The sequence below is a fragment of the Gossypium hirsutum genome, chromosome A09, assembly GCF_007990345.1.
Source record: "Gossypium hirsutum isolate 1008001.06 chromosome A09, Gossypium_hirsutum_v2.1, whole genome shotgun sequence".
Taxonomy (NCBI): Eukaryota; Viridiplantae; Streptophyta; class Magnoliopsida; order Malvales; family Malvaceae; genus Gossypium; species Gossypium hirsutum.
The window spans coordinates 60,591,573-60,663,661 of record NC_053432.1 but is presented as its reverse complement, the minus strand read 5'-3'; the positions used below and the strand labels follow the sequence as shown (position 1 = coordinate 60,663,661).

Sequence of the window (72,089 nt, the reverse complement as noted above, 5' to 3'; positions counted from 1 at the left end):
CTTAGAGAAGGGGTCCAAATGTGGACCCCTGATTATAGCTATTTTGGGGAAGAATGTCTAATTATTGCACAATAAGTTTGCAAATATTGTAGTTGAATTTATAGTATGAAAAAGTGTTTTTGTTTTAACTTTTGAGTAAATGTAGATGTAATTATATTATGAGTTGAATTATATTTTGCCATCTTAGATCAAAGAGTAAATTAATCATTTCTGTTAAAATTTTCATCTATTTTTACTATTAAAAACTAAAATGGCTGGCAAAATAATCAAATAGTTACATGTGGTATGCCACATGTACCTCGTTCCAACATACAAGAACCAATGTTTAACAACAAAAATGGATGAAATTTTTAATAAAATGACCATTTTGCTCATTAATCTAACGTTCATGGATTAATTGTCCCCTTTTTAATAGAGAAGGCAAAATGAAACCAAGCTCTTGGTACAAGGATTTATCTAACACTTCTACCTAATTTTTCTTGTTTTTGATAATTATATATCATGGTAAGATAACTAGATTGCATTGACTAAATGATAAGATTGAGGTTCTAAAAACTTTGAGAACCTATATTCTAGTCTCGTCTTATGTACCCATGTGAGGTTGTGGGTTTCTCCAAATATATTTTAGTTAGTTAATTAGTTTGAATTAACTTAGTTGTTGCGTTAATTATTTGGTTTGATGCTTGTAATGATTGATTCTATTGAAATTGTTGTAATTTGTAAAGACTAATTAAGTTGATAAAGTAGCCCTCTTAATAGTAAACCTACAAATAGAAAATATTGTAGCAATAATAATTGTATATTATTTCTATTTTATTTACTTGTTTTTGATTGTGCAATAGAAACCCCTTTTTTGTGTAGAGAGAGGTGTTATTGTTAGCATAATTTATGTTTGTCCAAGTTGTATCTAATTTAAAATATAAGCTTAAATTTGTCAAAGCCTGTTTATATTTATAAATGATTGACTAAGCCCATTTTAAGGTTGCCCATATTATTTTTTATTTTTAAAAATTATGCTATTTTTAAATTTAATATTTGATAATTTTATATATTTTATTTTTATTAAAAATTTATACTTAAACAACTTAACATGTTTTTTTAGTGTTTACATCATAATATTATATATTATTATAGATGTAATTTTTATATAATATGTTACATAATATATAAAATAAAATCATATATTACAATATTTTAAAAATTAAACTAGGTCAAGTCAAGCTCTTGCCTTAAATTAGAAAGCTCAAACTTGACTCATAATTTAAACGATCTTTTTTTTTTTACTCAAGCTCATTTTTTGAGCTTAATTTTTTTATTTAAACCCTTCCAAATTTTAGATGGAATTTCAAGCTTGGATGGGTAAGTAATTACCTGACCTTTTTACTCTAATAGAAATCAAATTTAAGGCATCCTGGTCCCTTTTATTCACGATTAGACCTAATTAAGAGTTGGGTTATTTGTCTAAGTTTAAATCCCCTATCATGGGAGGGTTTAAACAAAAATATTCAACTCATGAATGGACTTGACAACAAAATAAGTCCATTTAAAATATAAACCAAATTTGAGCTCCAACATTCATGGCTCAACTTGTTCCAACCCAACTTACTTTCAATTTTATTTTAATTTTATATAAAGATAAAATATATAATACTATAATATAAACATTAAAATTTTTATATTTAAAACTTTAATAAATTAAATTCAAATAAAAAACATAATATATTAAAAATGTTTAAAAATAATTTTATGTACTTAAATTATTTGAATTAGTTATTCATAAATCTAAATACATTTTAATAAAATTTGAGACACATATTTCACATTATTCATAACTGAATAAGCATGTATAATATGCTACTATGCATAGTCCCAACAAAAACTCGATCTGACTCATAATCATGGTGTGACCAACCAATTGCGGTAATTGTTAGTCTGATATTTTTCTACCAATAGAACATAGGGTAACTGAACTAAACAAATGTAACCGAAAACAACTGACAATTTCAAACATTGAGACATTTAAATTTACTTTAGCATTCAGCCTTAGCCCTTCATATACATATATTCCACACATGAAAGACCAATAAGCAAGCATTACATACACCTGATTCACTTTTTGCATTTGCGTTTAGGAAACTTGTTCGAATGCACGTTGACGAGAATAAAAGCATTACAGAGGTTCTTACTTTATGAGTTGGATTGTATTTTATTTTTTTATTAATAAATAAATAAATTAATTATTATACGTTATATAAAAAATAAACTAATCATTTTATTAAAAATTCTATTCATTTTTAATATTAAGTATTGAAGTGGCTGATGAAGTAACCAGAAAATTGAGGGATTAATTCTAATAAAATGGATGAAATTTTTAACAGATAATTAAATGAATAGAATTTTTAACATGAAGAGACTAATTCTAATAACAAAAATTGACGAAGCTTTTAAAAAAAACTATTTTATTTTTTTATCAAAGGTATAGATACTAATTTAGAAATCCATATAAATTTCCATCGTACTTTCACCTCTATTCAATTGGCTCAAGTAACTAATTTTTTTGTCCCAAAATTTGAGATACGGTGAAGCAAAAAGTACAAATATAAAGGCCTACATGCTAATTGTGAAACAAGGTAATGAAGGTGGGAATGCGAAAATGTCCTACACGCTAGTTGTCCGACAAGGACACTACACTTAAATTAAATGCATTTTAGCATATATAGGCCTTGACCGAACTGCCTTCTCTTAGATAGGTCTTAGACTCTTAGTACCCTATATATAGTCCATTTATAGAGCCCATGATCCCTAGTTATTGCCGTCTGAATTGGATAGGTCCGATTCGGATAATTTTAAGTTTTAATTTTTATTATTATAAATTTTGATCATATTTAATTTTTTTTATATAATATTTAGAATTATTCATAACTCATTTTCAATCTATAAATAGGAAGATAATGTGCTTCAGTATACTCGAATCCACGTCCTCTTATATTGATAACAATACTCATACCAATCAAACTAAAATTCAATCAATAAGTTTAAAATTTTTAATTTTGAATATTGTTTTATTTAAGTTGGGAGGTAGGGATGTAAGAAGAGGTAGGTTGAGTCCTTGATACCTTCCCTTTGTTTTCTCTTTGATTTTTTTTTATATTTTTATACTTAAAAAAGTAAAAGGTTTTATTTAGAGTTATAAAAATGTATAATTTAATCGTTTTTTTTATCTTGATCCTTAATATGAAGTTTTTACTTAGGTTACAACTTAGAGTTTTTTATATTGTTTTTATTTTAATATTGATGTTTTTTATACATTAAAAAAGTTTATTGATGTTATTTATAGGAATGTCAATGTATATTGTAGTTATTTTAATCATGAATTTCAACATTGCGGATTCGAATCTCATAATTACGATATGTAACATGATGCAAATATTAAATTTTGGATATGTATAATCTAAACCTACAATTTGAGGATTTAGATATCTTTAATTCTTATTCAAACTTAATATTCATCAATGTTTTTTAAATAGGTGGTTGAATTAGTGATCATCAATTCGTCGGTTCAACTCGTTCAATTAGAAAATTATTAAAAAAAAATCCTAGTTCAATCAATTCAATCATTGGTTCAATCGGTTTTTTCGTCGTTTCAGCCAGTCTGTACCAATTCTCAATCTGATCGGTTCAAAACCACTCTTTGGATGGATACCTCGACCAGTTTCCAATCCAACTAGTCGGTCCGATTCAAACAACATTGACATTCACACTAATTTTTTCATATTTCCATTATTTTTTTGCTTACTAAAATTAGAGTCAATTCAAAAATTCAAAAAATAATACTATTTAATTTGGATTCAAGTAATAATACTTTTAAGGGCTGATCTAGAGCAGGTAAAGCTTTGGCTCCATTTTGATAAAAATGAGAAAACTACAATTTTAAATCGAACCAATGAATCAAACCAATGAATTATCTTCATATTGGACTTTATTAAAGATTATTGAAATTTATCTTCTGGAATTATTAAACCAATAAATCAAAATTTAGATTTCTCCTTTGACTAGATTATCATCAGATTGATTTTAAAAACAATTTATTTGAGGTTTTTCTTTTGATAGTTTTAGTTTTAATTTTAAAACCTCTTTGTTTTTATTTTACTTATTGTTTTTAGCTCGAGTTTCTATAAAATTAACCAATTAAAATAAATTTATAAATAAGTCATTACTGGAACTTGTAGGTCATCGATTGTTGAATTGATTGGACAGTTCAATTAAATACATCATTAAAAATTTATAAGAATAAAAAATATTAAAAAAAATTATTTCAATCAATCCATATACCTTAACTAGTTCCCAATTCATCTGATTCAACCATAAAGAAGAAAACCCACACAAAAATTACAGTGGATGAAAATCCAACATAAACACCCAAAATCTTAGGATGTTATCAAGACAACCAAATAGCATTGAAGCAAGACAAAGGGAATCACATGCATGTAATCAATGAGAAGAAAGGTATCCTTGGACTAAAGTTAAAACTCAAGTGGATTGAATGTTGTTCTCTTTTTATTTATTTATTTTTGGTCAATACCTTGTGTTGCTTTCTAACTTAATGGTCTGTATTCTACATTATTAGTTACATGACAATGATATGTTATTAATCTTTTGTCTCACTTATTAAAACAATTATGCAAGTCGGCAGTTGCTGCTCAAAATCGAATCGAGTAAAGCTAATTAAGTTGACGAATTTTATTTTATCATTTTAATTAATTTTGAATTTTTTCATTTAAATTGAATGAAATGAAATTCGAATTGAATCAAATGAATATGTTGAGTTGAATTTTAAAAAAAATAAAGTTAAACATATCAAATTAAAATATTTTTGACAATTTAACTAAATTTTAAGTTAGAGCACGTACATTTGAAACCATGTATATTTGAAAACTTCTTTATGAGTAAAATGAGAGAAAATTAAGAGATTTGACTATGATAAACTTGATTTGGTAATTTATTTGTTTAAGGCTTTGTATTTATCATTTTAGAAGAAAAAAAAGTAACTTTTTATAATTTAACGTTTTTATAGAATTTGTTAATATTATATACTTTGAAATATATTTTTTGAATATTTATAATTTTTTATAAATTTTCTGAATTTCTTGATAAATTTTTTTAATATTTGATTTTTTTTTGTTATTTTTCTAAGGGATCAACTTGTTGATTTTTGAAAATTGACAGACCCAAAGTGCACTTACCTCAATTTGTTAATTAGATTTTTAATTTATTCAAGTTGTAAAATTTAACTTATCTCAAACTTCAAAAATTGAATTATTTGTTCAAGTTGAATTCAAAAATTGAATAACTTAATTCAATTAACTCAAAATTTAATTTAATTTTAATATTTTGATTTAAATCAAGTTGTATTCACATCATTATTGATTTATTTTGACAATTGATTGTAAATAGAAAAAGAAAAAACAATTATAGAGGCATATGAAAATGAAAAGTGGATAAGATATTTTTATGAAAATTAACTACTATCATAGGAATTTCCCCCCTTTTTTGGTAGAGTATGAGATTTAAAATTCTATCCTCACTTAAAAATCTAAGTCCCATATTTGAAAATATTTAAATAAGGGTAGTCCTTAAAATAATTTATTAAATAAACCTTATTTTTTTGTTATACCTAAATTAGTCCCTATATTTTTCAAATTTTAAAATTTTAACCTTGACCTAGATGGTTGTAGTTAAACTCGGTAGGTCAAATTATGCTATTAGTATCGTACTATGCGAAATTGTGGATTTAGTTAATATTCTCCAATTTGATAATCTTTAGTTCTTATACTTTTCGAATTTTGAAATTTCAAATTTGATTCAAACGGTAGCCGTTAAATCCATTAGCTAAAATAGCGTGATTTTTTATAAGTATTGTGTGAAGATAACAAGTTGTCATGACATTACCCATATTAAACATAAGATTTTGAAAATAATATAATTTAACTTAATAAATTTAACTGTTGCAAATCCTCAACTTACGTATTGTGCATAGATTAATAAAAAAAAATTGGTAGAAGAAATAGCCTTTAGGTAGGTACCAATCGAAGTTTAAGGATTTGTTTGGATATAATGAAAAGTACAAGGTTAAATTATGCTACTAGTCCTTGCATGATGTGTAAGTTATAGATTTAGTCATTATATTTTAACTTGATCATTTTAGCCCCTGTACTTTTGGAATTTTAAAAATCTATCCTAAAAAAATGTAGTTGTTAAGTTCATTAAATTTTGGTATTTTCAAAATCTTATACGTCAAACATTTTATCACATGTGTAATACCATGTCTGTTTGTTATTACCACACATTTCTCACAAAAAGCCAATTAATGACGGCTATTGTGTACGTCAAGATTATAATTTCAAAAATTGAAAAGTGTAAGGACCAAGAATGATCAGAGAATATAGACTAAATTTACATTATTAAAGACAATATTTAACCAAACAAATTTACTTATTATTGTTTAGGTCAATACTGAAATTATAAAATCCAAAAAATATATGGATTAAAATTAACCAATTTAAAAAATATAAAAACTAAAATAGATCAAAATAAAATATAAAAAAATTAAATCCATAACTTACTCGTACACGTACTAATACACATACTAGACTAATAGTAGAATTTATCAAACTTTAAATCAAAATATATCTTGAATTTGAGATAATTGAATTAAAGGTCCTCAAATTGTTGAGCAAATTTTAATGAATCTCTAAACTTTAAAACATTACAATTGAATCCTCAAACTGAAATACCGTTCCAATAAAAAATTTCAGTCCGCTTAATGCGGATCTAACATAGATATTGTATTAACCGTAAACCCAAATAAAGTTGACAGCTAAACTGACCAATAGTTTAATTTCAGAATTCAACTGAAACGTCTCTAAGTTTAGTACCAAATTTAGAATTTAACTCATAATTTGAAGATGTCCGATGCAATTAACCATTTTCATTTTTAAAATAAGAAATTACATACGAAGGACCGCATTGCAAAGGATAAGTAAACAGTAAAGAACAATTTTAATAAATGCAATAACGTCAACCTGTCTTGTACATAACAGTACTAATTCAAGCTCAAACACTGTCATGAAAACCCAGAAGAACACAAATTTTTTCCACGTTCAGCATTTCCGAATCATCGTTTATTCAACACTAGAGATGATGCTAACAAAAAGGGATATTTCTGAGAATATCATATCTCGTTCATGTTCGTGTTCTTTTTTTCTCCGGTCATTTAAGTGAAGAAGACCAGAATGAATAGAATGATGAACAAAACTAGCAAAAAAATTATTATCATAATCTGGCCCTTTGAGCCAGCCTTCTTCATGACCATACCCATTTTTTTCTGCATTCAGAAAAAAAAAGAAAAAAAAAGAAGAGGGAATAGACATGGAACGTGATTAAAGTGCCATGTAATATTCGCAGATGTCCGAGCATTTAAATTTTCAATTGCAGATAAGGACTATTACCTGAACAAAATCCAGTCGATTTTTTGTGCTGTCCATTTCGGTACCCAACTCATCTAAAATCTTCTCCTGAAGTGGCACCAAAGGTTTTCAAATTAGCATGTCGAATGGACAACATCAATCCTACGCGAAATTGAACAGTGTATATCAACTACAATTGCAATTTGTTCACGAATATGTTTAACCTGTAAGTATTTACCTGTGCGAGAAGTTCTTCATGTATAGTAAGCCCAACACCTCCAATTCTCTTGACACTTGTGCTCAGCTCGTCCAACTCCTCATCCTGCTGCCTACAAGCATGAGTTGATGACAGTAAGAGAAACTAGCAAAATCGGAGAATAAAGCATGTCGAGGACTAATAATAGAAAATGGATAAGAGGAAATCGAGAGAACACTACTTTAGAAGAAGCATTTGTCTATCCGATTCCGATGCTACAAAGTCATCGTTATTTTTTGCACTATAGTGGTCAGATATATCTGGTTGTTGAGAATTTGGTAGTCTCATTAATTCTCGACGGATCATACTTGCACTATTATCATTCTCTTTTCCGGCTCCAATGGTTCTCTTCACATCTGCCACCTTATCAAACAAAATAATTCTTAAAGGGCATCCATTACTGAAAATACACACACTCATATATATAAAGAATAACATTCACCATGTGTTGTACCATCATTTTTAATAACAGCCTAACTGGAAAATGCTGGCAATGGCACAATTATCGAATAAGCAATAAAGCTGCCCTATTAGCAAAGCTTGAAAACCATTGCGCACCAATAGCAAGCATCAGTTTTTCAGCTGGCTTCAAAGTGCTAGTTGTAGCACACTAACGTCACTATAGAGTAAGGCTCTTATGTGGAACCACATTCCACAAGCCTCGTGTTCCCTCCAACGACTAGTTTCCGTTTCTTGTTTCAACCCAACAAGGATGCTGCCCTTGCCCTTCCCCCACCATGTAAGGACTCCATTACTGAATATATGTTCTTTATTTAATAAAATGTAAGAACCTAAACAGAAAATCCAAGGCAATACCACAATTATTGAATAAGCATAAAGCTGCCCTATCAGCAAAGCTTCAAACCATTGCGCGCTAGTAGAGCACATCTGTTTTTCAGCGGGCTTCAAAGTGCTAGCTGTAGCACTCTGATGAGCCTATAGAGTAAGGCTCGTATGCAAAGCCACTCTCCTCTAGCCTTGTGTTCCCTCCAATGACTAGTTTTCATTTCTTATTGCAACCTGACAACGAGTAGACTGCCCTTGCCCTTCCCCCACCACAGAAGGACTCCATTACTGAATATATGTTCTCTCTTTAATAAAATGTAACAACCTACATGGACAACGTTGGCAATGCCACAATTATCGAATAAGCATAAAGCCTCCCTATTAGAAAACCGTTGCTCGCTAGTAGCATGCATCCATTTTTCAGTTGGCTTCAAAGTGCTACAACGAGCACCTTTTTTCCAGCCAGACAACAAGGATGCTACCCTTCCACCACAGTAGAAGGACTCCGTTACTAATATATATTTACTCTTTAATATAACAATACCTGAAGACGAGCATTGCTGGTCCATCTCCTTCGATTTTCGAGCTCGACTTCATTGATGCCGTACCAAGAAGGATCCCTAGCTGCCACGGAAATCGCTTTGGCCAATTCATCCACCTTCCTATCAAGAAAGAAGCATTTTTCAGCAATTGCATATGGAATCAACATATCAAAAGATTTCAAGTAACCCATAAATATAATGTAAAAACACATCATCCAACGTCATTTTTTTATCCCCATTTCAAGGATCCAATTAAATTAAATACCTGCCATGCGATGCTCTCACAATTTGCAAGCAACTCTTTCGTGAGATGAACTTGCTCACCAGTTCCCCCAGGAACCCTTTCCCATTGATGAAAACTTGATTGCAATTTATCAATCTAAATTTAAAAAATAAAATAAAAAACCCAAAATTTCATCTAATAAAAAATTCCAAAAAATTAGAAAAAAAACAAAAAAAAAACAAAGGAAAAGGACCCAACTTACAGAATCTTGAATCTCTTCTTTGACGATATAAAATGGATCTTGAGCTTTAGACATTTTATAAGGAATGGGATTTAACTTTAAATCCTGGGAAAAAAAACATTCAAAGAACAAATCTTCATTGGTAATTCATGTGAAAAACAAAAAATGCATGAATTATTGAATGGTATATTACCTTTGCTACCGATCTGAGAGAAACCCAGTAAGGGAGATCGGTGTTTTCGCTGTTTGGAAAGGTGAAATCAAAGAAGAAAGAAAAGTGATAAATGGGAAACAAACCATAAAACAAATGGTGAATTCAATTCAACCAAATTAAAAAAAATACCAGTTATTTGAACAAGAAGATGCTGTACCGGCTCGGATTTGGTTCGGCTCATTTTTAGTTGGTCAAATTCTGCTATAATCCTTTTTACTAAGTATAAGTTACGGATTTAGTCCAACACTTTAATTTGATTAATTTTAATTATTATACTTTTTAAAATGGTCAATTTTAGTCTCTGTATATTTTAAATTTTAAAATTTTCGTCCTAACTCAAATAATAACAATTAAATTTTTATTATTAAATTCTACTATTTGTGACACCTTAATCTCGGTCTAGATGTTATAACCGAATCTTGAATATTACATTAACTTCCCAAAACTCCGATCATTTGCTTTCTAAACGTATCTTGTTCTCATATAAAAAACTTTGCAAAAAACTTGAATAATTTTTTATTAAGAAAAACTTAACAGTTGATTAATGTGGCGTTGAACACATTTTTCAAGTTTACTAAAAGACTCATATTCTAAACTTTGCTTATTTCTCAATTTAAAACCCGATTTCTCTACTAACATTTGCAGCGGAAAAATCGTTAACTTTTTAATTTGAAAACAATCATTCAAATTTAGTTTAAAAAAATCATCTAATGTATAGTTTCAGTTTATTAAAACCATTTACGCCAACCAAAACCCAAATTGCTAATAACGTCCAAAAACTAATAAACAGTCCCAAATAATGTCCATAAAGTTTAATTGAAAATATTAAACTGTGTTATGAGAGTGTAATCAATTCGAGCTTTCGAACATCGCCCAACCTTAAGTCTGCGAATTATTTGAAATGATAAAATAATTGGGTGAGCTAAAAGCTCATTGTGCGACTTAGCCCACAAACACAACAGATAGCAGAAAAATTAATGCACAATTACATCATTACAGAGTAGATACAGATGACATGGCATGTTTAGCAATGTAAAAAGTCAAACAGAACAGATCCTACCCCCATCCACTACACACCATCTCCGTCCCACCCAATACACAAATTAAGGTAATTAATACTCATCCAACCCTACACACCAACTTAGTGGTCAATAGCCATTGAAAATTCATGCAGTCGAGTTGCCAAATGTACATATTTTCCGGATCAGATATCATGGGTGAACCGCTAGAAATACATATCAAGGTCTGCCTAAACTTCCTCCATATCATATTCACATCTCACCCCAATGCACATGCAACATCAAATCATATACATAGATTTATTTAGACTATACATGTTTTTTAATAAGCTTATCATATCAGAGATATGCTAATAAAGTATACGGTTTCATAGATTAGAATTATGCACAATATCCGAGTTAAAGTTACGAAATAGAGACTTACACACTCAAATACTCATACAACAATTTACGAGTTTAACAAATCTGTTATGCTCACAGAATGTTTGCATCTAACGTCATGTATAACATATTAGTTTTAATGGATATCAGACATATTCATATAACCGATTACAGAACTTTACGAATAGCACACTCGACCCAACTTAACCTTCAAAATGGGCCCATAGGCCCATGTGTCCTACACATCTTACCTATCTAGCTCATGTGACCCACACGACCTGGCACACAATCAATCATACTCCCGTATAATGTTCATACCCATGTCTTCCTATCCTTGGATTGGTAATTGATAGGTGATAGCCTTGAAATTTCCTAGGGGGCGATCATCATGGGAGTTTGGTCTAATAGGGAGTCGAGGTAGAGGCATTGATGCAAAATTTTTCAACCTCATCCCCTTCAGAAAACTTCTGCACCATTTTAAAGAAATGGTAGAGATCGCTCGGTGTATTCTCGATAATGATGTACCTCAGAAACTGGTAGGTGGTTCTGAAAATGAAGGCTTGAATAGCCTATTCATCTATAGCCCCATTGGTGACCATGGTAGCAACACTAAAATATTGCACATAATCACGAAGGAATTTGTTTGCTTCTTCGGAGATGGTTATCAAATAAGTTGGGGATTGCTAGAGTGTCTTGTTGGTAGGGAAACGACTCATGAATTGTCTGACCAATTACTCGAAAGAATGAATAGACCCCCAGGGCAACGATAAGTACCATTGTCGAGTTGGTTGTGAAAGGGTCATGGAGAAGGTGTAACGTCTCCTAACCCTATACCATCACCGGAACAGGGTTACGAGACATTACCAGTCAGTACAGTCCAATTCTGGTCATTAATTAAAATAAATATTCATACTCATCCTAGTTTTAAGATGTCGTCCCTTTAATGGGCCCTCGCGGTCCAATATGAACAGTAAATTCAATTCGGGACTAATTTAGAATCACTACGAATTTTTAGTAAATTTCAAAATTCATATTATATACCATTGCCAACCATAATTTACTCATTTCATCAATACTTCTACAACCTAAATGACTCTCATAAAACATCCTAGGTACATGTCATTACCAATACTCAACATACTTTACCTCATTGAATTCGGGATCAGCCTGGGATGCTGATTCAACGGTCTAGCCTTAACTTAACCTGCGCACGAAAACAAACCGTACGCTGAGTATACACTCAGTGGTATTTCTATAATCTGAACACTTAAGCAATTATAAAACATATTAATTTATATATATTGAACTATTCAAACTCAATGAGAATTCAAACATTCACTTTCCAACCAATGTTTTGGTCTACTTTAAATTTCAAATCATTTATTATTTTTCAATAGCAATTAATCAATCAGTAATGTTCATTAACACTCAGAATAATTATTTATTCAGTAACAGTCAGTTATTCGGTAACAATCAATTATTCAATAATAACCAGTTATTCAGTATCGATCAATTGATCGGTTATCCAGTAACAGTCAATTATTCAGTAAAATCAGATATTCAGTAACTATTAAGTTATTTAGTAGCAGTCATTCATTCAGTGACAATCAGTTATTCAGTAATGATCAATTATTCAGTAATATTCAGTTATTCAGTAACAGTCTAATATCTAGTAACAGTCAATTATCCAGTAACAATCAATTATTCAGTAATAATCAATTATTTTATACCTTTATTTACCCCTATTAATATGACTCGGACTCAGACGGATACACGGATCCAACCAACACACCAGTACGGCACATAGTGCCTCATCGGTCGAAGCCGAAACAGTAACAGTAACAATAGCAGTACGGTACACAGAGTACCTCATCGGAATAAATCCGGAACAGTAACAGTAACAGTAATAGTAACAGTAACAGTAACAGTATTCAACACACAAAGTGCTGAATCGGTAACGGTAACAGTAACAATATTCGACACACAAAGTGCCGAATCGGTAACAGTAACAGTAACAATATTCGACACACACAGTGCCGAATCGGTAACAGTAGCAGTAACAATATTCGACACACAAAGTGTCGAATCGGTAATAGTAGCAGTAACAAAATTCGACACACAAAGTGCCGAATCGGTAACAGTAGCAGTAGCGGTAACAGTAACTAGCACATAAGTGCCTAAAATACAGCACATAAAGTGCCCGATCGGTAAAGTCGATAAATCCCGTACTCTTCCAATCCTATGGCATGCCAATTATATCCGAATAGCCCGACAAGTTAATAGGAAATTTAATTCTTATTCCAATTTTACTTAATATTCATATTTACCCCTATTAACAAGACTCGGGCTTTGGCGGATATACGGATTCCAACCAAACACACCAGTATGGCACTCAGTGCCTGAACACTTCCAAATCCTATGGCATGCCAACTATATCCGACTCAGTCCGACTAGTTAATAGGGTATTCAAATAATTTTTCTATTTCAAATTCGCTTTCAATTCAGTCACAATTTCTCATATTTCAATATCCAACCAATGCACATTTCAATTAATCATAATTCCATTCCATTCAATTCAATTCAATTCAAATTCACTTTTCCACTTTCTAATCAGTATACAATTCAATACAATATATATTTCAGATATTCACATATAATCATACTTCGGTTCAATTCCAACCACTTTTCAATCAATACACAATTCACATATTTACACATATTCATAATTTATTTTATTTTTATTCAATTCATATTTTTTTATTTATTTATTGTCCAATCAAATTTAAAATCACTAATTTCTTTTCAATCAATATACATTTCAAATAATCACGTTCAATTCAATTTGGTTCAATTCCATATCATCCAATCAAAGCCATTCCAATATTAACTTCTCATGTATTTTATTTGTTTCACTTTTCCAATCAATTTACATTTTAATTTCAATTCAATAACAATTCACATATATTCATAAATCAATTCAATATAATCAATATTCAATCCAATTCATATAATCATCTCAAAACACCTACTACATATATATATTAAATAATAAATCCAACAATTTAAGTATTAAGTTTGGATTATAAAAATACAAACCGTAATTTTCGAGCTAACTCTCGTTGACTTTGTCTTGTCCTTTCTTAGCTGAGATTTCTGATACCCCATTGACTACGAATTTAATACAATTCATAATCATTAATACATTACTAATTTATATCTTGAGTTACAGAATTCTAAATTAAGATTTGCTAATTTCTCCTGAAACTAGACTCACAAATCTTTTTACCATAAAATTTTCAGAATTTTTCGTTTAGCCATTAAATACAGTTTATTCTTTAAATTCACCCCTATTCTGCTGTTTGATAGTTTTGACCCTTCTTCACTAAAAATTAATTATCTCACAGTACAGAACTCAGATAATATTCCCGCTGATTTTTCCTGAAAATAGACTCATTAGGGATTCTAAACATATAACTTTAAGCCTCTAATTATTTTTCTTCAATTTTTGGTGATTTTCTAAAGTCAGAACAGGGGAACTCGAATTCATTTTGACCTTGTCTAACAAAACTCATTATATCTCATAATTTACAATTCAATTGCTTACACCGTTTCTTCTATATTTAATTCCATATTTTATTCATCCTCTAATTCAATTTATACAATTTTTGGTGATTTTTCAAACTTAAATTACTGCTGCTGTCCCAAACAGTCATAATACAAAATGTTGATTTTCTACTTTAATTTCAATTTAATCCTAACTAAATTCACTTACTTTTCTATCTTAATTCATACTTTATTTCTACTCAATTTTTAACCAAACTTAGACATAAATATCTATTTTTAATCATAAAACCATAATTTTGAAATTCTTTCAATTTAGTCCTTAAAGCATAAAACTTATGAATCACTTTACAATTCAATCCTTATTTCATTTCTAACTTGAATTTCTATCAATTTAGCCCTTAATTCATCTTTTTGTTCAACTTAATCAACACATAAAAATTCATTAACTTCTTAACTTTTGATATAATTCATGTAGTACTCTTCTCTAGAATTCTATAAACATCAAAATTGTAAGAAAATGGATCAAATTGACTTACCTAGTAAAGCTTAAGGCTTCAAAAACCCCAATTTTCCTTTTATTTTTCTTTCCTTCCTTTCTTTCCCCTGTTTCGTCTCCTTCTCTGTTTCTTTTTCTTTCTCTCTTTTTCTTTTGTTTTACTTTATATATATATATAAAATATATAATAACAATAATAATAATGACTTTATTAAATATCTACTTATTATCAAATATTTATTTTACACTTGAGCACACATATATTATTACATTTGTATTTCATCCTCACCATACACTTGTCATTTTACATTTATTTATCATATAAATATATTATAATATAATTATTTATTTAATAAATATCTTTCACTAAATAATAAATATCCATTTAATATCAAATACATTTATTACAAATGTATGTATTTTTTTATTAATACATTTGTACCAAATCATTACCATACACTTGTCTTTATTTAATCTATTCATCATATAATATCAATTTAATAATAATAAATACATTAATTATTTACTTAAATAATAAGTAAATACATACATGTATTACAAATGTATGTATAATACTTATTACACATGTATTTTATTTTTGCCATACACTTGGCACTCCTTTGGCTTATATATTTATTTAGTCCTTTCAATTTCTTTATCCTATAATTAAACTTTCACACTTCATTCAATTTAATCCTTTTATCTAATTATCCTTTATTTAAGCTAATTTGCTTCATTAAACTTTAATTATTCACTCTCTTAACTTCGTAAATATTTTTAATAAATATTTACAAATCTATTTTTCAGAAACGGAGACCCGAAAATGTACTTTTTCGATAACTGTAAAAATTTAGGTCATTACAGAAGGCCTTACACTTAACTCCATCAGATGCTCCCTATATATTCATGTGATTGTTATACCGAGCCAAGTGATTTTCTAGATCTTTTGACTTATTCTACAAAAATTTTGGAAACTTGAAAGATGTTCAAATGTGGTTATTCAGAACCTCGAGTGCCAAGGGCTCATTGGAGTAGTTTCAGATAGGTCTGTTTGCTTTTATCCCTTTTACTTATCGTATCAACTCTGTCTTGAAGGCCTTAAGTTATTCTTCCACGAAGATATTATTGTTACCCTAGGAATGCTGGAATATTACTGAAAGGTCGCCATTATTCCTATGGAGATATTTTGGATTATTACACCCATGATTCTTTTTGAGTGCAGGCTGAGCTTCCTCTTCTTAATGTTTTAGGTTTTCCTGTCTTGGAATTTCTTGCACAGCTCTAAACTCATCGATAAACTTCTCATTCTGGGCATTCCTTTAGTTAAAGATACATTGTTATTATTGTTATTCTTTAAAATGACATTCTTGCTGTGAAACTATTCTTCCAAAAATCACAACTTCTCTTAAGTCTTAGAGTCACGGTTGAGGACTTAAGGCTTGTTGATGAGGACCTTGATCCAGTGAAATGGGAGTCACAGTTGGTGAAGGTGGCATTGCTGTGAGGCAGGGTATAACCTCTTGCAAAGAATGGGCTATTTGGTCAAAAGGCCTAGGGGTGGACGAGCCTTGTGGTTGTTGATGTTCCTTAGTAACTAGTGGAATTAGAACAGCCTGGCAAATAGTGTCTGTTGGTGCAAGGGAGTTCTTACAAGACTGGAAGAATAAGGAGGAATATTAATAGTGTTCTAACCGATGAAAACTCTTGAAATAGATGGGATGCGAGTATTGGGTGGAGTAGAGGAATTGACTTGGTTGGCTAGATCGTTGGTCTGGTTGGTTTGGTCAACAGGGACACCATTTTGAGATTGTGAAATTATGTTGTCCACGCTTACTGCACCAATGTTGATACAGTGATACAACGAGGAGGTATAGAGGAGTAGGGGTGAGCAAAATGCGATCCGATTCAAAAAACTCGATAAAATTTTCAAAATTTGAATTAAATAGTTCGAGTTATTTGAGTTAATCAAGTTATTTGGATCAACTCGAATAAAAAATTAAGTTTTTCTGTTTAACTCGAATATGAATTACATAATTTGAGTTATTCGAAAATTCGAATAAGAAACGGTAAAACTACGCCATTTTGATAAATGTTTACCTTCTCTAAAGTTAAAAGTCAAAACCATTAAGTTAAAAAGCAAAACTGAGTTGTTTTCATAAATGTTTACTCATTAAGTTAAAAGGCAAAACCATTATATTATTTATGTAGTTAAATAATTTTATACTTCGTTTACTAGTTAAATAATTGTTTCATGTAAATGCAACATTGAGTATAAATAATAGGATTTGTTAACTCGACCCGACTTGACTCGAAATTTTTTTACTCGATTCGATCCGATTCGGAAAAAATTTAAGTTGAGTTCGGTTGCTAAAATAGGATTCGTCAACTCGACTAACTTGAAATTTTTTGACTTGATTCGACTTGACTCGATCGAATACTCACCCCTATAGAGGAAAGAGCAGTAGTAGTTCTGAAGGTTGATTTACCCAATCGAGGCAAAAAGTCGGATGTTAGTAAGAGTGGAGGTGAGGAAAGTATGAAAGTTAAGAGCTATTGGTTCACCCTTCTTCAATGTTCTTGGGGGTATTTATAGGCGAGGGCCCCGTGTAAGATAATGTTAACATGTTGAGCTTGCCATTAAACATTATTATGGAATGTGTGGGGTGGATATCTTCGATGGGAAAAGGATTTCTGTGATGGGATAGATACTGTTATTTATTTTGACTTGATGTATAGAGTAGTTGTACCCATGTGGTATTTGGTAACCAACAACTTCATGTTCTCGATGAAGGCTTAAGGATCTAGATGGCGGATGACATGCGTTTGCCCAGAAGGTCGTCTTGGAAGGGAAGCTTGTGGATGACCTTTCAACTTACTGACAATAGGCTTATTGTTTGGTTATCCTCTTGACCTGCCATGTGTCTTGATACGGATGTGAGTATAACAACTTTCCAATTTTGTATTTGTTGTTTTATAAAAGCATTGGGCTTTTGATAATTTCCTTGGACAAAACTTTAAATGCTAGTATAAATGATAGGATTTGCCCAATATACAAGCTTTTTACCATTCTACATGTTATCAATTTTTTTTTTTAAAATTGATGTACATATATACATATTATTTTTATGATTTTGATTGGGTTGGTCTCATCTATCAATTGGATCCCAATACAGTTGTAAAGTTACCAAAACCCCCCCATTATTTTTACAAAGTAATAAATATTATTTTGAGGACACTTTTGCCTTTTCATATTAAATCTAAAAAAAGATATTTGTACATGAAAGAATTCTAAACTAAAACATTATAATCTTTTAACATATCAAATTTACCATTTTAACTAAAACAATATTTAATTATTATATGTAAAATTTGTTATCTATTTTAACTATTATTTAAGTCATTAACTAAGTTGATGTCATAAGTCAACTAAGCACTAAGTCTGTTAGGAAATTATGAAAACATTATTCTGTAATTAAATTAAGTGATATTATTTGAGGGTATTTTAATCTTTTTATTTTTTTATTGTGAGATTTCTTTTGACAATTGTATATGGTGAGGTTTAAGTCTGTGTTTTTTAAATCAATAAAACATTAATATTATGACTAGACCAAAACTTTATTTTAATATAATATTTACATATTAATTGTATTATATATTTTATTACCTCAATCAATTGCATATCTATACTATTTATAAAGTCCTTTATTGAGTTAGTGTCATCCGGGTCTCAACTTAGAAAAATTACTTTAATGTTTTCTTCGCATTTAAAATAAATTATATTATTTGAGGGTACTTTAGTCTTTTTATTAAAAAAATATGCAAGTGATAGGATTTGAATCCGTGCCAATTAAGTTAGCAAAACTTCAAATTTAATACCCCACCAAAGTTTTATTATGATATTTTTATATATTTTAATTTTATTATCACACTTTGACACTGTAACACCCTAACCCGAATCCGTCGCCAAAACAGGGTTACGAAGCATTACCAAAATTTGCAAATCAAATAACAGATATTCCACTTCATACAGTATTCATATCAGAAATCAATCATAAAGTCCCTTGTATGAACCCTCAAGGTCCAAAACATGCATTAGAAATGAGTCGAGACTAAACTGGGTACTCAAAGAATTTTTTGCAAAATCTCAAAATTTTTCCTAGGTGCAGGGGTCACACGCCCGTGTGGTTAGGTCGTGTGAACCACACGGCCAAGGGACACACTCGTGTCTCAGATCGTGAAACTCTTTAACTTGGGTTACACAGCCAAGTTGCACTCCCATGTGCTAGGCCGAGTATAGGTGCAGGGGTTACACGGCCAAGTCACAGGCCCGTGTGCCAGGCCATATGATTAATTTTGGGCATTCTGTTTTGACATTTTAAAGATGCAGGGGACATACGGCCAGGCCACACGCCCATGTGGACGAAAATAGGCTATTTTTCAAGCCACATTTCTCACCCATCTTGTTTTTCACCTACACCAACACTTAAACACATTTACAAACCATATCAAAGCATTCAAAACAAGTCCAAATCATGTCTTAAACACAACATAATATCACATACAACCAATGTACCGTTAGGTACCTCAGATGACAATTTGTTATCATGTTAATCTATCATTCATACTTATCTAGTTACCAAATGCATATATGCATGATTACATTCATTCTTCAAAAATGATAGATTCGCTTATAAATATATCAAAATATGTTAAACACAAGCCATTCCAATCTAGTTTCATTCAAAACATTTACATGCCATTATTGGTTAAATAACCTATACATGCCATTATAACCATAATTAATTTACCATATATATACCGAAATAGGCTGATGGGTAGTGTGAGTAATTTTCGCCAAGCTTCCAATCCAACGAGCCTCTGAATTACTGTAGAACAGGGGAAAATAAAATAGAGTAAGCATAAGATGCTTAGTAAGTTCGTATAACATGGTAATTAACTTACCACTCATTTAAATTCAATATAAACATATAAGGCACATTCAATCAACTTGATCACGAGCCCTAACACATATCCTCATCACCCTTGTTAGTAATATATTTCATATAAATATCAAGAAATATGTATGGGCTCAACAATAATTAGATTTCCATGTACATGTACTTTCCACATCATGTATTCATATAACATATACAAATCATATCCTTGTATTTCAAGTACATTTTCATAATAATTCATCTCGAGTTCAAATTATTTCATGTAGGAACTTTTCCAATTAAATCATTTAAAATGTCAGTGTCACGCGGGTAATACACTCAAGGTGTACAAATCTATAATCATGGATGAACACATTCATCAAACAAATTTCATGTTCATATATTATCGTCTCGTATTTCCATATATCATGTATCATCATTTTCATGTATTTCAGGCATAAACATGTATTAATTCATTTCATATTCATATTATCTCATGTCAGGATTTTGCCCGTTGAATCATTGAAAATATCGATGGAAACACAGGTAGTACACTCGAAGTGTGAAATCCGTCAATTCATATTCAGGAGTGCTCTTTAAAGCTCATAATCGGGAAATCCTCTCTCAAGCCATATAACAGGAAGCTCACAAAGAGTCATTAATCGGGAAGCTCACAAAGAGCTTATCAGGAAGCTTATCCGGGCTATATAATAGGAAGTTTATAAGAGTCACAATCAGAAAGTTCACAAAGAACTTTTAATCAGGAAGCTCACGAAGAGCCTATCAGGAAGCTCACAAAGAGCCATGTAACGGGAGCTCCAGATAGCTATATATATTAGGAAGTTCAAGCAAGCCATATCAGGACGCTCACAAAGAGCTGCGATAGTCCACAACACATGCAAGATCACTACCGATCAGGATGCTCACAGGAACCATATAACGGGAAACACGAGAGGGCTTATAACATGATGCTCGTAGGAGCTATGGTGTGTCCGCAACATATGCAGGACTACAACCAATTCGGGAAATCCTGTATCCATCGAATTATATTATTCAAACGGGATTTAGTATTTATCGGGCTTTGTCAGATATGTAATCAATTTCATGTATATTGCATTTATACAATTAATATACTCAAAATTCAATTCAAGCTTATAAATATACACAATTTAGTTACACGAACTTACTTCAACAAATGTTCGTGTACGTAAAATCTACTAATCCGACACTTTATCTTTTCCTCGTTCTAACTCCGAATTTGGTTTATCCAAATCTATATGAATGAATTTAACATTAACTCATATTCATTTCAATTCAATTCACATCTTAGGAAAAATTACTATTTTGCCCCTAAACTTTTAATTAATGACGATTTCGTCTCTAGGCTCGGAAAATGAAATTCATGCAATTAAATCCTTATTCCAAGCCTAGCTGATTTTTATATATAAAATTTACAGCCCATATATTTCATAAAATTTAGAATTTTTTTCATGAATTTTATATCTTTTCAATTTAGTCCCTAAATCATAATTTCAACCAAATTCTTTTACGAAAGTTGTTTTTCTATCAACAACCTTTCATTTTCTACCATAAAATTCCATAATTCATCTATGTTCATCCATGGAAAAACCCTAGTACCTTGATAACTTTGCAAATTAATCCCCGAAATAGCTAGATTAAGTTATTACGATCTCGGAAATATGAAAATTACTAAAAACGGGACTTGAATACTTATCCAATTAAGCCAAAATAGCTTGCTTGAGCTCACTTTCTCTTATCTAGGGTTTCCATATTTTATTTGGGAAAGACGATGATAAAATGAAGATATTTTCATTTTTTTTATCATTTATCATCTTTTAAAATTTCACTTTCCAAGTTCATCCTTTTCTTTAATTAATTTTCCATGGATGAATCATCATCCTTAACCACTAACATTTTTAATTGTCTATTTTTCATATAAGGATCTCAAATTTTGAATTTCATAGCTATTTAATCCCTTTTAGCTATTAGAACTCAACTTTTGCATTTTGCGCAATTTGATTTTTTATCAAATTAATCATGTAATCGGTAAAATTTCTTTACGAAATTTTCATACGAAATTATTATCGTACTGTAGATCATAAAATAATATTAAAATAAATTTTCCTTCCGGAATTGCATTTGTGGTCCTGAAACCACTGTTTCGATTTTACAAAAAACGGACTGTTACAAACACCTCCATTAATTGTATATATTAATAATGTTGTTAATTGAGAAGATGTCACAAATTAACTCGACGCCAACTTAGGATTGATAACAACACCACGATAAATAATTGTATTCGTTTAGCAATATTAATTTGATATATTCATGTGTTTAAATTACATTATACTTACAATTTAACATCGTACATATTTCATGTGTTATTACTTATTAGTTTCAAATAATCTATTTTATTATTTATTGTATGTTATTTTTAAATACAAATCTGTGTTCTAAATACATGATTTTCATCCGATACGCATGTGATAGAGTTTTTAGTATTGATAATGTTGTTGATTGAGTTGGCGTCACAAGTCAACTCGACATTAACTCACAATTGATGACAACATCATGATAAATAATTGTAGTGCATTTAATATTGTGAATCTGATGTATTTATGTGTTTAAATTTCATTTTACTCAAAATTTAATATAATTTTTTATTTTAATATCGTACATATTTCATGTATTATTATGATTAATCATTTTCAAATCATACATTTTATTATTTATTATATGATATTTAAAATTTATAATTTTCACATATATGTGCAAATTAAATTTATAGTACATATTAAAGCGTTGAACCAATCAATTTTCAGATACGATTCGACTTTTACGAGGGTGACAAAACAAAATGTGAAAGCAAAAAATGGGCTGCCATTATGGCGAGGGTTCTGTTATCCGGAATGCCCACCCACCGATAGTCGTCACTGCCCTTCTTTTCCACATAAGGAGGCCAACACCAAAACTATAAACAAATTCGGATTTAGATTTTTCAAAGATTTATCCTTGACCATTTGAAACTCTCAAACTTATAATGAAAACCCCCAAATGGGGTACCAATTCCACAATCACAAACCAAATATTCCCATTTTTGTCCTCAATTTTATTTCTTATATAAAAAATAAGATTAATACATAATTAGTCTCTAAATTTGTCTAAAAAGTACCTAGTTGGTACTTAAATTTTTTTTTTACTGAGCTGGTACTTAAACTTGTATTCCGTTATCCAGATTGGTACCTCTGCACTAACATAGTTAGTTTGTATTGACATGACATTGATGATCAATTTTATAATAACATATGATAGCTTCTTAATATGATACTTGACAGATATAAATTAAAAAATTAAAAATATTTTAAAAAAATTAAATTAGTTTTAAAAGTATAATTTTTTAGACAAATTTAAGCACCAACTAAGTACTTCTTGGATAAATTTAAGTATCGACTAGATACTTTTGGACAAGTTCAGGGGGCAAACTACATGTAAATCCTTAAATAATTAAAACTGTTAACAAATTGGAGCAATGTGTGTGACAGAATACAATTTTATGTACCAATCAGGTACAAAAAAAGTTTCAGGTACCAATTAAGTATTTTGGACAAACTCAAAGGGTAAACTACATATTAAACCTAAAAATACATAACACAAATTTAAAAATGGTTAGGGTCGGTTCATATTTTAATTGGGTCTATATTTTAACCTATTTTTATTTTTCAAACAATATTCTTTTCAAACCATCTCAATAGGGGTGGTGCCAAGGAAATTGGTAAGGCCCATCCCTTCCTAAAACGAAAATTTAAATTTTTGGTCTTTAATAATTTATAAAATTTTAAATTAATATATGGTAAAATTGTACTTTGACCCTAAAAATAATAAAATTTTAATTTAATCTTTTAAAAAGTTATAAAGATTAAACTATTAAAATATTAAAATTACATTTTAACTCTCATAAAAATATATAATTTAATTCCGACCCCTTCAAAAATTTTTTTTAACTTCACCCTACTTCTCAAATTTCAAACAATCTTTAGGCTTATATATAATTCAACATTAAACATGTCCACTTGCTATCAAATTGGCAGCCATTTTTGTTTATCATTTACAATATCACATAGATCATTGATGAATTTCAAACATTTGCATTGCTAGGCAAAGTTATTATTTTCGTTTATTTTCCTACCCGTATTAAATTCTCATAATTTAAGGAAAAAAAGATTTAAAATTTTAAGTAGGTTAAATTCTGTTATTAGTCCCTATACTTTGTAAAAGTTATGGATTTAATCTTTATATTTTAATTTGATTAATTTTAATCCATATACTTTTCATGTACTTTTTGAATTATGAAAGTTTAGTCCTAACCAAAACAAGAATAGTTAAAGCCATTTGGTTAAATTCAATTACTAGTCATGTACTAATATATATAATTATGGATTTAGTCTATATTCTTCAATTAGATAATTTAAAGTCCCTATACTTTTCAAATTTTAAAATTTCATTAAGCTATTAACTAGATTTTTAGTGAGTTAATATGAGTTTAATATTTATCGTTTGATGAAAACTGAAATTTTACAATTTAAAAAGTACAGGGAATAAAAGGATCAAATTAAAGTAGAAGGGACTAATATCAAAATTTAACCATTTAAAATATTCCTACCGTCACTTACACTTGAATCCGAAAATGACATAAACTTTGACAATGGAGTCCTTAAACCGAAACACGGTCCATAGATGGTCCCTGATCCCTGGGACCAACACTGTGTTGACATTAACTAACCACCACAAGCTTGTTTTATTCATATATTTTGATCTGTGAGCAGAATTTCATCACTTCCAACAGCTCCAAAAAACACGCCCACAAAAATATTCCAAGTGTTTTCAGTGAACAGGGTTGATGACAAGCTCTGTAATAACACTCGAAAGTACACCAACATGGGCTGTCGCCGCTGTTGTTTTCTTCTTGATTTCCATCTCCATTTGCATTGAACATTTACTTCATCTTTTAGCCAAGGTCAGTACAAAGCTTTAGCCATGTTTATGCATGCGTTATAAATATATATACTGATTTTTTTTTTTGATTTGATAGTATTTCAATAAGAACAGAAGGAAATATCTTATTCAAGCTCTTGACAAGATCAAATCCGGTGAGAATATATTAATTTTCTTTGCATTTTTCTTCTTTTTTTAAAGTGTAGCAAATTATGAAACTTTGAATTTTTATTTGTTTTAATGTAGAATTACTGCAATTGGGGTTCATATCATTGTTGTTAACTGTGGGTGAAAAGCCAATTGCAAATATATGTATCCCAAAGAGTATAGGTGAAACTTTTCTCCCTTGTAGTGATCCTTCAAATGATAGTCCTGAAGAAGCAAAATGTGAAGAACAGGTACTTCAACTATGTGTTCGATCAAATGCCTCAGTGATATATGTTTTCAGATAATATTTGATAGCTTGTGAATGATGGTTTTTGGGTGTCATTTTTGGAGCAGGGAATGGTTTCATTGTTGTCTAGACAAGGTATGAAAGAGCTTCAGTACTTAATATTTGTGCTGGCTTTCTTCCATTCTTTATCATGCATCCTCACATTTGGTCTTGGCATGGCAAAGGTGATTCATTTTTTTAATGCAAAAATTCCTTCTTTTTTTTTTTTGTGATCTTTTGATACCTTTTTAAGTATCATATTGGGCCAGCAATTTAGGGGGCTCGGTTGTTCAGTTTTGACTTTTTTGTGAAAACAAGTCAAACTTTTACATGAAAAAGATCACTAAGATTCCATGGAATGTGGATTTCAAGACAGAGCCAAGTGTGAAAATGTGGCTTGTGTTTCACATTTTTGGTTTTATTTATTTAGCAGATGAGGAAGTGGAAATCTTGGGAGGCTGAAACAAGAACATTAGAATATCAATTCTCAAATGGTAAGCTTTTTGTGGGATTTGGGATATGTCTTTGTAGGCCCTTTCCCTTAACATATAATTATGGATTTATTCATCTAGTCACCTCTAAATTTAACAAAGCTTAGTTGGTTCACGTTAGGTGGTTGAAACAAGATAACTTAAAGTCATTTGGGTTTGTTTTGAAATGTTAAAATATGTAGTAAGTTTTTGTAATTTTTTTGTAAATTTGGAATTTAATCTTTATATCTTTAATTTTAGGAATTTGGTTTCTTTACTTTTTAGATTTTAAAATTCAGGACCAATTGTTAACACTTTTAATTTTTTTGTTAAATTTAAATTTATTGTAACATTATTTTCTTAGTTACATTGCTACCAAGTAAATTTTTTTATATCAAAATATTACATCAACAAATTTGACATAAAAAATTAGCAGTGTTAAAATTGAACCCAAATTTTAAAATCTAAAAAATAAAAAGAGTAAATTCCTAGAAATAAAAATAGAGGAACTAAATTCTAAATTTATGAATAGTACAACAACCTATAGCGTATTTTAATCGTTTTGAAAATACTTAAATTTAGCTAAGTCATTGGCTCAAGCAGTTGAAGCTATCAAGGAAGTGGAATTCAAGTAGCTTGAGAGCCTAAGCAAGCTCTCAATTTAAATTCGAGTTCGCATAGGTAACTGAGCTGGTAGTCGAGCATAGGAATAAGATCGTGTTTTATTAGGTGGATGGCATTAAGCTCAAACCAAGTTTTGAATCTCAAATTTCATGTGAAGGTTGATTTAAGGGCGAAATTAAATTTTAATTTTTATAATAGTAAAAATATAATTTTATTATTTTAATAGTTTATATTTTTATAATTTTTAAAAGATTAAATTAAAATTTTATCATTTTAAGAGAGTAAAAGTGTAATTGTATTTTTATTAATTTAAAATTTTAAAAATTTTAAAGAATTTAAATAAAATATTTTATATTTTAAAAGAGGCAGGCCCTTCTAGCCCCTAGCTATGCCCCAGACTTGAATTAGACTCAATTCTATTACACCCTTAGACTTGGAGCTCGAAAATGTCTTTTTTGCTAATCATCTTACTTCCCTCCATTAAGTAGATCCTAGGAGGTTCCTCTTGATTCATCAAACAACATTTGCAAGGCGACATCTTAGATTCTGGAGTGAACACAGGTTTCTTCGTTGGCCGGTGAGTTTAAATTTTCAATTATGATATCCTAGATATCATATTGTCTACCATGAAACCAATTATCTAAATATGATGTGTTTGACAAGTTTTTTTTCAGGCATGTTTCCTTCGGCAGTTCTATGCATCTGTCTCCAAAGTGGACTACTTCACTCTTCGACATGGATTCATTACGGTAACTTACTTTGTTTCCTATTTTGAGTCTTCATTTTCTTTATATACTTATTTGCGATATATTCTTCAGATGTAGATATAAAGATATATTCTTCCAAATATCTTCCAAATATATAAAAAATTTAGAAAATATCCAACATACTCATGTCATACTTACATTGAAATCCAAGTTATATAGATTTGTAGCTTGTTGTTTGACTTTTTAAACTTGTATATTCCAGGCCCATTTTTCAGAAGGAAGCACCTTTGACTTCCAAAAGTACATAAAAAGAACTTTGGAAAAGGACTTTGGAGTGGTTGTTGGAATAAGGTTAGTGTATAAAATCTTGAGGTTCATCCGCATTTAATTAAGGGTTAAATATAAAATTAGTATTCGAATTTGTTCACTTCTCCCAAATTTATACTTATGGTTTTTTTTTTAGATTTATATTCAAAATTTTTTCTGTCTGCTATATCGATACTTAAGACTAACAACGTTAATTTTTGCTGACGTGGTATTGTTAGCCAATCACATGCCGCCGCGTGACGTCCTCTTATACCTCCTTTTCTTAATAAAATTGGTACTCGAATTTGTCCATTTCTCCCAAATTGATACTTATGATTTTTTTTCCCAGATTGATACCCAAACTTTTTTTTGTCCACTATATTGATACCTGAGACTAAGAACGTTAATTTTTTTGCTGACGTGGCAGTGCTAGCTAATCGCACACTGCCACGTGACGTCCTCTTATACCTCATTATTTTTCTTTTTGTTTTCCCTCTTCTTCCCTTCTTTTCTTTTCTTATTTTTCTTTTTTTGGGTCTGCTTCTATATTTCTTCATCTTTCTTCTTTTTTACTTACTCCTCATCTTTGCTAATACAAGTTCGAGTATCAATCTAGAACAAAAAAAAAATCACAAGTACCAATTTAGGAGAAATAAATAAATTCGAGTATCAATTTTATCTTTAACCCTTTAATTCATAAAATGAAATTTGATATTATATTGAATTTAAAATAAATGCATTGATGGTGTATAATTTTATATACCATCAATGACTACACATTATTAAAAAAAATTAAAATTACTTAATTTCATTTTTAAACCCAATAATATTTAACTGCTTATTTCTTTTTCTTTTGTTATATTTTCAGCCTCTGGGTTTGGATTTTGTCAATGTTATTCATATTCTTGAATGCACATGGTAATTAACTCAAGGACTGTAACTTAATATTAACTAAAAATATATGCAATTTTATAATTAAATTTGGTATTAAAGCTAAAAGTTTTCATTTATTGATGTGATCTGCAGATTTTTATAATTATCTCTGGCTTCCTTTCATTCCACTATTGGTAAGTAAAAGATATTCAGTTTGCCCTAAGAATATTCCTATACTAAAGGGCTATAATAGAATGTCAAAAAGCTATATATTATCTCAAATTTTCAATATGGACATTTTCTTTAAAAGTTGTTTTTTATGTTTGGAGCGACATATGATCTCATACTTGTACCCTAGTATGATCCTAATATATATCCAACTTGAATACTATAAAAAAATGAAGAGAATAAATAATCTATCCAAATATTAAAAGCTACAATATCTAAACTCGGAGTTAATGTCGTATATGAATATGCGTCTGGACATAGATATATTAACTTTTTTCTAAATCTTTTTCATATATTTAAGGGAACATGTAATCTTGAACTAATGTCCAAATATATATATACCAAACATGAATAATACTTTAGAAAAAAATTAAAGAGTACGGATACTCTATCCATAGATTAAAAATTATGATATCTGAACTCTTGTGAGTGTCATATATTGATATGTGACCTATCAATGTGGCAAATAAGTTTCAAGCTTGAATCATTTTGGTTCAGGTTAGTTCTAAGTTTGAGTAATTTCGAGTTTAGTTGTTTTAGGCTCAAGTCTTTTTGGGTTTAGGTCATATGAGTTTGGGTTATTTCGAGTTCAAGTTGCTTTCAACTTTAGGTTGAGTAGATTTAGGTGCAAATTGGGTTAGGTTCGACTTTGGGTTAATTGGATCTAGTTCGAATTAAAACTGACAAGTTTGATCGTTATGTTCATTACTGTTCTAATTTCTTTTGTATATTTGGAAGAACATACGCCTCATACTCATTTCTAAATACAAATTAAATACGGATACTTCATGATGATCACTAAACTAACTATAATTACGACAAAGGCAAGCGCACTTATCGAACAATAGTATAGCTATTGTGAGTAGAGAATATCATATTCACGAGGACTAAAAATACTAATAATTACCATTTTTCTATTATTTAGTCGATAAATTGGAGTGATTGTTTTTAATCTAAACTTACTAATCTAATTTAACTAAGAACGTAACAAAGAATGAAATAGGAAAATAATCGAAGATAACCAATGAGAAAGACAATACCCTGGAAAGAATCCACCTAGACTTCACCTATTATTCTGAATCTGAATTAAACGATTTATTCACTTGTGTCTTGATCCATAGAAATCCCTAAATTATGTTAATATCTCTTTCGAGAGTAAGAACAACTGACTCTAGGTTGATTAATTGAAATCTCTTTTTAATCAACACCACTATCGTTGCATTAACTCGATCTATGGATTCCCCTATTAGATTTGACTCTAATCCGGTAGATTTATGTCATCCTATTTCTAGGTTTGCATGCAACTCCACTCAATTATGCTAGATCTACTCTTAAAGAGGAACTTTTGCTCCACTAAAATAAGCATATTAAACATGAATTAATATCCCAAAAATATTAAAACATAAAATAAGCATACATAATTGAGAACAAGAATCAAATATTTATCGCGTAAAAGCAGTAATTAAATAATAATATTTATCATAGGTTTTATCCTCCTTGGGTATCTAGGGAATTTAGTTCATAATACTGAATAGAAATATCTTAAAGTTAGGATAACCACAAGACATTAAGAAACTCAATAAAACTTCAAAAGAGATTAAATAGATATATTCGATCTTGAGGGAGATCCGCTTCCGAGTTGATTCCGATGGCGTTCTTCGAGTCTTTTCTTTTATCTTCTCCGAGTGCTCGTTTAGGTATTCTTCTAATTGGTATTTATAAACTTTAGAATGCTCAAAAAGCCTAAAAATCAGGTTTTTCTGCGTATCTGGGAAGCAAGTTGCGAAATCAACACGTGTGTCTCACACGGGCGTGTGCCCAGACCGTGTGGATCTTGAAAACAACTCTTTTTGTCCGATTTTGGCTTGTTTTTCACTCCTTTCACTCCCCTATGCTCACTTAAATATAGAAATATGAATTTAAATGATTAGAAGCTTCAAATTCACTAATTTAGTTAATAAATTATCCAAAAATGCATTAAGAATGGGATTAAAAATATGTTACTTTTATGGCTTATCACTTCAGAAAAATGAAGAGCATGGATAATCTACCCATCGATTAAGACACTTTGAAACACATTTTTTGAACAGATGTTGTTGCTGGTGGGGACTCAACTTCAAGGCATCATCAGTAGGATGTGTTTGGAAAGTCAAGAGAAATCTCAAGTAGTGAGAGGAACATTTCTAGTTAGACCAAGTGATCATTTCTTCTGGTTTGGTTGGCCCAAATTGCTCCTCCACCTTATGCACTTCATATTATTTCAGGTAATCTTTAATTCCCTCCATTTCATTGTTTCCAAAACTTAATATATTTTATTAAAATTCAACTATTGATTTCTTATATGCCAAAATCTAATTGCAGAACTCATTTCAACTAGCATTCTTCACCTGGACTTGGGTAATTAGGCTTTTTTAGGTTAAAATATATCATAAGTCTTTGTACTATTTGTAAATTTAAAACTTACTCATTCTACTTCTATTTTTAGGAATTTAGTCTATTTACTTTTTAAATTTCAAAATTTGGGTGGGTCCAATTGTTAACACTGATAAAATTATTTTGTTAAATTCAGGTTAATTACAATGGTATTTTCTTAGTTACATTGCTACTAATTTTTTTATTTAAAAATGCCACACCATCAAATTTAACAAAAAGAATTAACAGTATCAACAATTGGACCTAAATTTTGAAATCTGAAAAGTATATAGATTAAATTTCAAATTTGTGAAGAGCATAGGGACCTATGGCATATTTTAACTTTTTTCAGTATGCAATTAGTTACTCTTTCTTGTTTTCTTTTCTAATTTTGCTTAAAAATTACAGTACAAATTTGGATTTAGATCATGCTTCCATCGAAAGACCGAAGACATTGTGATAAGACTAGCCATGGGAGTTTTGGTTCAAGTCCTTTGTGGATATGTTACTCTGCCTTTGTATGCTTTGGTCACTCAGGTAAACCACATTGCATTTTAATGTTACATATTACAATACATGAATCCGTGTTTAGTTTAATTAATTCATGCAACTATCCATGAGACCTAATATTCAATAGGTTTGAGATTTGAATTTTAACATCAGTAATCCCTTACTATATACATTTACATGGATTGGGATTTAATTTAGTTGGTTCATACAAATAACATCCAATAAATATAAGATTCGAATCTTAGCACCTTTACTCTCTAAAATTGTATGAACCAGGTTTAGCTTAGTTGATCCATACAATTATCTATAGGAGGTAACATCCAATTAATTCGAGATTCAAATTTCAGCATAAAAATTTTCAATACAAAAATCGGAGTGTAGTTTAGGCGGTTCTTACCGTTATCTATAAGTGGTGACACTCGACAAGTATGGAATTTTAATTACAACAACGATATTCCCTTACCAAACATATTACATTAAATGAATTGAGTTTAATTTAGCCCGTTTATACAACTATTAATAGGTGGTAACATCCAATCAATTTGAGATTCGAATTTCAACATTAAAAATCTCTTTACCATGCATATCATTTTACATGACCCGAGTTTATTATAGTTGGTTCATGCAATTACAAGTCTAGATTCGAGTCCTAGCATCAATAATCCATTACTGTATTCTAAGACTACAGACCTTGTTTGTACACAAGGCATTTGGTCCATGCACATTTTGTTCATACCATTAATTAATTCATGATTCAACTAAATTTTAACAGATGGGAACATCAATGAAGAAAGTTATCTTCCCAGAAAAAGTGGTTGAAGGTCTCAAGAGATGGCGAGCCAATGCTAGAAGAAACATTGCACTAAAAAATAATTACACCTCAGCAAGGCCTTCACTCGATAATAATACAACATCAATCAATACTTCACCTTCATTTGGAGCTTCACCTTCTTTCAATCTCAACACCCCTCATTGCGTAAAATTTGACCAACCATCGAGCTCAGAGTACCTTGCCTTTGGGGTAAAAGACGAAGGAAAGGCAAATAGCACAAATAGAGAAACAAAAGACTCATAAGGGAGGTTCCTTTGGTGGTTTTGATGTGAGAAAGATATATTGAAAAAGACTTGATTGGAAATCGTCAGGAAAAGTCTATATTAATGGAATTTCAAGTTTTATCGACGATTTTGTTGTTGTTGTTAGTATATGTACATTTTTTGTAGTGATATATATATGTGTGTAACTACACCTATTTATTATGTATATTATTGTTTCTTACCTCCAATCAAAAAGAAAAATATGATAATAACATATATTTGATATTATTTTTCTACTACATATTGGAACATAGCATTTTTTATAAAATATACCATTCGGGATTAAATTAATAAATCATAAAATATAAACGAATTTGAACAAAATTTAAAGTTTATATTTTGAATTAAGTTGAACTTGGACAAATACATATATTGTTGATACTATGCATTGGTTTGGCCAAAGGCATAGAGACCACTAATTGGTGTCACCCATTTTTCAATTTCATTGTAGGGTTAATTACATCAGATGTCTTTAAACTATGACCTAGATTTTAAATTGATCTTAGCTTCAAAATATTCTAACCGGGTCCCTAAAATATCAACATTATATCAATCAGGTCCTTTCAATTTAGGCATTAAATGCTAACTCAAGTATGACATGCATATTTAAAACACATTTATCAAATTTTAAACACGGTGTATTTATCGCATAGATGATTTGAATCTAACATATTAAAGAAAAAGAAATAACCGTAATAATTCATTTCCGTGTTATATGTTACAACACAAAGCATTGGGGTTATCATCAATTATGAAAAGAATTGCAATTTTGCATTTTATAAATTACACAATCATTAGTGCTATATGATAATGTGATATTTTATTACAGCCTCCTAGTGAACTAATTAACATTGTATCAGATTGTAAAAGTTCTTGAAAAGTTAATGTTGTTGCTCCTCCTTGTGATACAAAATATTATAGAACATAAATATTATTATTATTATTTAAGATTGAAAAGATATCTATTAAAGGAAATATTTATTCATTTTACATTAAAACCACAAATAGAAATGAAATGAGATGCTTATGTACTTTTATAATGGATATTCCTTGAAGGAATACATTATACTAATATGATTGACATATAACATAGTGACAAGAAGTTTAATATTGTTGGCATGGTTGGTTAGACCATCCCAAAAATAACTAATATTGATGACATTAAGAGATTGCATATACTAACCAATACGAATACCAACTATAATTGTAACAGCCCATTTTCAGTGAAATCGGAACAGTAGTTTCGGGACCACAAATCTGAGGTCGGAATAAAATTTATTTTAATATTATTTTATGGTCTATAGTATGATAGAAATATCGTATAAAAATTTTGTTAAGAAATTTTATCGTTTACATGTGTAATTTGATTAAAAGGACCAAATTGCATAAAGTGAAAAAGTAGAATTCTAGTAGCTAAAGGTACCAAATAGCTATGAAATTTAAAATTGGAGGTCCTTATATGAAAAATAGACCATTTAGTGTAGTTAGTAGATAAGAATGATTATTATCATTAGAATTTAGTCAATTAGTAAGGTTAATTTTGGAAAGTAAATGATAAAATGGTGATAAATGAATTAAATAATTAAATTATTATCATTTTCATCATCTTTCCTAAAAAAAACATGGAAACCGTAGCCACGAAAACTTAAGTTCAAGCAAGCTTACTTTGCTTAATTAGATCTAGATAGACCTAATACGGAGTTAGATCGAGGAAAAGAAAAAGTATCGAATTAGTAGCCTATGAAATTACAAACACTTGGCGAGGTAAGTTCGTGTAACCAAATTTTATATTTATATGTTTTAATTTGAATATTATTGTGTGTAATTTGTATAAAATGCCATGTATAATATCGACCACATATCTGACAAGTACCAAGTCCTATTTGAACCTTAAAAATTCGAAAGATACAAATGACATGTAATTAGGGTTCCCGAGTTGGTTGTGATCCTGCATGTGTTTTAGACACACCACAGCTCTTATAAGCGTCCTGATATTTGGCTCTCAAGAGCTTCTCGATACTTGGCTCTTAAGAGTTTCCCATTATTTAGCTTTCACGAGCTTCCCGATTAATGGCTCTCTTGAGCTTCTCGATATTTGGCTCGCAAGAGCTTCCTGTTATACAGCTCACATGAGCTTCCCGTTATATAGCTCACATGAGCTTCCCGTTATACAGCTCACATGAACTTCCCGTTATATGACTCGGAAGAGCTTTCCGTTTACATGTTTGTATAAACATACATGTACATGAATTGACGGATAACAGTTTTGTACACTTCATGTGTACTACCCGTGTATCCAACGATATTTTAAATGGTTCAACGGACAAAGTCTTGATATGAAACAATATGAGTTCGAAACGAACTATTACCTATATATACATGAATTACATGGAAATGATATTACCTAATATACTGATGCATGAATTGGTTGTTACTGGAATGTGGAACTTGCTTGATGACGTTGTTCATCCATGATTAAGGGCTATTATTTGTGATTATTTGGCTAACATGATGAAAATATGTGTTTAGGATTTTGGCTAAGTTGGTTTGGATAATTCTTGTATGTGAAATAATGGTAAGTTAAATTCCATGTTATAAGAACTTACTAAGCTTAAATGCTTATTCTATTTTATTTTCCCTATTTTATAGTAATTCGGAAGCTCGATTTGGTTGGAAGCTGGTCGGAGTTACTTCACACTATACATCGGCCCATTTCGGTATATATAGTAAATCAATTTTGGTTATAATGACATGTATAGGTTAATTTGACCAAATATTGGCATGTAAATGTTTTGTTGTGATTAGCTATTTGAATGGCTTGTGTTTGATATATTTTGATATATATATAGCTTATCATGTTTGATGCGTGTTTGATATGTTTGAGTGATTGATGGTCACTAAACTACCTAAAATTATGACAAAGGCAAGCCCACCTATAAAATAATAGTATAGCTATGGTGAGTCGGGAATATCGTATCTATGATGACTAAAAGTACTAGTACTTACTATTTTTCTATTATCTAGCCTATAAATTGAAAGAATTATTTTTAATCTAAAATTAACTAAACTAATTACTAAGAATGCCACAAAGAATAAATTAGGAAAAATAATGGAATAAAACCAATGAGATAGGCGATACCCAAGAAAGAATCCACCTAGACTTCACTTATTATTCTGAATCTGAATTAAACGATTTATTCACTTATGCCTTCATTCGTAGAAATCCCTAAACTATGTTAATATCTCTTTCGAGTGTAAAAACAACTGTCTCTAGGTTGATTAATTGAAATCTCTTTCTAATTAAAACCCTATTGCGCATTAACTCGATCTATGGATTTCCCTATTAGATTTGACTCTAATCCGGTAGATTTATGTCATCCTATTTCTAGGATTGCATGCAACTCCACTCAGTTATGCTATATTTACTCTTAAATAGAGACTTTTGCTCCACTGAAATAAGCACATTAAGCATGAATTAATATCCTGAAAATATTAAAACACGAAATAAGCATACATAATTGAGAACAAGAATCAAGTATCTATCATGTAATTTAGAAATCAAATAATAAGATTCATATTGGTTTCATCTTCCCTAAGTATCTAGGGAATTTAGTTCATAATCTGGAATAACATCATCTCAAATTTAGGAAAACAACAAGACATAAAGAATCCCAATAAAACTTCTAAAGAAATTGAATGGAGATCTTCAATCTTGAAGGAGATCCACTTTTGAAATGAATCTAGTGGTGTTCTTCGAGTCTTTTCTTCGTTCTTCTTTGCGTGGCCCTATTAGGTCCTCTTCTAGTGTGTATTTATAGACTTTAGAATGCTCAGAAAGCCTAAAAATTAGGTTTCTCCGCGTGTTTAGGAAACAAGGAGTGATATCGACACGGGCTGGCACATGGGCTTGTGGCTAGCTCCTGTGGCTGACATGGACGTGTGCTCAGCCTGTGTAGAAAATGCTCGAGCCGTGTGGATCCTGAAAACAACTTTTTTTGTCCGATTTTGGCCTATTTTTCGCTTCTTTCACTTCCCTATGCTCACCTAAGTATAGAAACATGAATTTTAAAGGATTAGGAGCATCAAATTCACTAATTTACATAATAAATCATCCAAAAACAAGTCAAGAATGGGATTAAAAACATGTTACTTTTATGGTTTATCAAATATCCCCACATTTAAGCGTTTGCTTGTCCTCAAGCAAAATCCTCAACTCTCAATTAAAACTAAATCTTTCTCAACTTATAATTCTCATCAATAATGTTTTGTCATAATTCAAAAATAATCATACATCGATAATTCAACTAAAAGAGCACTAAAGATTCAAACAATCCAAGTCGAACATTTTCGAAGCATGAAAATATAGATATTTCCCCTTATCTAAATAATTACCTTTAATTCAAAATCGACAAGAATTGACATCCTCACTAAAGATTCACTCAAATCACTCAAAGTGTTTAAGGTTCAAAAATAAGCACTCAATAATCAAACATGAAAAGTCATTACCATAGGCTTGCATAAAAATCAAATCTCCACCACTATAAAATGAGATGATACACAAATCAAAAGGTCTTTAAAAGGTTGTAATGAGGCTTAGGTTAAGGGTGTGGAGAAAGGCTGAAAAAGATGGTTAGAATCGAGATCGAATCGATAAATTACCAAACTAGAAAAATAAACAAATGTTGAATTAAAAACAATTACATCAATCGAAAATATTCAAGAATAACACGAGCTTCTTCTTAAAATATGAATTTTACTGTTCAAGCTCAATTAACATAGAACTAGTAATAATCAAAATATATATATGTATATATATATTTTTTTGATTTTTTTTTCATGCAAATAATAAGAAATAATTCAGCAACTTAAACAAAAGGCTTAATTAGGCAATTAACCAAATCAAATCTCGATAAAAATGGAGTTAATAAAACGGGAAAAATTCTCGATGAACAAAAAATGAGTTATGGGTTAACATTAATGGGTAAATCAAGAAATGGTGTGTTAAGCTTAAAGGAGTTCACTAAAGGTTAACTATGTAGGTAGGCTTTTTATGGGATAAGTGGGTTAAAACCTAAGTGCCTCCATCATCTCAGTATATCAAATCAAAGGTGTGGTTTCGACATACATAATTGACGCAATTTCTAGAATAACAAATCAATATTGACACACTCATAACCAATAATAAAAAAATGAGCAAGAAAAATATATGCTCTAAAGGCTCAAAATCTCACAAAAAATTATAGTTTTTAATGTCAATCTTGCAAATCTTAAACTTCAAGGTAATACCTCAATTTAGGGAAACAACCTAAAAAAAATTAATTCTGAAAATAAACTTATCATGCTTGATTCTCTAATGTCTTAAAGTTTAATAACCAATGCAAAAATATCTATGAATTTAATCTAAAACCTATCAATGAAAATCACAAATCGATAAGAATTCATTCTAATAGTAGTATGAGAAAATTACTTAAACAGAAGACAGGAATTTTCTAATAATCATATAAATAACCTCCCCACACTTAAGATGTACATTGTCGTCAATGTACAAACACAAATAATCACAATATAAACAGAATATCATAAGAGAGGGGGAAAATTAAAACTGCCGTAAATATTGGATGAAATCCCAGAATAGTGAAAAGCGGAATTGTAGATAAAGCTAGATGTAGTGCATGATTCCGAGCAAACTACTAAGAAAATAAACACAAGTAGTGAAGAAGATTAAGGGATTATACTCGATTAGAAAAAAACATAAAATTAAATATAGTTCAAAAGATAAAAAAGAAATAAGTCTAAAAAAATAAAAATAAACATAAAAAGAAAAATAAAAAATAAAAAGAAAGTAAAACAAATGGACTTAATGGTCCTCATCATCAGACACGTCGGTGTCGTGAGTCGTCGGCGCTGAAGAGAAGATATGGAGATGTTGACATATTTACTGCAATGTAGCGTCAAGACTATCAGACCTCTTAACACAGTACTGCTCGAAACGAGCAAACCACTTGGCGAGGTCCGCTAAAGTAGCAGCAGAAGGAATAGGGCGGTGACTCGAAGGTGGAGGCTAGGGTGGGTCCTCGTGATAAAGAGGAACATCATAAGTGAAGTCTTTGTGTTCATTCTAAGCGTTAGAATGAAACAATCGATACTGAAGGGGATCCACTCCATGACGCTGCTCGATCATCCTTATATGAATCATGCTCAAGATTCCCTGTGGGGATATCTGGCCGACGAGAGTAAGTGTAGAGGATTACTCCGGTGTGTCGATGAGGCTGAAGTAACGAGCAAGGCGAGTCACATACGGGCCTAAACAGAATGGGCCCTTCCTACGGTGGTCAGTCTGATGGTGAAAGGCTAAGGCAATGAAGTATGCCAAATCAAAGATATGGTCGTTGGCCATGCTCCATAGAAAATAAGCATCACAAGTGCTAACGGCTCTGGTGCTCTCTCTCCTACGTGTTGGAACGATGAAAATATGCAAGTGTACACAATCACAATAAGTAATAAAGTGACAAGTAAATGTCGAGTTATCGTACCCACAGGGACTGTGAAAAGAATTATTTATGAATGCTATTTAAAACACTTTGATGAAGAAAAATATTTTGTTTGAAGAAGGTGATTAAAAACTAAGATTTTAAACTAAGTAAACTAAATAAATAAATCTCAAATGCACGATTTCTTTAAATACGATTTTAATCAAAATGACATAATTGTGTTAGATTAATTATATTTCTTAACTTAAAATTATTAAACTCATGTTTATATTGTTACGAATAAATTCACGGCAACTCGGTAATTTGTTAACTTATGAACATACTCATCTACCAAAATCCATTCATCTCTTGACTATATCCCTATGTCAATTCACCCAATTAAACAAATCTTAATAGGCAAATATGTTATTGCACAGACATACTTATTAAATCGAAATAATCTTTTATACATATCTTTATGTCAATTCAAACGATTAATTAAATATAATAAGCACATAAAAGACTACGTGAGGTAACAAGGTATCCCTACCTTGAAACAGTTTAATCACAATAATCTTGCAAGTTATGCAAGGCAAATGTATCGTCAGATACCATTGCTAATTTAACCCTCAGCTACCTTAGATGATTAAACTTGCACTGATTAAGTACTGTGTCCGTTAATTACAATTTCAATCCATTTAAATAATTAATTTATTAGCTGTCTCACAATTGTAATGCAAGAAAAACTTAGTGATGACTTAACTTAATCAAGCATCTTACCGAGGCCTATAACAACATTAACACAATTTTAACAATTTTAGCAAACGAAATGCAATCAGCCTAACACGAATTAAATTCAAGCTAGATTGATCAAATTAATCATTCCAACAACATAAATATTCATATATATGTGCATCATAACAATAACAAGAATTAAAGAGATAGGGAACAAGAATCAAATCCGGTGTTTTTCCGTGGCTTGACTAGGTTACTCTGTACTTCCTTCTCTGTTGTCCTCGTCAACCAAGGCTGCTATGAACACTCAATTGTTGCTCCAAATGGTTGATGAACGCCCCATTTCCAAGAGGAGAAATCGGCAAGAGAGCAAGGGAATTTGGAATGGAAAAGAAAAGAGAAAGCAAAGAGGAGAGAAAAGATATGAATGCTTGAGATGTGTTTCAAATGACCAGCCTAAGGGGGTTTTTATAGCTAAAGAGGGCTGCTAAAAATAGCTAAAATTATCAGCCAAAGAGCCCTCCCTTAGCCAGCCACACATGTGGCAAGGTTGATAGTTTCAACTTTGCTAATTTAGGCTTGGGACAAATCTATAAAGCCACCAATTGTGGAAGGGTTTGTTTACAACTTGAACAAGTCTTCAAGGGCCTCTTTGCAAGCTAAATAATCAGCCAATAATCTGATTTGAGTCAGCATATTGACGGTTTTGGGCTGTCCACTTCTTGGTCAGTTCGGTTTACTTGGTTCGACTCAACTAGACCATTTTTTTATAATTAATTAATAATAATTTATTTAATCCAAATTAAATTGGATATAAATTAAAATTAATTATATCATGAATTAATACACATAATTGGACCGACTTAGGCTGAAAATTAATTCACCTTGATACTTCAAATTGCTTCTCAGTTTTTTACTCCTAGCAGTGCTTGCCAAGCCAATTTTCACCCTTTGTGCAAATCTGTCGAAAATAATCAAAATTTATTATAAAATTAATTAAAATTCATTATGTTAATAATGTAAGTACAAAATAATTATTTTATAATATTTATATATTTTTCGATAAGAATTTTATCAAAACTGTATGAATTTAAGTTAAAAATGAATGAAAAAATGTGTATAGTTTTGTGTTTCTACCTGTCAAAATGTGAGCTAAATGTGCATAAAGGTACCGTCAAGATGGAAAGGGAGAAGTCGCATTTGAGCAACTCGCATCATAAAGTGTCTGGCTCGTTGTAAGCTCTGCCCAACAACTTAATGGTGTGTAATGGATGTGCTAATGTAGACGGAGGAAGTTCTCGACACTAATAAACTCCTCAGTGTAGAGTCCCATAGCAGCATCGAATTCTGGGACACTCATCTGGTGCACCAAACCACCAAGTCGGAAAGTGATGGTGCCTGGCTCGTCATGAGCCGTCATGACTTGCTGTAGAATAAACGTGGAACAAAACTCCAAGGTAAGCTCCATGTAGGTGGACTCGATGATGGAGAATAATTTGTCCCATGGAGCTGTGGTAATAAAGGCCTGAACATCATCAGCTAGTTGGACTTGCTCCAACGCGGCCCAATCAATATATCGGCCTAGACCTAGTAGGCACTGTCGAAGTAACTGAAATGAATCCTCTTGGAGGCCTACAAAAAATCGAAGATAAGGGTGACGAGCCTCGACAGAGGCGCTCGAGGAGGAACTCGCTCTAGGTGTCTTCCGCTTTTTTGAACCGGGAATGACGACCTTAGACTTTCTGCGTGTGTTTGTCATGGTGTAACTAAAAAGGTAAAAGACTTCCATTAATAAATAAATCAATACCAAATAGGCAAATAAAGGTCGAGAAAGTAAAGTCCAAGTAGTCATAAATAGTAAATTACTTCTAAATAGTACGTACGAATACCCAAGCATGCAAAAACCATATTATAAAACTACCATGAAGCAACGTGATGAAACAATAAACAAATCATGTTATGCTTAAAATAAGAATAATAGCAACAATATTTAAGAAAAATAAAAAGTAACTTAAATAGACTAAGTATATTAAAAAGAAAATCAATAACCAATACTATAACACAAATAGGAGCAGTAAAGAAAACAGAAGCAAATTATAGAAATAAACATTCCAAATGGATTAAATATGTAACACAAAAAGAGTAGAATAGTAAAATAAAAGAAACTAAGAAAGAAATTAAAGAAAATTATAATTAAAAAATAAATAAATAAATAAATAACAAAAAAAGATAATAATAAGAGTAGTAAGGTGAAACAAAACAAAACAAAATAAAAATAATAAACTTAAAATGGGAAAAAGGGGGGACCGACAGTGTGAAGGGCGGTGGCCGGAGGGAAGGTTGTGCACGATGGCTGGGAAGGTGGTCGTGGAAGAGTGCGTAGGTGTGTGAACGGTGGATGTGTGTTGTGCAACGAGTAAGAGGTCATGGGGGAGGAGGGAAAAGAAAAGGGAAATGAGAGGGGAGAGAGGAAGGGTGATGAAGGGAAGTGAGGCAAGAGCAACATGGCTGGTGAGTCGGTTGTGGGACTTGCGCGTAATGAGGGTGAGGGAGAGGGAAGCAGTTTTGGCGTTGTGGTTGGGGGTGGCTCGAAGGGGTAAGGAAGGAGGGAGAGGGCGTAGGCAATGGGGTAGCGACGGTGGCTTGATTTGCAGGGAAGATGGGCGATCGGTGATGGGAATAGTAAGCGGCAGTTAGGGTAAAATGTTGAAAATTTTGAGAAGATGAAAGTGAAAAGGGTTTAGGGGGTAAAAAAGGGGGACACGATCGTGTGAGGCCCGTGTTGGGCCACACGACCGTGTCATACACCTGTGTGGCTCTCTACAGCCCATGTGTGTTTAAAATTTTTACTTCAGTCTTCACATGGCCTCTGACACGCCTGTGTGTCCAGGCCGTGTGGTATACATAGTCGTGTCGCCTGGCTGTGTACAACCTCCTTTGCTTCACCAGTGCTCGTGAGGCTTGGTCATGTCTTGCAAATGGCCGTGTGCCTTACCTGTGTAACTCTTTGACTTGTTTAGAAATTGAAAAAAAATTGCTCCAGGTTTCACACGGCCTAGACACACGAATGTGTCCTAGGTCGTATGGTCCACACGGTCGTGTCTTTTTTTATTTTTGAAAAATTAAGTCTCAGTATCCATACTGCCAAGGACACGCCCGTGTGTCCAGACCGTGTAGGTCACACGACCGTGTCGCCAGGCCATGTGGGTTAAAAACACATTTTTTTATTTTATATATTTTGAAAATTAATTAATTTAAAAAAATATGAAATAAAATTAATAAAATTAACAGATTTAAAACTCAGTTTGCTTCCCGAGAAGTACTTATTTAAAGTCTCGGCTCGACTTAACTTGTATTTGCACGGTCATGGTTGTTCGCGGAGTCGAAACTCCTCTCTCACTGTCAATTCTATTATTAAAATAAGTTTTGAGTCAGGTAATATTTACCTTAAAAGTGCCAAATTCAGAATGAATTACCTTGACTGTACCATATGAGAAGACAATCAATACCGTAAAAGAAGTTGCTCCGTTCGTATTAAGCTTTGAAGTGGCAATTCGAAGGTCCGTTTTATCTAACAGTACCTAATCCCCAACCTTAAATTGATTCGTTCAATCCTTATGCTCGTCATGGCATTTCTTTGGTTCTGCATCGTGTATTCTCGGTTTCTCCTCGACATGTATTCGCCATTCGTTTAGTTCATCGATTTGTAACATTCGTTCTTCATGAGTCGTCCTGTTTTTGTCACATAGACTAGAACGGGGCTCTATCACGTTTTTCGAGGGGTTTCTTGCAAAAAAGTTTGAGCCACAATGTTATTTATATTAACAAAACTCGTATAATCATCTCGATCACTAGATGTCTTAGCAGAATCACGAGCTTGAAGTTTAATCGTATCATCACCTACACAAAGTATCAATTCACCTTTACCAACATCAATAATAGTGCTGGCAGTTGCTAAAAAGGGACGACATAGAATCAAAGGTACGTCACTATCCTCATCCATGTGTAAAACAACAAAATCAACTGAGAATATGAATTTATCAATTTTAATAAGGATAACTTCAATAATAACCCTAAGAAATCTAATGGTTCTATCTGCTAATTGAATACTCATCCTAGTTTGTCTGGGTTTCCCTAGACCTAGTTGCTTAAACATTTTATAGAGCATAACATTAATACTCGCCCTTAAATCAGCCAAAGTATTATTAACATTTAAACTACCAATTAAACAATGAATAGTAAAACTCCTTGGATCTTTCAACTTATTGGGTAGTTTATTTTGTAGTATGGCTGAGCACACTGCATTTAGCTCTATGTACGAGAATCATCTAACTTCCGTTTGTTTGCCAAAAGCTCATTTAAAAATTTAACTGAATTGGGCATCTACGAAAGAGCTTCAATAAATGGTAAGTTGATATGTAACTTTTTTTAAAAATTTAAGAAATTTACCAAATTATTCATTTGTGTGGTCTTTATTTGTCGCGTTAGGCTATGGCACATGAGGTTTATATTCCTTACTGATCAGTTTTTGCGCTTATTTTGGCTTACCTTAACCTTACCTTTACTTACCACACTTTCTTGCCCCGGTTCTGGTTCAGATTCAACTAACCCTTCTTCACCTTGAATAGTAATTGCATGAAGCTGCTCTTGTGGGTTAGTTTCTATATTACTAGACAAGATACCTTGTGGTTTTTCTGAAATCAACTTAGCAAGCTGTCCTATTTGGTTCTCGAGCTCTTAAATAGACGTTTGTTGATTTTTAAGTGTTGTTTCAGTGTTTTGAAAGCGGGTTTTTAACACCGAAATAAACTTCGTCAACATCTCCTCATGGTTCAGCTTCTTCTCTTGCTGGTAAGGTTCTTGAAAGCCTGGAGGGGGTTGTGGTATCTGGTTTCCTTGACCACCCCAATAGAAATTGGGATGGTTCCTCCAACCTGCATTATAAGTATTATTGTAAGGATTATTCTGAGACCTAGAATTATTACCTATATAGTTGACTTGTTCGTTCTCTATGCTAGGACCGTGAGGTAAATATTCTAAATTGTTTATTCCTCCTCCATTCGTATCACACTGCATCACCGGATATACCTGCGTAAAAACACATAAACCATTAATTTTCTTATTTAATTGTTCTACATGATTTGATAACATGGTGATAATTAGGTTTTATCCTCATGACTTGTCATTGATAATTATTCAGTGACATCTCTTTTATAAACTCGTAATCTGCTTTAGGTGTTTTATTGTTCGGAGTACCACCGGCTGCTGCATCAATCAACTGTCCAGTTGAGGGGTTCAAATCGTTGTAAAAAGTTTGAACCTATAGCCATAGGGGTAACCCATGGTGAGGGAATCTTCTCAATAAGTCTTTATACCTCTCTCATGCATCATATAGGGTCTCTAAGTCCATCTGTACAAAGGAAGAGATATCATTCCTCAACTTAGTTGTCTTAACATGTGGGAAGTACTTTAGCAAAAATTTCTCGGTCATTTGATCCCATGTAGTGATAGAACCTCGAGGTAAGGAGTTCAACCACTGTTTACCTTTATTCCTCAATGATAAGGGAAACAACCGTAGGCGAATGACATCGTAAAAAATGCCATTAATCTTGAAAGTGTCGCAGAACTCCACAAAATTAGCCAAATGAGTATTCGAATTTTCGTCCTGCAAACCATCGAACTGGACAAACTGTTGAATCATCTGAATAGTGTTCGGCTTCAGTTTGAAATTATTTGCAGCAATGGTGGGTCTCACGATACTCGATTCAACTCCAGTTAGAGTGGGCTTGGCATAATCGTACATAGTACGAGGGGCAAGATTTGGATTTACAGGATTTATAGCAACCACAGGAGGTAGCGGATTATTCTGATTATCAGTCATCTCTTCAGTAATGATAATAACTTCCTCTTGCTCTTCCACTATATTCTATCGATTCTGTCTTGCTTCTCTACGATTTCTGCAAGCTGTACTTTCAATTTCACTATTTAATACCAAAGGTCCCAATGGGTTTCTTCTGGTCATAAACTAAAGGAACCTGCCAAAAGCAAACAAAAGAAAAATTAGAAAACAAAAAATAAACTAAAAACAAAAATAAAATGTAATAAAAATAAAAATGGTTAAATTAATAAAAATCGAGTGTTCCTAATATTTTAGTCCCCAGCAACGGCGCCAAAAACTTGATGGTCACTAAACTAACTAAAATTATGACAAAGGCAAATACACCTATCGAATAATAGTATAGTTATGGTGAGTTGGAAATATCGTATCCACAAGGACTAAAAGTACTAGTACTTATTATTTTTCTATTATCTAGCCGATAAATTGAAAGAATTGTTTTTAATCTAAAATTAACTAAACTAATTACTAAGAACGCAATAGAGAATGAATTAGGAAAAATAATCGAATAAAACCAATGAGATAGGCGATACCCAAGAAAGAATCCACCTAGACTTCACTTATTATTCTGAATATGAATTAAACGATTTATTCACTTACGCCTTCATTCGTAGAAATCCCTAAATTATGTTAATATCTCTTTCGAGTGTAAAAACAATTGACTCTAGGTTGATTAATTGAAATCTCTTTTTAATTAAAACACCTATTGTCGCATTAACTCGATCTATGGATTCCCCTATTAGATTTGACTCTAATCCGGTAGATTTATGTCATCCTATTTTTAGGATTGCATGCAACTCCATTCAATTATGCTAGATTTACTCTTAAACAGGGACTTTTGCTCTACTAAAATAAGCACATTAAGCATGAATTAATATCCTGAAAATATTAAAACACGAAATAAGCATACATAATTGAGAACAAGAATCAAGTATCTATCATGTAATTTAGAAATCAAATAATAAGATTCATATTGGTTTCACCTTCCCTAGGTATCTAGGGAATTTAGTTCATAATCTGGAATAACATCATCTCAAAGTTAGGAAAACAACAAGACATAAAGAAACCCAATAAAACTTCTAAAGAAATTGAATGGAGATATTCAATCTTGAAGGAAATCCACTTTTGAAATGAATCTAGTGGCGTTCTTCGAGTCTTTTCTTCGTTCTTCTTTGTGTGGCCCTATTAGGTCCTCTTCTAGTGTGTATTTATAGATTTTAGAATGCTCAGAAAGCCTAAAAATTGGGTTTCTCCGCATGTTTAGGAAACAAAGAGCGATATCGACACGGGCTGGCACATGGGCGTGTGGCCACCCCGTGTGGTTGACACGGACGTGTGCTCAGCCCGTGTGAAAAATGCTCAAGCCGTGTGGATCCTGAAAACAACTCTTTTTGTCCGATTTTGGCCAATTTTTTGCTTCTTTCACTTCTCTATGCTCACGTAAGTATATAACATGAATTTTAAAGGATTAGGAGCATCAAATTCACTAATTTACATAATAAATCATCCAAAAACAAGTCAACAATAGGATTAAAAACATGTTACTTTTATAGTTTGTCAGTGATGGTGAACTTAAAAGTATATTGATGATTGGTTTGAATTGGTATATTTGGCATAATTATGCATATATGTTGTTGGACCAATAGGTGATTGTGGATGTTGATTGACATGTTATAAGATGTTATTTGAGGTGCCTAAAGACATATTGGTTTTATGTTGTGATAACACATGTTTAGGACATGATTCTAGCTTGATTTAAATGTCTTGTTATGGCTTGGTGATGTGAAAATTAATGTGTATAGATTGATGTCAATTTGGGCGAGAAATGTGGCATGAAAAATGGACTACTTTCGTCCACACGGGTAGAGACAAGGGCTTGTGTCTCAGCCGTGTGTGACACACAGCCAAATGATGCGGTCGTGTATCCCCTACATCATTTAAATTGTAAAACAGAATGCTCACACAGCCTGGCACACGGGCGTGTGGCTTGGCCGTGTGACCCAAGTCAATGAGCTCATAAGTTTGGACACGGGTTAGGAAATGACTGTGTGTCTCTATTTCAAATGTCCACACAGACGTGTCTCTTAACCGTGTGAGACACACAGCCTGGCCACACGGGCGTGTGTCCTCTGCACCTTCGAAAAATTTTAATGTTTTTCGAAAAATTCTTTGAGTACCCGGTTTAGTCCCGATTTATTTCTAATATGTATTTTGGGCCTCGAGGGCTCACATAAGGGACAATATGATTGATTTTGATTTGTTTCTGATATGAATGCTAGTTGATATGAAATGTTTGTTATTTGATCTATAAATTCCGGTAGTGCTCCGTAACCGTGTTCCGGCGACGGATATGAGTTAGGGGTGTTACAATAATGCTCCAAATAATTATGTGTCCTAGAAGTGAAAATGTGTTAAAAATAAGTCTTGGGCATACTAGAAGCATGACAAACTAATCAGTTCCATAAAAAGAACAATTTCTTGAAAGAAAGGAATAAGAAATGAATATGGTCACACAATACTCAAAGATTAAAAAATATATATTTATCTTATTTGACAATAAGTGATGCCCATGTTAATACAATATCGGGTAGTTCAAAACTTATTGAAGGCTCTAGAAGAGCTATTATATTACTACCTAAAGGGACAAAAATTGTCATTGATGATACAAAACTCTTGTAAAAGGGTTATAAAAGTATTCTGAATTGATCTCATGCCTTTTTATGGCTAAATAAAATATCAAGTTCTTTGTTCCACTAATTTTGCTTCATTCCCCGAAGTGAATGTAGTAATATATAATAATTATGAAAATGGAACTTATTGTCATTATTGACAAATAGATAATAAGATGGATGATTTGAAATGTTGCTAAATGTTCCTTTTTAGTATAGAATGATTAATGATTTATACTAATTAATCATTCCTTAAAGCGGATGATATGTATAATCTTATTGGAAAGGAATATGATATATGTTTATATTATTGCCCAAATTATTTTTTGCACATTCCTTAAAATGAATTTCTACAATAACTATAATAAATTTTATAATCAATTTTTTATCATTAAAGTCAACTTGGACTTTTGAAGATTTTGACATATTTCCCTAAAACGAATATTGCGTATAATTGTTTGCAAATTATATTTCTTTTGTTGAGTTGATGACGTTATGGATTTCATATTAATTTAGACATTTTCAGAAGCAAATGTTACAATAGTAATTATATGTAGATACAAAGTAAAAGGAATGTAAATAAAATTACACAATTTATATTGATATTATTAGTACAATTGAAATGCATGTCAAAGTAAACCAGAAGTTTATCGATACAAATATTTTACTACTTGGTGTGGCTAATTAAACGATCCTCGATCATATATGCTGCAAAAATTAATTGAGAATTCATATGAACATCATTAAAGAACTAGAAGATTATTTAATTTAAAAAATTCTCATTTGTTACTTGTTCTCAATTAAAATTGATTATTAGAAATTAATTAGCTAAAATTGAGATTTAATATCTTGCATTTCTGAAATTAATATCAGTTCATTCATCCACAATGTGGATGATTAGATGCATCTTACAGAATCATCACATATGTGTTATCAACTCGCGACTTGTCATTTGCAAGGTTACTTGTTTAAATAATTAATTTTAGGTTATGCAATCAAGACAATTCTTGCTAATGCTAATGAGTTAACGATGCAGCTTGTAATAAGAGATTGTGCAATATTTTTCCTTCATTTGGTTTTTATCCCACAGGGTTATTCCTAATAAAGTTTTAACAAGGCACATTTTCATTGTGGACATCTAATGGGGAGTGTTGTAAGATGGATGTCCATATAACTCTCATAACCCCCAAGAATTCATTTCCATGTAACTCTTGTAACCCCTAAAAATTTATATGGTGCCTTAATTATTTTTATTAGATGTTTGTAACTTATGGTGTTTGAGGTCCTATAATTAGAGGACATGTATAAACTTTTTTATATCAAAATAAAAGTTGAATCATCCTTTCATTTTTCTATTCTTCTCTCTTGTTCATATTATAATGCTCTTTGTTTTATAATAAATTATTATTTTTAAACATGTTAAATAAAATTTAACCCATTAAATATAAATATGCTCCATGTCATATCCGACTTAAAATTTAACTCCCAAGTTAATAACTAAGTTGATAAAAGGACTTGATTGATACTTCCAAGTGATACATTCGGTGCCACCTAGGAACATGTTTGTTGCAATTTTGAAGGTATATATATACTATAAATGTAAATGTAAACAGGGTTTCCGCAACCAGTTAATTCACATTGTCTGATTATTTGAAATTGCTTTTGTCTTTTTGTTTAGTACAAGAAATAAATCAAATCACTCAAATACAATTTCATATAAGATTTATTAATGTTAAATTGCTGGTTTCTATGTTGGAGACTTGAATCATTATGTCGGTTATGCAGACAATGGATTCTGATTTTTGTCTGCAAACTCTACCTTGTAACATTTCAACCTTAAGTTATGTTGTTTTTGTGTGTGTCCTTTTAATGTTAATTGGGACAGGGGAAGACAAGTTTTGGAATAATATGAAGTTGTTCTTCATTATATAAAATGCATTTAATTAGGAATAAGCCAGGATTGTGTATGTACCATACTATCATTGACTTTCGTATGATTAGGTCATACTTTAAATGAAGATAATTTTAAGACCAAAAGAATTTGACGTGAGTGTTTTACGTGTTAGAAAGCAATATATTAATTTTTAGATAAATATACATTTTTATTTAATATTTTTTATTCAATTAAGCACTTAAACTTAATTTTAAGATTCACTTCAGCACTTAAAATTTATTTTGGTCCAAATTAGTATTTATGGTAAATGACTTATTTAAAACAAATTTGAAACTTTGAACCAAAAAGCAAAGTTTAAGTATGTAATTGGACAAAAAAAAAATCTTTAGGTTTACTCAACACATTACTGAATATGTTACAGTGCATTGTTTGGTTAATTTAGTTAAAATGTAAATTTTTGTTGTTCGATCGGCAGAATGTAAGATTATCTAAAAAAACATTTTATTAAATTGTTTTCATAAAATTTACTTTTTTAGTTGATTATTACACAAAGGTTGAAGCTTATAGTATTTTATTTTACGTTTTTCTCTAGTAAATTATTTCATATATCCTTTCTCAAATATATAAATTGAAACCGGGGAAGAGAGAAAAAGCAGCTAGGAATTCTCTTTTAATCAATATGATGGAGAAAAGAAATAAATAGATTGTTTTTTTTATTAAACATGTTATTTATTATGGTTTAAGGATAAATTTAATCAAAATGATAATAAAAAAAGAGAGAGTAAATTGTTATAAAAGAAATATCCAAACAAAATGTAATAGACTAAATGTTAATTTTCCTCAACTTATAATAAATGAATAAATAATTGAAATTAAATTAAAAAATATATCAAAGAATAGAATAATGTCATAGACCGTAAAATAGGCATGAATGATACCGTAACTATAATAAAAGATTATGAAGAAATTGATTCATTAATTTTTATTGTAACTTCATTTTTATTTAAGTAAAATGAATTCAAATTATTAATTTTACCTTCAAAGTTATTTCTTTTCCTTCACCGTATCTTATAATTTGTTTAGTTCGATTAGGTCAATTTGAGGTTTTAAATTTTCTTAAATCATTTGAAGTTCAAGATCATTTTGAATTCAGGTATTGGATTATTTAAGTTTGCTAGTTGGACATTTCGTGTTGGGTTATCATTAGTTCAAGGAACTTTGAGTTATTAGTTCAAGTCATTTTAGATTTAGGTCAGGGATGGAGCGAGGTGGGGGCAGATGTTGCCAAATCTTTCATTACTCCACAATTGACATACTTTGTTTTACCACCCACTCTACTCTACTATAAAAGTATGATTTTGAAAATCACTACCACCTCTATAGATGTTAGATGCATCCACCCTCCTCACTTTATCCTACTCCTCTTTAATTTAATTTTTATTAATTATTTCTAATATTATCAACTTTTTAAAGTCATGTAAATATTTAATATAATTCTTCAAATAATTATTTAAACATAAAACATATAAAATTTTCTATAACACATTATTACAATTTTACACTTGCAGTAGTAATATAAATATAAGAGTAAAATTATAATTCCAAATAGTGAGACAAAGCATAACGAAGAAATAATTACTGTAACTAGTTCATACTACTCCACTCTACCCTATTTTACATTCACTTTTTCAAAAAACAAAACTACTTTAATTGAAACAGATTATTAGAAATTCATGATAGTATTCAAATTTTATTATCTTTAGTTTAAATTGAATGAATTTAATTGATTAATTTCTTACAATTAAATCGAATTATTCAAAATTTTCGAATATTATTTCTCGTATGTATATATACACGAGACACGAATTCACAGTAAAATCTGAAACTAAGAGACTGTTTCGGCTTAATTTGCTTGCGGACAAGGGAAATATGGTTTAATGTCAACATCATGCATTGATGCCGACACCCAACGAGTGGGGAGATCTTAAATAATTGAAATGCATGCAATATCCTTCCCCAAATATATATATTTTTATGTTTGGATTTCGAACACTTTGATGAGATCATAATCTTATATTATCAATAGTGTTAAGATTCTGGAATACTGGGGTAATCTCAATCTTTTACATTCCCATCCAAATCTTAAATTTTGAATAATTTTATTCATTGTTTTTATTATTTTAATCGATTTCATATTTTTCAAATAAATATAAGTCTAATTAAAAAAACTTAGTCTTAACGGGAAGTCTCACTTTCAAACATTGTTTTACCAACTTGTTTATCATTATTAATTATTATATTATTTAAAATAAATATTTTTAGTTTAGAACGATTTTAAATGTTGGTGATGCAATCAATTTTTATAAATTATTATAATTATAATATATAAATTTACTTCAAATTTAGTAAAATGTGCTTCTAAATAATCTTATATTTCAATAACTAAACATCAAAATTTTACATTTCAGCTAAATGACCAAATAGAGTAATGTAACATACACAGTGATACACTAAGTGTTGGACAAAACACGTTAGCGAAAAAAATATATAAACATAGATAAATAAATATTTATATATAAAATAAAATATAAATAGAATAATTTATATTTAATTTTTCAAATATGAAAATCAATCAAAACCGTAACAAAATTAAAATAAAAAGGAAGAATAGAGATTTTACGAAATATTGAGGCCTGTGAAACACAGTTTCCTTAAAACAGATTCGGTCGCTCCTACGGTACTTGAAGAAACGTTAGTCGAATGCCTCTCAGGATACAACAACACAATGATCAAAGCAGCAACACCTCTGCAGTGATCAACGAACAAACAATGATTTTTTCTATCACTGGAACGTTTGAAAAATACGAAGAGAAAAAGAAGAGTTTTGAAAGCAACAAAATTTCGGTGTAAGAGAATATTTGAGTGTGTAAAAATCTTCGAAACAAATAAGATAAGTGTCCTTATATAAGGAGATTATGTTTGCTGAGGAAATAATAATTTTATGTTGGGTTAAACTATCCGCAGGCCCACTTTAGGCCCAACTGGTCCATACATTTTTGCGTCGCCCACATCGCCATTAAGTTTGGACCTACATCCCTTGCGCATAAGGTAGGGTTTTAAGTTTAATCATTCAATCAACCTTTAAGAGAGTTCCCATATATAAACACATCTCATCCTTTGTATTTAACCAATGTGGGATTTAAGCCTTTACTTTTCCTCAACAAATATTTCCAAGTACCTTACTTTGAATATCAATTTTTCATTCATAACTCAACCATTTTGAGCATATAATATACCGTTGTAAAGATCTCATGGAGTAGAATATAAAACCATAAGTTTATGATTCAACTCTTCACCTTTACCTATTGAGAATATACCTTGAAGTTTCCATAAAATGTAATTTTCCCAACACTAAGTAACTTTACATTCCCTGAAACAAATGCACTCTTAAGCAATAGTAATTTTTTTAAAAAAGTAATAAGTATAAAAAATGAGACACATAGTAGTGTTTTAACTTTGCTTGTGGAATAAAAGTTTTTCACTTGCTGTGCATAGGACAAACCAAAAAAAAATTTATTTTAGAAGGGTCAAAATTGAATTATAAATTTTTAAGGATGTCAAAATAGAATCTTATCAATTGTATTAACTTATTATTTCAGAATTTTAAAAGGGAAAACTAAATTTTATCATATTGGGAGGTCAAAGTGCAATTTTACCAATGTATTAACTTATAATTTTAGAATTTTTAAAGGGACTAAAATAAAATTATAACCATTTTAGCGGGTAAGGTCTCCCAACCCTTTGTCATTGTCCTACCTCATACATCAAATACTAACCCATATATTCTCATATTTAGGGGTATATCTTGACATTAAATTTCGGAAGGTTTAATTAAGCTTTTTAAAAATATTTTAGAGGTTTAATGAGAATTTAAATTTTTTAGGGAATTTAATTAAAATTTTTAAATTTTATATATTTAATGAAAATTTTCAAAAATTATAGAAGAGCTTAGTTCAAGTTTTTAAAATTTTTAATATACTTAATGTGAATTTTTAATTTTTTTTAAAAACCCTAATAATTTTTTTAAAATTCAAGAACCTAATACAAATTTTAAAAAATTGAGGTTGAAGCAATGTCTTCAAAATTTAACTAATCATATTACCATTTTTTAATTCAATCAGTTTTATTGGTTAAATCATCGATTCAATAATAATTAAATTAAAAATTAAAAAAATTAATTCAAATGATTCAAGATTAATGGTCATTTTTTTTTACTAATTTCGAACTATCTACTTAAAAACTAATTCCATCCTTTTATCGAAATTAATATACCTATCAATTTGTAGTCTAATTCCGTTCAATTTCAACTACACTTAGGGCAAGGCAAGGATCCAATCACCACCCCCTTGCGTATGTCATTGGGTCATTTTCAGGCTTTTTTATTTAAATAACTCAAATAATTTAATTAAGTATCAAAATGACCCACATTTTTAACTAAACACCAAAATGACTTGAAATCTACAGTAAAAGTTAGTGGAGCTAAGTTATATGGCGCCACCAACTTGCCACGTCAACAAGGAGCATAAAAAATTAATTTTTTGATGGAGCCATGTAAAATAGCACTACCTGTATAAATATCAGAAAAATACTGCAAATTCTAAAAAATAGGGAACTTGAAAATAATTTTTTATTTTCTGGTGAGCCAACTTAAATGGCGCCACCAAGTACACTGACACCCATCTTTCACTTTTTTTTTACTTTTTTATTATCTTTTGTCTTTTTCTTTAATTTTTTTAAGTTTTATATTTTTTCTTATTTTATTTTGTATTTATTTTATTTATTTTTTGTTATTAATTTTAAAAAATTTAAAATCTATATTTGAAATATTTTATAATATATATATTTAAAAATTTTAAAAATTATTTTTAAATTATTTTTAAAATTTTGAATATTATTTTTTTAAATATTAATATATATTTTTAATAATATAAAATATTTAAACATTTTAAAGATATGACTTTTCAAATTTATTATTAGTTTTTTAATATTTTAAATATTATTTAATTTATTTTATAATATTTTAAATTATGATTTTTAAATTATTTTTAAAGATATTCGACTTTTTAATAAAAATAACCCAAAAAATTTAATTAATTATCAAAATGACCCATTTTTTTAATTTGGCTCCACCAACTTTTACTGTAGATTTCAAGTCACTTTCGTGTTTAATTAAAAAATGAGTTATTTTGATAATGAATTAAATTTTTTGTGTTATTTTTATAAAAAAGCCAAGATATTCAAACCATTTTTTAAATTCTATTTAAAAGTTAAAAATAATATTTTATTTAAAAAAGTGAAATTTGAATTAATTAGAAAATAAAAATATTTGTTAAAAAAAGATTTATTTGTTAAAAAATGAATTTAATTTAAATTTTCTCATGTGACCAGTTATAATATATATTTTTAATTTTTAATTTAAATTTAAATTTTTATTTTTTAATATATATATTTAAATAAATTCATTTTTTAACAAATATATATATATATATATTTTTATTAATTCAAATTTCACTTTTTAAAATAAAATATTATTTTTAAATTTTAAATAGAATTAAAAAATGGTTTGAATATCTTTAAAAATAATTTAAAAATCATAATTTAAAATATTATAAAACAAGTTAAATAAAATTTAAAATATTATAAAACTAATAACAAATTTGAAAGTTTAAAATATTTAAATATTTTATATTATTAAAAAAATATATTTAAAATTTAAAATATATATATTAATAAAATATTTCAAATATATATTTCAAATTTTTTTAAGTTAATAATAATAAATAAATAAATAAAGATAAAAGACAAAACATAAAAAAATAAAAGTCAAAAAAGTAAAAAAGTAAAAAAGTAAAAAAAAAAAAAACTTACATGGCAGGGGAATCTGGTGGCGCCATATTAATTGGCTCCACCAGAAAATGATTAATTTTTTTAAAGTCCCCATATTTTTAAAATTTTAGTATTTCTTTAATATTTATACATGTGATGCAATTTTACGTGGCTCTATAGAAAAATTAATTTTTTATGCTCCCTGATGATATGATAAGTTGGTGACGCCATATAATTTGACTCCACTATTTTTTACTGTAAATTTAGGATCATTTTGATGTTTAATTAAAAAGGTGAGTCATTTTAGTAATTAATTAAATTATTTGGATTATTTTAATAAAAAAACTGCCATTTTCATGGAAAGAAAATTGCACTTAATCCAAGAAATTCTAAAAGATATTCGCAGTCATGGCATCTATATGTCAACCTACGTATGTATATATAAGATGTTACTGTTGAGAATTACTAGAAAAACAAACCAAAGTCTACATTTGGGAAGTTAATGATAGGCCAATGCAACTTATTTTATTTCAAAACATTTGATCCAAACTTATGATAAAACCTATGCATGGTACCCAAAAAGACACATTATTTTTAATAATAACAGCCAACCAGTACGAGGATATTTTTAGTGAAGTTAGAAATTTCGTGTTAAAAAATACAATATAAAAAGATTTTTATAAAACATTATTAATTATTTTTTAAAGAAATATTTATGAAAAATATTTTGAATAATATCTAAAAGCTCTAAAATAAAACTCATTTTGTTAAAAACAAAATAAAGTCCAAAAACTAAAACCCATTAAAAATTTTTAAAAAAATCTAACCAAACCAAACCGATATCATTCAGAAAGCTGAATTTGAAATAGAGAAAACAGCCCTAATCATCTTAACCTACATGAAATAATAGTAACCATGCATACAAAATCAAATGCAAAACAATGCATCTAAATTAAGAGTGTTGATAGGTTTTGCCTAGATTTGAGTCCCTTCAAATGGCTAATTTTATTTAAATTTATTTATATATTTAGTTATTTTTAAATAATATAATAAATTGAATCGAGTCGAATTAGGCTACTTCATCATGGACTGTACACATATCTCTAATGTATATATCTCTAATCTGAATTACAATATTTGAATTTGAGTAAAGTGTGGAAATATATATATACAAGATACTTATCATGGATTAGTATATTTCAAAAAAAAACAAAAATTCGAAACAACATAATGTCAAAATCCAATAGTGACCACTAAATAATAATAATAATATTATTATTATTATTATGGTGATTTCACCAAAGCTCAAAAGCACATCATTTGTTCTTGTTTGGTAGGTTGTGCATGATTTTTTTCTCTATAAATACAAACCAATGTGCATCTAAAATTCTTCCCCTTTGCTTCCTAAAATGTATGGAATGAGTAGTGGTAGTGATATCCTCCCACCAGGCTTTCGATTTCATCCCACAGATGAAGAGCTTATCATTTATTATTTAACCCAAAAGCTCTCTTCTTCCTCCAATCCCCTTATCAATATCATTGCTGATGTCAATATCTACAAGTTCGATCCGTGGGAACTTCCAGGTACTCTTTCTGTGTCCAAAACTCAACTCAACCTGATTGAATACATAGCTTCTGATTGAATTGGTTTGGTCAAGTCATTTATGATAGTTATGGAGATTTTTTAGGCAATTAAAAATAGATTATGTTGTCAAACCGTTGCTATTGCAGCAACTAGAAGGATGTGGGTTCAAGCGTGTTTAAGTGTATTTTTCTTTCGATTTAAGGGTTGAGGAGAAGTTATGACTAAAAATAGATATTGTATAAAAATACAAATAAAAATTATATTGGTCGGCTATTGATTGTGAATTTTTAAACTAAATTGATTGACTTAAACGATTTTTAACATATATATGATATAATATACTTTTAAGCCGAACCCAATTCAATTTGGTTTAACCTACTTAAGTAACTGAATCGATCAATAATTTTTCAAATTTTTAATTGGACCAAACTATATATATATATATATCACACTCATAGTATTTATTTATCTATTATCCAACTCAAAAGTGAGTTTAATACTTATATCGAGACAGTATTTTAAGAAAAATGAAAAGTTGAACACTACAAGCAAAATATAGCATATTGATGGACTTTTAGCGACAACCAAAGACTACACTATTATCAAGTTTGTACTGACAGATTACTCATCTGCGACAAATATCGCAACTTATATCAATACATATTCTTACCATTGGAATAGGTTTATCTATTGTGACAGAGAGACTCTTTTTGTTAGCATATGTCTTGCGTATATCGATCATTTAACCACGACTGTTGATATATATGAGCTCTTGAAAAACATCCACATTTTTTTTCTCTCAACAATAAAATTTGACATTTTCTTTAAAATGATTGCTGGTACAAATAGAGAGGTTCATGGGTTAGATCAAGTTGGATTTGGGTCCAGTCAGGCTTAGACATTATATTAACACACTTTATGTTTGTTCAAGTCTAACCCGAAATATGGACCTAAAACTTTACCCAAGTCTTTTAGTATTTGTAAATAGCTAACTTAAGCACAAACTCATATTAATTTAATTTTTTTTAAAATATTATATAATTTTTAATTTAATATTTAATAATTTTATATATTTTTTATTTATTGAAATTTTACATATAGTTATTTAACATTTTTTTTAATATTTACATTATAGTAATATTATACTATAGTAACATTTTATACAGTATTGTATAATACTACTATATATTTAATTTTTATTTGTTAGGAATTACATAATATTAAAAATGATATAAAGCAGGTCAAGCTCGAGCCTTGAATGTTCTAACTCGAGCTTGACTCATATTTTAAACAGGTCTAATATTTTTGTCCAATCCCTCCTTTTAGTCGTTGGTATATGACAAATTATTTGTAGTGGAAATAACATATATTTTTCTTTTGGTTATGGTTGCAGGTAAGGCTTTGTTTGGGGAGAATGAGTGGTTTTTCTTTAGTCCAAGAGATAGGAAGTATCCGAATGGGACACGTCCAAATAGAGCAACAGGATGCGGGTATTGGAAAGCCACCGGGACTGATAAACCGATCATCACTTCTGTTGGGTCACAATGTCTTGGCATGAAGAAAACTCTTGTCTTTTACAAAGGTCGGCCTCCTAAAGCTTCAAGGACCGATTGGGTGATGACTGAGTATAGGCTTCTCTATGATCACTTTCTACCTCAGAAACCTAAAGGATCAATGCGAGTAAGTCATTTGCAATATTTTAAGAAAAAGAATCGAATTAAACCCGAATTGAAGGTCATAGATACTTAACTCAATTCTATCGATTTCATTCATCAAAATTTTAAAATACAAAATGTATTTTCATGTAGTTTTTAAAAGTCTCTTTCACTATTTTAAAAATAAAATATTTATCTTTATATATCTATTATAAAGGAAATTATTTGATAGACTATCAGGAGGTTGATAGACTCAAAGCTAATCTCACCATATGATTTACTAACTCGATTCATTTCTATTTGTCTTGTTATTGTTAGTTGGACGATTGGGTTCTATGTCGAGTCCACCATAAAAGCAAGGTTCCTCAACAAATTACAAGTGGAAAAAACTATGATAGAAGTTTAAGCTGTTCCCCTCCATTTCAACGTGGGTGCTTACAAGGTCAAGAGATGATACTAAACAATTACACCATTCAACAAGGCAATGAATATCATCAGTTTCCTTATCATAATTATCATATGACCATTCCCTTGGAAAACGAACAGCTTGACAATCAAATGGAATGTGACGGAACGACCACCGTCGATTTCAACGTCGGAGACATGCTTGAATACATTGATCACAGAGTGTTTCATGAAGGAGATATTACTTTTGGTCAAGAATTGCCGTTGGTATCGGAGAAACGATTGAATGCTTCCGTATCGATGCACGATGACGGCAACGCGTACGTTCCTCAGATTTGTTCTCAGGCTCCGTCCTCGTCCTCATCATCATCATACCAAGAGGTCTTCTTAGAGTTCTGATTTACGTTCTCTTGTTTGTCGTAACTTGTTTTTTGGGGTTTAGGGTTTAGGTTTAGAATGTTCAATCTTGAGTTAATAACATCTGTAATTTCTTCTCTTATCTAAATTTGGCTCAATGTATCTAGCGGTTTGTTTGAATGAAGAATTTGTATATTTCAAGTTCGGCTCAAAAGACAACCTGATATGATTACCATCCCACGTCTACTCACATGTTTAAAGGTTGAGTTAATTATTCAAATTTTAAAACTTGTTTCAAATTTGAGAGGGTTTGAACGAAATTATGAAAATCGAGTTTAAGCAAAAATAAACTTGTTTAAATATCAATCTGGCTTCAGCTCAAATATTTAGGGCTTGAACTTTACTTATTATTTTTTTTGTGATAAAAGGTAACGCTAAAAAATTACAAAATTAAAGCTTAATTGAAAGAACTACCTGAAAACTTATCCCTATTAGAATACGAGCCATCGTGGGTGGGACGTCGAGAACTTGATGATTTGCTTTCTCGATCAAAGCTTGTTTAGCTAAACAATCAGCAACCTGATTCCGTTCCCTCGGAATATACTCCAAAAACCATTGATTTTTCTGAGAAAGAATATTAATGATTCGCCTAATCAAAGCGAAATTTGAAACAGTTGAAGAACTTCCGAGAATGCCTTTAACAACTTCCATTCTATCAGAATGAATGATAACATGATCATAGCCCCTACGTTGAATTAGTTTAAAGCCATCAAGAATCCCCTAGAGCTCCGCATTAAAAACTGTACATTTACCAAGAAATTGGTGAAAGCTAAAGATCCAATGTCCCTCCTTATCACGAACAACTCCCTTAGCTGCAGCAAGTCCAGGATCTAATTGCACTGCACCATCAGTATAAAGATAAACCCGTTCTTCAGAGGTATGAACTTCAACAGAATGATCAAGACATCCAAAAGAGACCTCTTGAGATGAAGAGAAGAAATGGATCGCCTAACTATAAGAACCTTGAACTATTTTATTCGAGCTCCAAGGTTTACCTTGAAAGATGTAGAAATTTTGATTTTTCCATATGCACCAAATAAGCAATCTAAAGAAACAAGTCCAACTAACTCATCTATCATGAATCAACCTATTCCCTTGCAAATTAAGAAGAAACCAATCCTAAAAAAGAAAGGAGAAAAAATTTGGACTAAACTTACCTGGATTGACCTGAGCCTAAACATCATTGGCTACCAGACAGTCTCGAAGGATATGCAAAATATCTTCTAATTGATATCCACAAATGAGACAAGAAGGATCATCCGAGAGTCATTTCCTTACTCTTTCTACATTACTAAGAACTCTTTCTTGTAAAATCGTCCAAATAAATATGCGAATCTGTTGAGGGCCAGGAAACCTCCAAGCAATCTTCCATTTATCATCTTCTGGATTCCAGTCACCTTTCTTAATGGCCTTATAAGCAGATTTAACAAAAGAAGCACCAGATGAAGTGTGACTCCAAGAAATTCTATCAGGACCTTCAAAATGATATGGAGGAGGGATGCCCTTAATAGCATGTATCATATCTTCTGAAAGCTAAACTTGAAAGAGATCTAAGTTCCACAAGCCAACCTCAGAAAATCATCTCATGTAGTAAGTAATCATAATTCAGATTAACACTAAGAGGAATGTGTCTAATCAAAGGTCCAATATCGGGAATCTATTTATCCTTCCAGCATTGAATTTTATGACCATTTCCAACAAACCAATGTAAGTTTTCCCGAAGTAATATCCAACTTTTGGATAGAGACTTCCAAAGAAAGGAACTTCTATTTCTATCAATACAAACAGGTAACTCATCATTCGATATTTCGATTTAAGCACACGAACCCAAAAAGCTTCCTTATCAGACACCAATTTAAACCCCAATTTCATCAAAAAAGAAATATTCTAATCACAGAGATTCCTCAAACCAAGACCGCTATAAACATTTGGTTGACAAATGGAATCCCAACCAACCAGAGCCATCTTCTTTTTCCTTTTAGATGATCCCCAGATAAACTGTTTAACCAACCTTTCAATCTCATCACAAGTTCTCTTAGGTAAAATCATGGACTTCATAAAATAGCTAGGAATAGATAAGAGAACTGATTGATCTAAACTAATTCGCCCTACTAAAGAGAGTTTTTTGGCTTCCCAACTCTGAAGCTTACTACGCACTTTTTCCACCACGAATTGAAGAGTGCTACTAGTAACTCTTTGGAGAAAAAGAGGAACACCTAGGTAATGACCAAGATTATGAACTCGCTGAAAACTAAACATAGTGCTAATCATATCCACTAAAGACTCACCCACGCCTTTAGAAAAGAAAATGTTAGCCTTCCTAGCGTTAATTTTGTGCCCAGATAACGCACAAAATCTATCCAAAATATCTTTTAAAATTCTACAATGCTTCGAATCGACTTTACTGAAGATAACCAAATCATCAACGAATAGGGTTCTATTTTTTTTGTGAAATAGCATCCTGAATCAAAGTACAAAAAGGTAGGGAGAAAGAGGACACCCTTGCCAGATTCCTCTAACAGGACTGAATTTAGATAACGGAACTCATTCCACATAACTTGCATAGTAGAATTAGAAATAGAGGACATAATAACATTCACAAGATATTCAAGGATACCTGCCACTCAGAGAAAAACGTCAATGAAATCCAAACTTACTCTATCATAGGCCTTCTCCAAATCGATTTTAATCGCCATTCATTTCCTTTTTTTTAAGCATAGAATGAATTACCTCTTGAGCTAAAATGATGTTCTCGTTGATATTTCTTCCTGCAATAAAGTCGGCCTGTTCCTACGCAATAATTTTAGGAAAAATGTGTTTAAAACGATTAGCAATTACCTTCATCGTCAACTTGTAAAGGACCGAGCAGAGACTTATTGATCGAAATTGACCAAACACCTCCGGATTCTGAACCTTCAGAATGAGAACAATTAAGGTATTGTTTAGAGCAGGCTCAATAGAGTTTCCATCGAAACTTTTCCTGACCCAATCACAGACCGCTCCCCCAACAGTGCCTCACTGCTTTTGGAAAACAAGAGCATGAAAACTATTTCTGCCCAGAGCTTTAAGCGGAACCATATCAAAAAGGGCATTTTTAATCTCTTCATTAGAGACCGGTTTCCCCAAAAAACTAATATCCACAGAATCAAGTTTAGGAAAACTGCAAGGCGCAGAACTTTCTCTATACAATATTTGAAAAAACTCGTTCGCCTCTTCTTCAATGGCTTCAGGATCATAAATCCAGTTACCATCAGAATTACGAATAACATAAATACGATTATTTTTCCTCCATTGCAAAGTGCGAGAATGAAAAAATTTAGTATTTCGGTCTCCCAATTTTAACCAGTCACACTTCGTTTTTTGCCCCCAAAGCAGTTCCTCATGATGGAGAACACTCTCAAGTTCTTAACGAAGAGACAAATCCTCCTGATTAAAGTGATGAGAATCAGAGTAATCACTTCTCTTCTGAATTCTGGCAATTCTTTTAATAAGCTCTCTCTTGCGAGTAGTAATGTTACCATAAACATGTTTATTCCACTCCTTGAGTTTATGAGTAAGCTTACAAAGAGAAATAGGCATATTACAGGAGCATTTCCCATTTTTCTTCAAAAAACCATCAAAATCCGGATGTTCAACCCACCCAGCTAAAAATCTAAAAGGTCTTTCACGGGGTAAGGAAATACTTGGATTCAAAACCTAAAGAAGAGGCTGATGGTCTGACTTGATTTTTGGAAGATGGGAAACTATACAGTTAGGAAAATTACGTATCCAAGCCTCATTTCCCAAAGCACGATCTAATCTCTTGAACAAAGAACTCCTATGCCAAGTGAAATGTGATCCTCTGAACCCTAAATCATGCAGCTCAGCAGAGTCGACAAAATCACCAAAATGTGGGCATCTCTTACCCTTAGTAAGGCCTCCAGATTTCTCAGAGGAGGAGAGAATCGCTTTGAAATCCCCAATAGACATTTAAGAAATCTGACCAAGCAAATTTGTATTCCTCAAATCATTTTAAAGAAATAGACGCATTTTTCTATTGGGACTACAAGAGACAAAAGAAATAAGAATAGGATGAGGTGAAGGCATCTGCCAAACCCGAGTCATAATAAATTGCGAATAACTACGAACCACCTCAATACGAACGATATCTTTCTATCCTAGCCAAATACCCCTAGAAAATCCAATCGCCTCCATACGATGAGAAAACTAGAAACCAAGCTTAGCAATAATTCTGTCAGCCTTGGCTCGACTTACTCTCGGCTCAAGTAGATTAACAATATCAAGTTTATTTTCCAAATTATATTCCCAAAAAATTTTAGGAAATTTAAAATTTGCACAACCCTGGCAATGCCAAGAAAAGATAGTAATATTCATTAAAAAAGAAAAATAATAATAAAAAAGAAAATATATCAAACCTAGCTTTCAAGGCCATTATTGCCTTCCAAATGAGAACCAACTCCATTTAGCATAGCATTCGAGTTCCTGCAAAGAATTTGAGGAATGCGCGTGTTCCTAGAAGGTTTAAATCGATTCCCTCTACCCTGTAAAGCAAAAGAAGTCTTGCGGTTACTTTGACTACCACCGCTTCTTTTGTCTTTTGGATCGTTTAAAATAGAGCCCGAAACCAAGTCTAGGCGCTCCATAGACTGTGAATCCGATTTAAACTGTTTATTAGGAGATATATATTTTTTAAAAGTAACTGCTTAATGCTTACATGGATCAAAAGTATTATCAGATATAGGAACAATAAAACCTTCGGACTCGTCAAACACGGGATTATAATGAGCTTTAATTTTTTTCTAAATCCTCGACGTCAATGTTAATCTTATTACTAGATTCCAAAATACCTTGAGCTTCTGCAATATCAAAATGGCTATCATTTTGTGTACATGCATGCTTCGAACCTACTGAAACAGAATAAGAAAAATGTGAGACGGGTAATTTATCCAAAGAGTCCCTATTATTTTGAAGCAAACCGTCCAAACCCATAGGCCTTGTACCTAAGGATTTATCCAAAGCATATTTGGGCATTCGGCTCATTCTCTCTAAACTCTCACTACCCAAGCCCTCCTTCATAATAGACCCACTAGGTGAGCCCAATCCCTCATTAGCCCCATAACCAGCCTTGTCAAAAGAACCCCTAACCACATATTTACTAACCCTAGGTTTAAATCCCCTTAATTTAGCAGTCAACTTTCTATTTTCACTTTCTCCTAAAATTCCTCCATCAGATAATCACCCATCCCCATTTATATCCTTCTCCCCCATCAATGCCGAAAAACTATTCCCTAACGGTTGTTTTGTTTACTTCGCCAAAACCTTCACCGAGAAATCCCTCTTCCCCCGCTGTGAATATCTCTTTTCCACCAACATCCATGGCCCATACTCTGGATCCTTCTCCCTGCTTCTGAAAATCTTTGAATCCCTGTCTGATTTGCCTCTATTAGAACCGTCTACCCCGATCGATGATTTATCTAAAGGCACTGCCGAATTTTAATTTGTCACAACTGATGGGCATATTTCCTTAACATGCCTATACTTACCACAGGTGAAACAAACGGTCGAAAGGGCCTCGTACTTGACACGTTGGACGGCTCCATCAATAATAACCTATGAAATCAATTGTTTTTCCAGGTTAATGAAGCGGCCAAACGAGCAAATCTCCCTCTGGTCTGGTTGTCGGTCTGAATATTGAGTATAACCACCTTCCCGTTGAGACCCCAATTACTCCTATTATTTTCCGTTTATAAAGATATCCCGGAAGATTCAGAAAACGGATCCAGGCCATCACTATGCCAGGATAATATTGTGAGGGACTAAAGTGTTTAGTCCATAGTTGAACAGTAGGTACTGGCCATAGACGATCCAAGGGCCTTGGGACGATACTCTGTTGTAATTCTCAGCAACCTGAAATTTAACCAAAAAAATCCATTAACAGTATCCATTATACTAATGGAATTCACTGGTTTCCAAAGAAAAAGAATGCGATTATGGAGAGCGTTGTAACCAATGTTACGCCGTAATAGTTTAACGATGACCATCAATTCTATTTCTTTGAAAAGAATATCCTTTATACGATTTGAAAAAGTGATAGCTGGGACACCATCAATAATGGCCGTATTCACATCTCCTTCAAGCAACCTAAGATCATTATTGCTTCCCTCAGTAGGAGCAGAACAATCCAAGGCAGAATCAACAGTAAGGCCCCCTAAAAGTTTGTCTTTCCACAACAAAGTCAGTTTTGGATTTGGGTCCCTATCCATAATTGTGTCTTCTTCAACTAAATTGTCTTTAAACCTCACTTTTTTAGTATTCCGATCACTTTCAGGGTGAGGATCACCATCCCCATCATTACTGGAAAATTGCGAATTAGAGAGCATTTTTCAAATGATTCAGTGATAAAAAAAAGTAGTTAATTTTAACCTTACTTATTTTCAAATTTTATAATATGCTATTTTTTATATATTATTTAATTTATATAATATGAAAATAATATTATAATATAATTTTTATAAAAAGTAAATTGTTTATATTTAATTTTAGTAAAAGAAAAAATATATAACATTAATCAAATATTAATTAAAAATAACATATATGGTTTTTTATAAAAAAATTAAAATAATATTGGTAAATTTAGCAAAATATGAAATTCATATTTTAAATTGAGCTATTAGAAATCCTATGACATACCTATGTGTGTGAAAATCACAAATATAGAACACAAATGTGTATTTAAAAATAACATACAATAAATAATAAAGCATATAACTTGAAACAAATTAATAATAACACGTGAAATATGCATGATATTAAAATTTAAAAAATAGATTAAATTGTTTATTGTTGTTTTGTTATCAATTTTGAGTCAGTGTCGAGTTAATTTGTGACACAAACTCAATCAAATACATTATTAATTCTAGAAATTCTATTAAACGCGTATGCATGTAAAAACCACAAATTTAGAACACAAATATCTATTTAAAAATAACATAAAATAAATAATGAAATGTATAGTTTGAAACTAATTAATAAAACACATTGAACATGTACATTATTAAAATGAAAAAATTTAGGTTAAATTGTTTATCATAATATTTTCATAAATCTTGAGTCAATGTCGAAGTAATAAAATGTGTATAATAAAATTAAAATGTATAAAAAATATTAAAATAAAGCTTCAATTGAATGTTAAATTAAAGGTTTTACTAATACAATTAGTGTGGGTTCAATTCTCACCGTATGCATATTTTTATTGATTTTCTTTAAAGCAAAAAGACTAAAATACCCTCAAATAATATTACTTATTTTAATTACGAAATGACATTTTCGTAACTTTCTAGCCAAGTTGGTGACCTGATTAAAGAGCGACACCAACTCAGTTGGGATTTTAAAGATTAGTATATAGATATACAACTTATGGAGGTAATAAAGTATGTATAAAAAAATTAAAATGTACAAAAATATCAAAATAAAACTTTAGTTGAATGGTAAAATAAAAGTTTTACTAATGAATTTGTCTTTCAATCTCACCATATGCATATTTTTATTATTTTTTAAATAAAAAATTAAAATACTCTGAAATAATGTTACTTATTTTAATTATAAAAGGACATTCTCATAACTTTCTAACCGAGTAAATGACCTGATTGAAGATAACATCAACTTAATCAAGAACTCAAATTATATTATAAATATATTACTCTCATTGAAACGATAAAGCTCAACTTGACATATAGACAACTTTACTCTCAAAGCTATATAACTAAAACTAAAACTTACCAAATAATTGCATTAGATGTACAAGGTTCCATCATAGTTAACACATCTGTTGTTAAATTATTTTGTTAAATTTGTTGGTATGACATTTTAAAATTAAAAAAAAAATCACTTGGTTGTCATATAACTAAAAAAATGAAGTTGTAATGAACTTAAATTTAACGAAATAATGTTAACAACAGTTAACAATTGTATTAAAATTTTGAAATCTAAAAAAAGATTAAAATTTTAAAAATAAAAGTATAGAGAATAAATTTCAAATTTTTAAATAGTACAAAGACTTGTGGTATAATTTAATCTTATTTCTAAAATAGTGACTAACATATAAATATATTACTGATTGACCTTGTCTATGACCAAATAACACTAATAGAAATTCATGTTATCATTTTTAAGGGTAGCAACATATGATGATATCCATTTGAACCAAAAATAGAGCATTAAATTGTATCGAATTAAAATAGATTGATTAAAATATAAGAGTAAGCATCATAGAGGGACTAAAAGTGGAATTGTAAACATTTACTTTCAAGCAAATAATGGAAAGGGGATGGGAGACGATAAGGATATTTGCAAAAACAAGGCAAAATAGAAGCCACTCGTAAACAATTGGACGAGATATCTGTCTTCACCAGCCATACACAGGGGATAAGATCTGGCCCCACATCTCAATCTCTTCATTTCTATTTCAATGCTTTCTCCACCGTTGATTAATAATCTCCTCGGTTTCTGATCTTTATTATACGTCAAAAAGCCAGAGTATACAGCGTATTCGCCTGTACCTTGCCGCAGGCGACCAAAACGACGTAATTTTTTTTGAGAATCGAGGACCAATAAAATAGAATTAATCGATAATTTTAAAAACAAAAAAAAGAAAGGTGTAATTCTGGTTTTAGTCCCTTGACTATGTTAATTTTTTTGAGATTAATCTTTTACCTTAATTCGACATAATTTGATTTCTTTTTTTTTAATATATAAAATACACAATTAGTTGTTGTAATTAAAGTGATAACATGATTGTTTTTTTTATTGTTACTCGACCACACTACCAGTAAGTCACGTGGAATCTTGTCACATGTTTAAACAATTAGGGTTGAGTTCGATTCGATTTGATCAATTTGTTTAAATTGGTTGTGATACTTCAATTTATTTCTCGATTTTTACATACTAATTTTGAGTTTTAGACTTTATATTGACAAAATGAACTTTGTTTTATGAGTTGTGAAAATTATTTAATAAAATTTTAAGAATTTTTTATTAATATTTTTTAAAAATAAATTTTCATATAAAATATATTATTTTTGAAAACAAACACATAGCATTTTTATGTTGTTTTTACTATTTTAAATAAAAAATATAAAAAATTACTACTATTGCCTATAACACACCCATAATAAATAACATGTGTTTAAACGCTCTTAAATTCATATCTTTCTTATTGTTATCACAGAAAAAATGTCAACTGAACCTTACAATTTTTATTTTTACATCATAAAAATTAAAATTAATTATAAATGAAATAAAATAAAAATTGATTTAGTTGGAGTAATGATAGTTTGTTAATTTGTGGTATGATTTAAATTGGTTTTTGATTTCTCGAAATAAAAAAATTTGCTCAACCCTACACCAATAATAAATTATATCAAATTAAAATAAAATGATTAAATATCAAATTTTAGAATAGTATAAGGACTAAACTTAGAAATAAACCAAAATAAATATAGAAAATGAAAAATCTGTTAATTTCTTAATTCTTTTCCCTCCATTAAAGAGCTCACTCTTATCTAAGGGGATAGCCATTTGATTCTCTCTTCCTCTCAGTAACAATGGAGTCGCGGTTGTTGTCACGCGCTTCCACCATCGCCGGCTTGCCTCAGATCAGGCCGAAGCTTTCGCGAGACTCTCTCAGTGTTTCGTTTGCTTCGGCTAAGCCTATCGGAGCCGTCGGAGAAGGCGGGAACGTGATATGGGGGAGACAGCTAAGGCCGTCGCTGTTGCTCGAGATCTCGCCGGTCAATAAACGGGAGATTTTGAAGCCGGTTCTAGCTTCCGCGTCGTCGGCGGCCGGGGGAGGAAGCGATTCCGCCGGGTGAGGTCCGTTTCCTCCGTTCTGACTCGGTCAAACTCGTCCACGCCTTAGTTCTCTGACTCACTGATTCGGTGATATTGCAGGGACGCTGAGATCGCTCCGGTTGGATTCTTCCAAAAGTATCCCGCTCTTGTTACTGGCTTCTTCTTCTTCATGTGGTAGGTAAAAAAACCGGTCGGCGTGTTTAGCCGTCAAATGTTCGGCGGTTTGAACCGTGGTTAAGATTCGGTCAACAGTCAAATTTACTTCAATTTTTTTTTTAAATTTCAATTTACAACATCGTGTTTTAATTCTATTTTTTATCCTTCCAGGTACTTCTTAAATGTAATCTTTAACATTCTCAACAAGAAGATCTACAATTACTTCCCTTATCCCTAGTAAGTAATTGGAGTTTTTATATCATTTTTCTTGTTTTTTTGGGGAATTTTTAACTTATCATTTGGTCTAATCTTAGTTTTAGTCCATCTACTAACTCAACTTTAACGTGGAATAATGCCTTTACTTTTATAATATTATTTGTAGGTCCAAATAATACTGTTAATTGCAGTTTTTAATGTCTTAATGGTTGATTAATAACGGGGTTAATAGTTTTAGCAGATTCGTGAATTTCACGTTTACGGCCGCAGTTACCAGCATTATCAATTTAGACCTGCTAATAATATTGGAGAGGATCAAATTATGTGAAATTATAAGTATAGAGATTAAATTTCAAAATTTTACACTAGAGAATCCAAAACCAGAATTTTACTTTTTCTTTCCCATTGAATAGTAATGGTTTGATGCCATTTTTTATGCAGTTTTGTGTCAGTTATTCACTTGTTCGTTGGGGTGATATATTGTTTGATCGGCTGGGCCGTTGGCCTCCCTAAGCGAGCTGTAAGTGAAGGAATTAAATCCCATCATCTTAATATTACAACGTAGTTTCTTACAAATCTTTTAGTTGTGTTAGCTGCTGTAAGAATCCTCAATGTGGGGAAAATGCAACATGTTATAACCTGCTAAAGTTCTTTTTGAGGAAAACCCGAGAATTTGTCGCTATTGTGGCACTGATGATTTATGTAAATCTGTGTGTAGCCTATTGATTCAAACCTACTGAAGTTGTTGATCCCTGTTGCCGTATGCCATGCATTGGGCCATGTAACTAGCAATGTCTCCTTTGCAGCTGTTGCTGTGTCTTTCACCCACACAATCAAAGGTGATGATGACATTATATGTATCTATATATTCTCTTGTGCAGGCTATGTTGCTCCCAACTCTTTATTTTTCTTGAAGCATTCATGTCCAACACTCATGTCTGACACTTTTTCAGACATGGCGTGTTGAACACTTGCCTGTCTCAACACTCACACCAACTTCCGACTAACATAGTTAAGGATGATATTTTAAATATATGTGGTTTTATGTCAGGTGTAGCCTATTGATAACTAGTTTGTTGTTGTTTTTTTCAGCTCTTGAGCCTTTCTTCAATGCTGCTGCTTCCCAATTCATACTTGGACAATCCATTCCATTAACTCTATGGCTGTCTCTTGCTCCTGTTGTTATTGGTGATTTCTCTATTCTTTGTTCGGTCATCTCATTTGAATTGGCTCAAGTATCAATTGTGCTCTAGCTCTAATTGTGTAGATAAACAAACTCTAGAACTCTATTACGAGATTGGCAATTTGCACTTGAATTGTTAACGTGTCTCCATGTTTGGGTATCATTTAACCCAAAATGCATGCAGGTGTATCGATGGCATCACTGACTGAGCTGTCGTTCAATTGGACGGGTTTCATTAGTGCAATGATTTCTAACATTTCATTCACTTACAGGAGTATCT

General features: G+C 30.9%; 4 protein-coding genes and 1 non-coding gene across 9 annotated transcripts in view; 4 read left to right on the top strand and 1 right to left on the bottom strand.

Annotated features, from left to right (window-relative positions):
• Positions 1-7,140: 7,140 nt before the first annotated feature.
• Positions 7,141-10,002, bottom strand: LOC107889017 (syntaxin-61). 2 transcript variants are annotated; one of them, XM_016813310.2, is made up of 9 exons: positions 9,858-10,002; positions 9,708-9,756; positions 9,536-9,619; positions 9,316-9,429; positions 9,053-9,166; positions 7,904-8,085; positions 7,705-7,795; positions 7,509-7,574; positions 7,141-7,384 (listed from the first exon to the last, which is right to left on the bottom strand). In XM_016813310.2, exons 3-9 carry the CDS (start codon positions 9,587-9,589, stop codon positions 7,274-7,276), a joined length of 732 nt encoding a protein of 243 aa, XP_016668799.1. In that variant the 5' UTR covers positions 9,590-9,619; positions 9,708-9,756; positions 9,858-10,002; the 3' UTR covers positions 7,141-7,273. The 2 variants fall into 2 exon arrangements, with proteins under 2 accessions (XP_016668799.1, XP_040932213.1); XM_041076279.1 differs by having other exon boundaries at positions 9,708-9,883.
• Positions 10,003-24,876: 14,874 nt separating this feature from the next.
• On the top strand, positions 24,877-32,878 carry LOC107889016 (MLO-like protein 12). Of its 3 annotated transcripts, none has more exons than XM_016813305.2 (14): positions 24,877-25,157; positions 25,233-25,290; positions 25,382-25,533; positions 25,637-25,753; positions 25,999-26,062; positions 27,151-27,239; positions 27,337-27,411; positions 27,632-27,720; positions 28,544-28,593; positions 28,702-28,742; positions 30,867-31,040; positions 31,138-31,173; positions 31,597-31,725; positions 32,471-32,878. In XM_016813305.2, the coding sequence occupies exons 1-14, from the start codon at positions 25,041-25,043 to the stop codon at positions 32,771-32,773; spliced, it is 1,494 nt and encodes a 497-aa protein (XP_016668794.1). In that variant the 5' UTR covers positions 24,877-25,040; the 3' UTR covers positions 32,774-32,878. The 3 variants fall into 3 exon arrangements, with proteins under 3 accessions (XP_016668794.1, XP_016668796.1, XP_016668795.1); XM_016813306.2 differs by having other exon boundaries at positions 24,878-25,157; positions 26,002-26,062; XM_016813307.2 differs by lacking the exon at positions 31,138-31,173.
• A 12,456-nt stretch (positions 32,879-45,334) lies between these two features.
• LOC121207354 (small nucleolar RNA R71) lies at positions 45,335-45,441 on the top strand. Its single transcript, XR_005902444.1, has one exon. It is a non-coding gene; the product is annotated as a small nucleolar RNA R71 (small nucleolar RNA).
• Positions 45,442-57,752: 12,311 nt separating this feature from the next.
• Positions 57,753-60,493, top strand: LOC107890261 (NAC domain-containing protein 2). Its single transcript, XM_016814738.2, has 3 exons — positions 57,753-57,927; positions 59,322-59,608; positions 59,902-60,493. Exons 1-3 carry the CDS (start codon positions 57,753-57,755, stop codon positions 60,385-60,387), a joined length of 948 nt encoding a protein of 315 aa, XP_016670227.1. The 3' UTR covers positions 60,388-60,493.
• A 9,434-nt stretch (positions 60,494-69,927) lies between these two features.
• The window catches only part of LOC107889014 (triose phosphate/phosphate translocator, chloroplastic), a 3,738-nt gene continuing 1,576 nt past the window's right edge, over positions 69,928-72,089 (top strand). The window contains exons 1-7 of one of the 2 annotated variants that reach the window (XM_016813303.2): positions 69,928-70,270; positions 70,354-70,428; positions 70,582-70,647; positions 71,068-71,146; positions 71,345-71,465; positions 71,719-71,814; positions 71,994-72,089. The exon at positions 71,994-72,089 is cut by the window's right edge and continues 17 nt beyond it. In XM_016813303.2, coding sequence (XP_016668792.2) covers positions 70,008-70,270; positions 70,354-70,428; positions 70,582-70,647; positions 71,068-71,146; positions 71,345-71,465; positions 71,719-71,814; positions 71,994-72,089 — 796 coding nt within the window. In that variant the 5' untranslated portion in view covers positions 69,928-70,007. The remainder of the gene's footprint in view (positions 70,271-70,353; positions 70,429-70,581; positions 70,648-71,067; positions 71,147-71,344; positions 71,466-71,718; positions 71,815-71,993) is intronic. The other variant, XM_016813302.2, reaches the window with a different exon arrangement.

Bases quoted from the DNA above. Each gene is read 5' to 3' on its own strand.
- LOC107890261 (XM_016814738.2), top strand. From the start codon at position 57,753: ATGTATGGAATGAGTAGTGGTAGTGATATCCTCCCACCAGGCTTTCGA. The intron at 57,928-59,321 runs GTACTCTTTCTG...TTATGGTTGCAG, and splicing joins CGATCCGTGGGAACTTCCAG to GTAAGGCTTTGTTTGGGGAG. The intron at 59,609-59,901 runs GTAAGTCATTTG...TGTTATTGTTAG, and splicing joins AACCTAAAGGATCAATGCGA to TTGGACGATTGGGTTCTATG.
- LOC107889017 (XM_016813310.2), bottom strand. From the start codon at position 9,589: ATGTCTAAAGCTCAAGATCCATTTTATATCGTCAAAGAAGAGATTCAA. The intron at 9,430-9,535 runs GTAAGTTGGGTC...TTTTAAATTTAG, and splicing joins AAGAAGAGATTCAAGATTCT to ATTGATAAATTGCAATCAAG. The intron at 8,086-9,052 runs GTATTGTTATAT...TTGTTTGATAAG, and splicing joins CCAGCAATGCTCGTCTTCAG to GTGGCAGATGTGAAGAGAAC.
- LOC107889016 (XM_016813305.2), top strand. From the start codon at position 25,041: ATGACAAGCTCTGTAATAACACTCGAAAGTACACCAACATGGGCTGTC. The intron at 27,412-27,631 runs GTAACTTACTTT...TGTATATTCCAG, and splicing joins TTCGACATGGATTCATTACG to GCCCATTTTTCAGAAGGAAG. The intron at 31,726-32,470 runs GTAAACCACATT...AAATTTTAACAG, and splicing joins TGTATGCTTTGGTCACTCAG to ATGGGAACATCAATGAAGAA.